The sequence below is a fragment of the Heptranchias perlo genome, chromosome 14, assembly GCF_035084215.1.
Source record: "Heptranchias perlo isolate sHepPer1 chromosome 14, sHepPer1.hap1, whole genome shotgun sequence".
NCBI lineage: Eukaryota > Metazoa > Chordata > Chondrichthyes > Hexanchiformes > Hexanchidae > Heptranchias > Heptranchias perlo.
The window spans coordinates 38,334,795-38,406,883 of NC_090338.1; the positions used below are offsets into that span (position 1 = coordinate 38,334,795).

At 41.9% G+C, this 72,089-nt stretch overlaps 1 protein-coding gene across 1 annotated transcript; it reads left to right on the plus strand.

Moving 5' to 3' along the window:
- The first annotated feature begins 12,674 nt into the window (after positions 1 to 12,674).
- Positions 12,675 to 47,173, plus strand: LOC137332454 (uncharacterized). The gene is made up of 4 exons (XM_067996310.1): positions 12,675 to 13,183; positions 16,938 to 17,627; positions 39,897 to 39,975; positions 41,759 to 47,173. The coding sequence occupies exons 1-4, from the start codon at positions 13,132 to 13,134 to the stop codon at positions 41,841 to 41,843; spliced, it is 906 nt and encodes a 301-aa protein (XP_067852411.1). The 5' UTR covers positions 12,675 to 13,131; the 3' UTR covers positions 41,844 to 47,173.
- The last annotated feature ends 24,916 nt before the right edge of the window (positions 47,174 to 72,089 follow it).

Below are 72,089 nucleotides of genomic sequence, written 5' to 3' on the forward strand. Positions count from 1 at the left end.
AAGGGAGTTCCAGGATTTTGACCCAGCGACAATGAAGGAACGGTGATATATTTCCAAGTCGGGATGGTGTGTGACTTGGAGCGGAACGTGCAGGTGGTGTTGTTCCCATGCGCCTGCTGCTCTTGTCCTTCTAGGTGGTAGAGGTCGCGGGTTTGGGAGGTGCTGTCGAAGAAGCCTTGGCGAGTTGCTGCAGTGCATCCTTGGATGGTGCACACTGCAGCCACAGTGCGCCGGTGGTGAAGGGAGTGAATGTTTAGGGTGGTGGATGGGGTGCCAATCAAGCGGGCTGCTTTATCTTGGATGGTGTCGAGCTTCTTGAGTGTTGTTGGAGCTGCACTCATCCAGGCAAGTGGAGAGTATTCCATCACACTCCTGACTTGTGCCTTGTAGATGGTGGAAAGGCTTTGGGGAGTCAGGAGGTGAGTCACTCGCCGCAGAATACCCAGCCTCTGACCTGCTCTCGTAGCCACAGTATTTATATGGCTGGTCCAGTTAAGTTTCTGGTCAATGGTGACCCCCAGGATGTTGATGGTGGGGGATTCGGCGATGGTAATGCCGTTGAATGTCAAGGGGAGGTGGTTAGACTCTCTCTTGTTGGAGATGGTCATTGCCTGGCACTTATCTGGCGCGAATGTTACTTGCCACTTATGAGCCCAAGCCTGGATGTTGTCCAGGTCTTGCTGCGTGCAGGCTCGGACAGCTTCATTATCTGAGGGGTTGCGAATGGAACTGAACACTGTGCAGTCATCAGCGAACATCCCCATTTCTGACCTTATGATGAAGGGAAGGTCATTGATGAAGCAGCTGAAGATGGTTGGGCCAATTACCGCATCATCAGTCCACTCTCAATCATCAGCATAGTGATGGAACATGAACATGTCATCGACAGTGCTATCAAGTGGCACTTACTCACCAATAACCTGCTCACCAATGCTCAGTTTGGGTTCCGCCAGGACCACTTGGCTCCAGTCCTCATTACAGCCTTCGTCTAAACATGGACAAAAGAGCTGAATTCCAGAGGTGAGGTGAGAGTGACTGCCCTTAACATCAAGGCAGCATTTGACCGAGTGTGGCACCAAGGAGCCCTAGTAAAATTGAAGTCAATGGGAATCGGGGGAAAACTCTCCAGTGGCTGGAGTCATACCTCGCACAAAGGAAGATGGTAGTGGTTGTTGGAGGCCAATCATCTTAGCCCCAGGACAATGCTGCAGGAGTTCCTCAGGGCAGTGCCCTAGGCCCAGCAATCTTCAGTTGCTTCATCAATGACCTTCCTTCCATCATAAGGTCAGAAGTGGGGATGTTCGCTGATGATTGCACAGTGTTCAGTTCCATTTGCAACTCCTCAGATAATGAAGCAGTCCGTGCCCGAATGCAGCAAGACCTGGACAACATCCAGGCTGATAAGTGGCAAGTAACATTCACACCAGACAAGTGCCAGGCAATGACCATCTCCAACAAGAGAGAATCTAACCACCTCCCCTTGACATTCAACGGCATTACCATCGCCGAAACGCCCACCATCAACATCCTGGGGGTCACCATTGACCAGAAACTTAACTGGACCAGCCTTATAAATACTGTGGCTACAAGAGCAGGTCAGAGGCTGGGTATTCTGCAGCGAGTGACCCACCTCCTGACTCCCCAAAGCTTTTCCACATCTACAAGGCACAAGTCAGGAGTGTGATGGAATACTCTCCACTTGTTTGGATAAGTGCAGCTCCAACAACACTCAAGAAGCTCGACACCATCCAGGACAAAGCAGCCTGCTTGACTGGCACCTTATCCACCACCCTAAACATTCACTCCCTTCACCACCGGTGCACTGTGGCTGCAGTGTGTACCCTCCACAGGATGCACTGCAGCAACTCGCCAAGGCTTCTTCGACAGCACCTCCCAAACCCGCGACCTCTACCACCTAGAAAGACAAGGGCAGCAGGCACATGGGAACAACACCACCTGCACGTTCCGCTCCAAGTCACACACCATCCCGACTTGGAAATATATCACCGTTCCTTCATCATCGCTGGGTCAAAATCCTGGAACTCCCTACCTAACAGCACTGTGGGAGAACCTTCACCACACAGACTGCAGCGGTTCAAGAAAGCAGCTCACCACCACCTTCTCAAGGGCAATTAAGAATGGGCAATAAATGCCAGCCTTGCCAGTGACACCCACATCCCATGAATGAATTAAAAAAAAGTTAGCTTAAGCTCAGTGGTAGGAAAGATCTTGGAATCTTTAGTCAAAGATGTAATCAAAAAACATCTAGAAAAAAATTATGCAATAGAGTGGTCAGCACAAATTTCAGAAGGGAAAGTTATGCTTGACCAACCTTATTGAATTCTTTGAAGAAATAACAGAAAGAGTAAACAAGGTCAATGTAGTAGATGTAATATATTTGGATTTTCAAAACGCCTTCGATCATATACCGCGTTGTAGACTCATGACTAAGGTCAGAGCATGTGCAGTCAGGGGACCAGTAGCAGAATGGATAGCAAGTTGGCTACAAAACAGAAAACAGAGAGTAGGGGTTAAGAGTAGCTACTCAGACTGGCAAAAGGTGGGAAGTGGTGTTCCACAAGGATTGGCACTGGGACTACTGTTGTTTACAACTTACATTAACGATTTGGATTCGGGAATCAGAAGCACAATTTCAAAATTTGCGGACGACACCAAATTGGGGGGTGTAGTTAATACAAAGAAAGAATGCATCAAAATGCAAGAGGTCATTAATAAACTTGCAGAATGCGTGTGTAATTGGCAAATGAATTTCAATATAGATAAATGCGAGGTAGTGCATTTTGGTAGGAAGAATAAAGAGGCCATATGCTACTTGGATAATAAAAGTCTAAATGGGATAGAGGAGCAAAGGGATCTAGGGGTACAGATACACAAATCACGAAAAGTAGTGATAAAGGTTATTAAGGCCATAAAAAAGGCAAATCAAGCACTGGGGTTCATTTCTAGAGGGTTTAGAATTGAAAAGCAGAGAAGTTATGTAAAGCTTGTATAGAACTTTGGTTGGACCACACTTGGAGTATTGTGCACAATTCTGGTCTCCATATTATAGAAAGGATATAGAGGCATTGGAGAGGGCGCAAAAAAGATTCACAAGGATGATACCAGAACTGAGAGGATATACTTATCAGTAAAGGTTAAAAAAGCTGGGGGTCTTCTCTCTGGAAAAGAGAAGGCTGAGGGGTGACCTGATTGAGGTCTTTAAGATAATGAAAGGGTTTGGTAGGGTAGACGTAGAGAAAACTAGAGGTCAGATATATAAAATAGTCGCTAATAAATCCAATAGGGAATTCAGGAGAAACTTCTTTACCCAAAGAGTGGTAAGAATGTGGAACGTGCTACCACAAGGAGTAGTTGAGGCAAATAGCATAGATGCATTTAAGGTAAAGCTAGATACGGAAAAAGGAATAGAAGGGTATGCTGATAGAGTTAGATGAAGTAGGGAGCGAGGATGCCTGAATGGAGCATAAATGCTGGCATGGACCAATTGGGCCGAATGGCCTGTTTCTCTGCTGTAGTTTCGACGTAACTTGATGTAACAAGGTAAAAGAGACAAACGGAAATCTTGTTGGAGAAAAGAGCAGAACTCCTTCAAGGTGGGCATTCCTGGAAGAGAAGTGGCCGTGAAGTAAACACTAAATCAAAGCAAAGTACTGCGGATGCTGGAAATCTGAAATAAAAACAGAAAATACTGGAAATACTCAGCAAATGAGGCAGCATCTGTGGAGCAAGAAACGGAGTTAACGTTTCAGGTCGATGACTTTTCATCAGAACTGGAAGAAGTTAGATATTTAACAATTTATAAGAGCCAGGAAAAAAAGGAAGGGGGGTGTGGGGGAAAGAGCAAAAGGGAAGGGCTGTGATAGGGCGGAGGGCAGGAGTGATTAAATGACAAAAGAGATGATGGTGTAAGACAAAAGTAGGGTGGTAATGGGACAAATAAAGAAACAGAGATGGGTCCAGAAGTTGCATCAGTCCAAGTCAATTTCCTAAATTTAGAAGATGTGGGTTATGTACTAAATTGTATAACAGTTTATTTAGAAAAATAATCATATCATGGTACAGCACAGAAGGAGACCATTTGGCCCATCGTACCTGTGCTGGCTCTTTGAAAGAGCTATCCAATTAGTCCCACTCCCCTGCTCTTTCCCCATAGCCATGTAAATTTATTACCTTCAAGTATTTATCCAATTCCCTTTTGAAAGTTATTACAGAATCTGCCTCCACCATCCTTTCAGGCAGTGCATTCCAGATTGTAACAACTCGCTGCATAAAAAATGTTTTCTCATCTTGCCTCTGGTTCTTTTGCCAATCACCTTAATTCTGTGTCTTCTGGTTACTGACCCGTCTGCCACTGGAAACAATTTTTCCTCATTTACTCTATCAAAACCATTCATGATTTTGAGCACCTCTATCAAATCTCTTCTTAACCTTCTCTGCTATAAGGAGAACAATCCCAGCTTCTCCAGTCAAGTCCCTCATCCCTGGTACCATTCTAGTAAATCTCTTCTGCACCCTCTCTAAGGCCTTGACATCTTTCCTAAAGTGTGGTGCCCTGATTTGAACACAATACTCCAGCAGAGGCCATAATTTGTTCAGTTTTATCTCCTATGCACTTTGATTCATTTTTGTACATGATGATGTTTGTAAGGTTATTGAAATACAAAGGTGCCATGTCGACTGAATTTCATTTCAAATGAAACTTGTTGAAGCTAAAGAAATACTTGTGAAGATTCCTAGTTTTATCAAGTGCTTTAAATAGAGAACAAAATAGTGCAGTGCAGTCCAGTGGTTATGCATATGCTTTTGTATTCTATTTGTTCAGCACATCTTTGTTAAAAAATATAGTTTCAAGTTAATTCTGTTCTTAAAATTTGTTTAAACCGGTCCTTTATTTGTGGCTTATATTTTGTGAACTCATATCACCTCTTGTTCGGTTTTGAACTTGATCCAAACTTGGCAACGCTACTCTTGCTGCCCGTGCTGTTTCCCCGGTGCTGACCGCTCCATTTCACTGGTGTTGACCGCTCTATTTCCCTGGTGTTGACCGCTCTATTTCTCTGGTGTTGACCGCTCTATTTCCCTGGTGTTGACCGCTCTATTTCCCTGGTGTTGACCGCTCTATTTCCCTGGTGTTGACCACTCTATTTCCACGGTGCTGACCACTCTATTTCCCTGGTGTTGACCACTCTATTTCCCTGGTGTTGACCGCTATATTTCCCTGGTGTTGACCACTCTATTTCATGGTGTTGACCACTCTATTTCATGGTGTTGACCGCTATATTTCCCCGGTGCTGACCGCTCCATTTCCCCGGTGCTGACCGCTCTATTTCCCTGGTGTTGACCGCTCTATTTCCCTGGTGTTGACCACTCTATTTCCCTGGTGTTGACCACTCTATTTCCCTGGTGTTGACCGCTCTATTTCCCGGTGTTGACCGCTCTATTTCATGGTGTTGACCACTCTATTTCCCTGGTGTTGACCGCTATATTTCCCTGGTGTTGACCGCTCTATTTCCCCAGTGTTGACCGCTCTATTTCCCCAGTGTTGACCGCTCTATTTCCCCGGTGTTGACCGCTCTATTTCCCCGGTGTTGACCGCTCTATTTCCCGGTGTTGACCGCTCTATTTCCCGGTGTTGACCACTCTATTTCATGGTGTTGACCGCTATATTTCCCTGGTGTTGACCACTCTATTTCCCCAGTGTTGACCGCTATATTTCCCTGGTGTTGACCGCTCTATTTCATGGTGTTGACTGCTATATTTCCCCGGTGTTGACCACTCCGCACCACTGACTGCAGACGTTTGTGATTCCGATACAGGCAGCACGAGACATTTGGTCGCTTCCCTCATCGAAGCGCAGCATGGAGGCCTAGCCACGATGTTTGCATCAGGTTCGCACTTCTTACCAGCAAGGGAGGCTCAAATATCACATGATTTGCTCGCACCTCTTAAAGGCAGGCTGCACCTCTTAAAGGCAGCCTGCACCTCTTATTTGCAAAAAAATAAGATACGGGTCTGCACGGAGTCTGAACGGAGGTCAGACATCATGCATGTAAAACACAGATGCAGGTCCCAACCCTATGTTTACAAACTGCTGAGTTATGTTAAAACATTGAATAAAGGTTGTGCACTACTAAATCCCACATCCTCCAATCTGCATGCCAGACCTCACCAATCTGCCGATCTGAGTTCGTACCAGGCCTGCGAGAGTGCGTGCATCAAGGTTCTCTGCTGATGCACTAGAGGCCTTGGTGCAAGAGGTGGACAGAATGAGGGGCATCCTACATCCGCAGTTTGGGGGGGAGGGGGCAAGAGGCCCTCCAGATATATGCTCAAGAGGCAGTAGGGGACACAGTCAATGCCAGGCACATAGCTCCACAAACATGGATGCAGTGCAGGAAGAAGTTCAATGCTTTGACACGAGCGGTCAAGGTGAGTGAGGTCGCTGTCAAGTGGCATCTCTTACCAACTGCACCACTAGCCTCATCCACTGCTCCACACACTACACCCCCCCATCACCCACCTACAAACAAACTCTTTCAATCAGTACTTAACTCTTCCAATCAGATGCTTCCTCTCACCCTCACACATTACCACTGTTGCAAGCCGCACATCCACAACTTACAGGTCACATACACTGGCAGCTATTCAACCATGGCTGCACATCACCCAGACATCCTGCAGGATACTTACTGACACACCTCTTGCTTTCTTGCAGGAGAAGGTGGCGCATAACAGGTGGCAGTGGCGTTTAGCCCCTCGAGCCTGTTCCGCCATTCAATGAGATCATGGTGGACCTATAACCTAACGTCATATACCCGCCTTAGCCCCATATTCCTTAATACCCTTGGTTCTCAGAAATCTATCAATCTCAGATTTAAAATGAACAATTGAGCTAGCATCAACTGCTTTTTGCAGAAACGTGTTCCAAACTTCTACCATTCTTTGCGTGTAGAAGCATTTCCCAACTTCACTCCTGCAAGTCCTGGCTTTAAATGTTAGGCTATGTCCCCTTGTTCTAGTATTCAAGTATAAGAGACCTCCAAAAACATGGTGTTGACCGCTCTATTTCCCCAGTGTTGACCGCTCTATTTCCCCGGTGTTGACCGCTCTATTTCCTGGTGTTGACCACTCTATTTCATGGTGTTGACCACTCTATTTCATGGTGTTGACCGCTATATTTCCCTGGTGTTGACCACTCTATTTCCCCAGTGTTGACCGCTCTATTTCCCCGGTGTTGACCACTCCGCACCACTGACTGCAGACTTTTGTGATTCCGATACAGGCAGCACGAGACATTTGGTCGCTTCCCTCATCGAAGCGCAGCATGGAGGCCTAGCCACGATGTTTGCATCAGGTTCGCACTTCTTACCAGCAAGGGAGGCTCAAATATCACATGATTTGCTCGCACCTCTTAAAGGCAGTGAAGTTGGGAAATGCTTCTACACGCAAAGACCTACAAATGTATCTACAGCCAAAAGCAATGATCCATCAACTAACCTGTAAATCCTGCATGGTCCCTTTAAATAGCGCTGGTGGGGGGGTCTTCCAGGCCTTCTAAGACATGTTCAGGTGTCCGTGGTTCAGACAATGCATTGAGTGGAGCATTAAGTGCCAAAATGGTGTCCATGTCTTTAAATCTGCGTTGCGCACTGATCAAACGCATATTCTCCTTACTTTACATACTGCCGGCGTTCATTATCTGTGCAGGCGTGAAACTCTTTACCAAGCTGGTGTCCGGCGCACATCACGCTAGAAGCGTGTGCACACATTCCGGGTGTCATTTTGGAACTTTGGGAGGCCACATAGCACCGATACAACAGGTGCTACACGGCCGAATTTCTAGCCCGTAGACTTTAGCAACCCAGCATTTAAGAGGATATTGCAGATGCAAAAGCAAATAGTCAGCCTGCTTAGGAGCATCTGCGCCATGTTCATGAGCATGGAGGAGTCTGCCTCCAGCATGTGCAGTGTTTTGCCGCAAGGCATGACTTCTCTGCAGTCTACCATGGAGTGGGTGGTCTCCTCTGTGGAAGCTGCAGTGATGCCTTGGTTTTTCAAACCTGAGCAGACCTGCACTGAATCAAAAACTTCCCATCCTGTACCACCTCACCACTTCTTGCTGCCTCGTTGCCTCCACATGACCCGACCTGACCCCCTTCCTTACTCCCCTCCTCACCCCTTTAACCCCCTGCTCCTCTCCCTCATCCCTCCGTCTGTCTCGTCACTGCTTCCTCCCATTCCCCTCTCTCCCCCTCTTCTTCCTCCCCTCCCTTCCTCTCGCTCTATCTTCCTCCCCAGTTCTAATCCTGCTGTACCAATCAGCTTCCCTCACCACCCTCCACTGTCTTCCCCTTCTGGTCTTCAGTGTCACTTATCTGCCACTCTCTAACCCCACTTCACCTAAAAAGTGCACTTAAAATTCAATCCCTGTGTGCAATGCATTGGAGATCAACTAATATTATCAAAAATCTTTTGCTGTCACTCATTTTACTACATGTGCACTTAACTCCAGGTAGTATGGAAGCTATTATTTACTTGGGCTGTTCTGTTCATTTATGGTGGATTGCTTTACTTGAAGACCACTACATTTTAAGATTGATTTTGAAAACTTTTCTACTTACTAATGGTAAATAATAATAACCGTTCTATCATGCTTTATATTGAATTAGGGACATTTCCTTGTTCTTTGAAGGGGCTACAACTATACAAGTTAAAATGTCTACAGGGTCAAATCAAGGTTATTCAAATGATGGAAGGTTAACACCTATGGAATTGTCACCACCAACAACCACAACAACTTACATTTACGTAGTGCCTTTAAAGAAGTAAAACATCCCAAGTTGCTCCACAAAGGCGTAAAGAATAAAATGGATGTCAAGCCAAAGAAGGAGATATTAGGACGGGTGACCAAAAGTTTGGTCAAATAAGGAGGGTCTTAAAGGAGGAGAGGGAAGTAGACAGGCATAGGGGTTTAGGGAGAGAATTCCAGAGCATTGGGCCGAGAGGCTCAAGACATGACCACTAATGGTGGGGTTTAGGGAGGTGAAATATACAAGAGGCTGGAATCAGAGGTATGAAGATTCTTTTTTGAGGGGTGGGGGAGGGTGCTGTAGGAGTAAAGGAGGTTACAGAGATAGGGAGAGGTGAAGCCATGGATGGATTTAAACACAAGGCACTGGGTGAATGGGTGCCAATGTAGATCAATGAGGACTGGGTACTGGGCAAGTGGGACTTGGTGTAAGATAGGATATGGTCAGTAGAGTTTTAGATAAGCTGAAGTTTGTGAAGGATGGATGAAAGGATAATGGCCAGGAGAGCACTGGAATATTCAAGTCTGAAGGTGGTAAAGGCATTGATGAAGGTTTTCGAAGCAGATGGTCTGAGGCAAAGGCAAAGGTGAGCAATGTTGTGGAAGTGGAAGTAGGTAATCTTTGTGGTGAAGAGGATACGGGGATGGAAACTCACCTCGAGGTTGAATAGGGCGCTAAGGTTGAAAATAGTGTGGTTCAGCATGAGACAAAGAATCACAGAATCATACAATGGTTAAAACACAAGGAGGCCATACGGCCCATCGAGCCCATGCCGGTTCATTGTAAGAGCAATCTAGTTAGTCCCATTCCTCCATTCTTTCTCCGCAGCCCTGCAGATTATTTCCCTTCAAGTATTTATCCAATTCCTTTTTGAAAGCCACGATTGAATCTGCTTCCACTACCCTTTCAGCGCATTCCAGATCATAACTAATTGCTGTGAAAAAAGATTTTCCTCATGTTGCCTTTGATTCTTTTGCCAATCACCATAAATCTGTGTCCTCTGGTTCTCGACCCTTCCACCAATGGGAAAAGTTTCTCTTTATTTACGTTATCTAAACCCTTCATTATTTTGAACATTTCTATCAAATCTCCTTTTGACCTTCTCTGCTCTAAGGAGAACAACCCCTGCTTCTCCAGTCTATCTACGTAGCTGAAGTCCTTCATCCCTGGAACCATTCTAGTAAACCTTTTTTGCACCCTCTCTGAGGCCTTCACATCCTTCCTAAAGTGCAGTGCCGAGAATTGGACACAATACTCCAGTTGTGGCCGAACCAATGTTTTATAAAGTTCAACATAACTTCCTTGCTTTTGTACTCTATGCCTCTATTTATAAAGCCTAGGATCCCGCTTTTTTAAGCGCTTTCTCAACCTGTCCTGCCACCTTCAAAGTTTTGTGCACATATACCCCTAGATCTTTCTGTTCCTGCACCCCCTTTAGAATTGTGCCATTTAGTTTATATTGCCTCTCCTCATTCTTCCTGCCAAAATGTATCACTTCGCACTTCTCTGTGTTAAATTTCATCTGCCACGTGTTCGCCCATTCCACCAGTCTGTCTATGTCCTCTTGAAGTCTATTACTATCCTCCTCATTGTTTACTACACTTCCAAGTTGTGCGTCATCTGCAAATTTTGAAATTGTGCCCTGTACACCCAAGTCCAAGTCATTAATATATCTTAAAAAAAGCAGTGGTCCTAGTACCGACCCCTGGGGAACACCACTGTATACCTTCCTCTAGTCCGAAAAACAACCGTTCACCACTACTCTCTGTTTCCTGTCACTTAGCCAATTTCGTATCCATGCTGCCACTGCCCCTTTTATTCCATGGGCTTCAATTTTTCTAACAAGCCTATTATGTGGCACTTTATCAAACGCCTTTTGAAAGTCGATATACACATCAACCGCATTGCCCTCATCAACCCTCTCTGTTACTTCATTAAAAAACTCAATCAAGTTAGTTAAACATGATTTGCCTTTAACAAATCCATGCTGGCTTTCCTTTATTAATCCACACTTGTCCAAGTGACTATTAATTTTGTCCCAGATTATCGTTTCTAAAAGCTTCCTCATCACTGAGGTTAAACTGACTGGCCTGTAGTTGCTGGGTTTATCCTTACAGCCTTTTTTGAACAAAGGTGTATCATGTGCAATTTTCCAGTCCTCTGGCACCACCCACATATCTAAGGAGGATTGGAAGGTTATGGCCAGCATCTCTGCAATTTCCACTGTTACTTCCCTCAGCAACCTAGGGTGCATTCCATCCGGACAGGGTGACTTATCTACTTCAAGTATAGCCAGCCTTTCTAGTACCTCCTCTTTATCAATTTTGAGCCCATCCAGTATCTCAACTACTTCCTCTTTTACTGTGACTTTGGCAGCATCTTCTTCCTTGGTAAAGGCAGATGCAAAGTATTTATTTAGTACCTCAGCCATGCCCTGTGCCTCCATGCGTAGATCTCCTTTTTGGTCACTAATTGGCCGCAGCCCTCTTCTTACTATTTATATGCCTATAGAAGACTTTTGGATTCCCTTTTATGTTTGCCGCCAGTCTATTCTCATACTCTTTCTTTGCCCCTTTTATTTCCTTTTTCACTTCTCCTCTGTAATTTCTATATTCAGCCTGTTTCTCACTTCTATTATCAACCTGACAACTGTCATACGCCCCCTTTTTTTGCTTCATCTTACTTTCTATCACTTTCGTCATCCAGGGAGCTCTGGTTTTGGTTGCCCTACCTTTCCCCCTCATGGGAATGTACCTAGACTGTACCCAAACCATCTCCTCTTTAAAGGCTGCCCATTGTTTGATTACAGTTTTATCTGCCAATCTTTGATTCCAATTTACCCGGGCCAGTTCCGTTCTCAACCCACTGAAATTGGCCCTCCTCCAACATTTTACTCTAGATTGCTCCTTGTCCTTTTCCGTAACTAATCTAAACCTTATGATACTATGATCACTGTTCCCCAAATGTTCCCCCACTGACACTTGCTCCATTTGACCCACTTCATTCCCCAGAACCAGATCCAGCAATGTCTCCTTCATCGTTGGGCCAGAAACATACTGATCAAGAATGTTCTCCTGAACACACTTCAGAAATTCCTCCCTCTCTTTGTCCTTTACCCTATAACCATCCCAGTCTATATTAGGATAGTTGAAGTCCCCCATTATCACTACTCTATGGCTCTTGCAACTCTCTATAATTTCCCTGCAAATGTGCTCCTCTATATCCTTCCCACTAGTTGGTGGCTTATAGAATACACCCAGTAGTGTAACGACCTATATTGTTTCTTAACTCTAACCAAATAGATTACGTCCTTGACCCTCAAGGACATCCTCTCTCTGCAGCACTGCAATATTTTCCTTAATCAATACTGCCACCCCTGCTCCTTTTTTTCCTACCCATTGGCAGTTGGGTAGAAAGTTTGTGGAAGAGGCTGAATACGAGTCCACTGTTATTTTTGTAATATTTAAAAACAGCTTCAAAGATCTAGGCCATGTCGAGGATACAGTTCAAAAGCATTCTCAAAATTACGGTGGAACTCAATAATCACTATCATAATATAGAGTTAGGAACAACAGAACCATTTAAATCCGCGCTCTGTCCGGGAACCGTCACACTTACTCTTCCCTTTTGAGAGTAAATAGAACCCGTACCCAATTTAGATGCGACTGACTGGTACCCAATTTCCCAAGGTCGGCTAACTCCAGCCGTTGTAAATAGGGAACACATTTGACCTGACTGGTTCGGCTTGTGCTCCGCTGATTGGTGCAGCGCTGTGTTGTGTCGGAAAACGGGCTTCGTGCGGTTGGTTGGGATATCGACAAGAACATGTTGCAGCACTTCCGCAATTAGATTGACACATAGGCTGCAACAGGTTATTGAACGGCTGCCAAAGTTTATAATGCTTTTTTTTTGACAGTCCCCGTTTAACGTTGCACTCGTGCCTAGTAATGATTCCTGGCGTTTGCTCCTTATATTTCTTTCACTTGTAGTGGGCGCGATCTTTGTCCGGCGTTGGAGAATGGGGTGGGTTGTGTCTTTTGTCCATCTGACGCACAGGTCTCGCTTACACCGAGTTTAGGACACAAAGCAGGTTGATCGCTTTCAGTTCCGGCTGCAGGGAGTTGCTGCTTACATGGGTTGCGTTGTTTACCACGTTATTCGTGTAGTTTCTGTTCTGGGAGGTATGGTTGCAGATTTGCACGCTTGCATTTCAGATCTCTCGACCTTGTCTTAAGTTTTTTATTGAACGACTGGATCGATTTTGGGGGAAATCAAAGGGGCCTGAACAATCTCAAAAACAATGTGGGCGAAGTTCGGGCTGATTTTATGCAATCACTTAATTTTTTTCTCAGGTGAGTACAACATAAGTTATTAAATTGTGATTCACTATTACATTTAAGTGAAAGGAAAATTGTCGCAATTTGAATGTGCCAGTATAATATGACCATTTAATTATTTGTGAAATAGCAAAATTACCGTCACATATCCTAATGTCTATATTCTTAATATAAATGTAGTTGATCGGCAGATAATATAAAATTTGCATTGTGCAGAGAAGACTTGCCCTTACTCAATGGATCTTGGTCGCATTTAGTGGAACAAGGGAATAATTATTCACATCAAATATTTTTAATTTCGATGAATCATGATGTAGTCATGTTTGATGCCCGGTGCAGTGTAATAGGATACTTAGGAACTATTGCGCAGCTAAAGTCTTATGTTAACTTTTGCTGAAATATTCGATGAGCAGAACGCCCTTATTGTACGGACGCTTAACAACAAGCAGCAGTCGTATCAATTGAGCGGAGAAAGAGGTTCAGAAAAAAAATTGAACCGGCAGAATGAGGAAGTAGCTGTGGTTCAAACCAAGAATATAGCAAGCACTGCGTTACCCACTGCACCATTGTTGCTGCTTCACTTGCTGAGCGTCTCCAGCATTTTCTGTTTTAATTTCAGATTTCCAGCATCCGCAGTATTTTGCTTTAGATTCAGTGTTTAATTCACGGCCACTTCTCTTCCTGGAATGCCCACCTTGAAGAAGTTCTGCTCTTCTCTCCGACGGGATTTCCGTTTGTCTCTTTTACCTTGTTCACCTTCATTGCTTTCTGTTTCCCTTCTCGTGTCTGATCGGGTTTCTTCTAAAACTCGCTTTCACAGTCACATCTCTTTCCTCAGCAACTGTCTCCAGATCCGACTTATTCCAGGTGGATTCCAACTTAAATTCCACCCTTCATGTTTCGGATCCACCCATGATTACAAATATCTCCATGATATTCAGCGTTCCTCGGACCGCTGCTCTCGCCGCTTCCTGAGATCCACGCTCAAAGCCACGTGACGCCACATGCACGCTCTCGACCTCTCTCTTCAGCAGCACCGACTCACTCTATCTCAGAGTTGTCCCAGTCCGCAGTTCCATTTCATCCTTCACCTCATCCGGTGCTTTAATAAAAAACTTTTTTTCTTCCTTTCAGGTGTCAAGGACCACAAGTTTCAACAACTCTTAGATACCAACACCCCCCCTTGATCCTTCTTCCCCATCACTTTCCTCTGACCCTATCCCTCCTTCCAATCTCACCCTTTGTCGTGTTTTCACTATCCCCTCTGACCTTCCCCTCTCTGACCCTGAACGATCAGTCCACAACAAAGGACTTAGCTTCATCCCCTTATGCCCCCACCTCAATGAATTTCGAACTCAACACGATGCTGAGCTCTTCTTCTGTCGCATTCGCCCCCGTGCCCACTTTTTTGACCAGGAGTCTTCCCCCCCGCCCAGCGGACCCTTTCTCCTGCCTTCAAAATTCTCATTCCACCTGGACCCCTCCCTCCATTCTCTCAGGTCCAACCCTGATATTGTCATTAAACCTGCTGACAAGGGCGGTGCTGTTGTTGTTTGGCGAACAGACCTCTACCTTGCGGAGGTTGAAAGCCAACTCTCCGACACCTCCTCCTACCTCCCCCTGGACCATGACCCCACCGTCGAACATCAAGCCATAACTTCCCAGACCATCACTGACCTCTGGAGATCTTCCCTCCATGGCCTCCAACCTCATAGTCCCCCAACCCCGCACAGCCCCCTTCTACCTCCTTCCCAAGATCCACAAACAGGACTGCCCTGGGAGACCCATCGTTTCAGCCTGTTCTTGCCTTACAGAACTTATTTCCTCCTATCTTGACTCTTTTTTCTCCCCTTGTCCAGTCTCTTCCAGCCTACATCCGCAACTCTTCTGATGCCCTCCGCCACTTTAACAGTTTCCAGTTGCCCGGCCCTAAGGAGAAATTTCTTCACCCAGAGGGTGGTGAACCTGTGGAATTCTCTACCACAGAAGGCTGTGGAGGCCAAGTCACTGAATATATTTAAGAAGGAGTTAAATAGATTTCTAGACACAAAAGGCATCAAGGGGTATGGGGAGACAGCAGGAATATGGTATTGAGACAGAAGATCAGCCATGATCATATTGAATGGCGGAGCAAGCTCGAAGGGTCGAATGGCCTACTCCTGCTCCTATTTTCTATGTTTCTAACTGTCTCCTTTTCACCATGGACGTCCAATCCCTCTACACCTCCACCTCCCACCAGGACGGCCTGCGGGCCCTCCGCTTCTTCCTTGAATGGAGGCCTAACCAGCCCCCATCCACCACTACCCTCCTCCGCCTGGCTGAACTTGTTCTTATGTTGAACAATTTCTCCTTTGACTCCACTCACTTCCTCCAAATAAAAAGTGTTGCTATGGGAACCCGTATGGGTCCCAGCTATGCTTGCCTTTTTGTGGGATACATGGAACACTCCTTGTTCCAGTCCTACTCAGGTCCCCTCCCTCACCTCTTTTCCTGGTACATTGATGGCTATATTAGTGCCGTTTCCTGCTCTCGCCCCGAACTGGAAAATTTCATCAACTTTGTTTCCAATTTCCACCCTTCCCTCGCCTTCACATGGTCCATTTCTGACTCTTCCCTGGCCTTCTTCGACTTCTCTATCTCCATTTTTGGGGTAGGCTGTCAACCTATATCTACTATAAGCCCACCGACTACCACAGTTACCTTGATGACACTTTCTCGCACCCCGCTTCCTGTAAGAACTCCATTCCCTTCTCCCAGTTTCTCCGTCTCCATTGCATCTGTTCTGATGATACCACCTTCCACACCAGTGCTTCCAATATGTCCTCCTTTTTCCTCAACGAGGATTCCCCCCTACTGTAGTTGACAGGGCCCTTGACCGTGTCCGTCCTATTTCCAGCACTTCTGCTCTCACCCTACCCTCCCAGAACCATGATAGGGTCCCCCTTGTCCTTACCTTCCACCCCACCAGCCTCCACATTCAACGTATCATCCTCCGCCATTTCCGCCACCTCCAGTGCAATCCCACCACCAAACACATCTTCCCCTCCCCTCCCCTTTCAGCATTCCGAAGGGACCGCTCCCTCCGCGGTCCACTCTTCCATCACCCCCAACACCCGCTCTCCTCCCCACGACACATTTCCGTGCGGGCGGAGGAGATGCAACACCTGCCCCTTCACCACCTCCCTTCCCACTGTCCAGGGCCCCAAACACTCCTTCCAGGTGAAACAGCGGTTTACTTGTACTTCTTTCACTTTAGTATACTGTATTCACTGCTCACAATGCGGTCTCCTCTACAATGGGGAGGCCAAACGCAGACTGGGTGATCGCTTTGCTGAACACCTCTGCTCAGTCCGCAAGCGTGACCCTGACCTGCCAGTCGCTTGCCATTTCAATTCCCCATCCCACCTTCCTTGCCTTGCACCATCAGCCCTTTTGTCATTTAAACACTCGTGCTCTCTACCCTATCAGAGACCTTCCTTTTCGTTCTTTCCTCTCCTCCCCTCCCTCCCCCACTTTCCCTGGCTCTGTACTTGCTCAAAAACTTTAACTCTTTTAACATCGTCCAGTTTTGAGGAAAGGTCTCCACAGATGCTGCCTGACTTGCTGAGCTTCTCCAGTACTTTCTGTTTTTATTTCAGATTTCCAGTATCCGCAGTATTTTGCTTTTGATGTAACAGATTGGATTCCGCGTCCTGGATTTCAAATGTGAATGTTTTCAAATGCAAGATGAGTGTTAAATCACCAGTAACCGTTTCCTTTCTCTTTTCAGCAACTACTGGTACGGATCCTGACAAGGCTCCTCACAAAACAGCACAAGCAGGTTTTGCAACAAATGTCACTGCATTTCTGCCACAAAATTCATCTATTGCTTTTAGCTCCTCCACGCCTCTCACCACAAACATGCAAAACACAACAGCAGCACACAATGCAAAAGCAGATGCAGAAACAAACTCTTCACTCTCATCCATCAATCAAACTGTATTCACAAGCACAAGTCACCTAACGAGCACTGCGTCACCCACCGCACCATTGAACCCCACTTCTCAACGTAGTACAACTCTTAATGCTACAACCGTGTTGTCCACGTCAGCTCCCAGCATAACTTCTAATAGTACACTCATGGTGACGAGTTACTCACCCAACATGACGAATAGTTCATCTCAGAGTGATAATGCAACTAGTACAACATACAGTTCGCCAACAAGCAGCACGACCCAGATTACTTCACTTCATACTTTTGCCACCAATAGTTCTTTCACAAGCAGGGAGCCAACATCCCTTCCAAATGACACCGGCCACAGAGAGGTCACCACAATAAAAGTCTCTACCGTCAGCTTTACAACACCTGATGCTTCCACCACCGTTTTACCATCTTCGAACCTAGCCTCCTCACCAAGCACCAGTTTCTTAACTAACAGTACGGGAAAAGAAATTAGAATTGCGACTCGAAGCGTTGCAGGTGAGAATTAATGCGACTATTTCAAAGCTGCTTATATTAGAAGGAGTCTCTGTATCAACACTCCCTATAAAAGTAAAATCATTACAAAGGTTTACTGTGACCTTTTTCTGTCTATTTCCATTGGGCTCTGTTTTGTGTATTTTGTTTTTTAAAAAATGAATGATGATAACGTAATCAGCAGAACTGGCAGGGAGAAGGGACAGTGCCAGTGATGTGAGGGAACTGAATTTGTAAGTGCAGTTAAAAGGACAACTCTTGGAAGCAGCTTACTTCAATAATCACAAGGCTGTAAAAATGCTAATGGGATTCTAGGCTTCATCTCAAGAGGTACAAAATATAAAAGCCAAGAGGTAATGATCAGCCTACATAAAACCTTAATAAGACCTCATTTAGAGTACTATGTGTGCAGTATTGGATAACAGGAAGGATATTGAGGTTTAAGAGTGTGTTCAATGCATCTTCACCAGAAAGCTGCCAGGTATGAGGAAATGCAAATATGAGGAAAGACTTGGGTCAGTTTGTTAACTAATTCTGGTTCATTACTCATTACTAAATCTAGTAAGGCCGGTTCACTTGTCGATTTTAAAACATATTATTCCAGAAAACTCTCACAAACACATTCCAGAAATTCATTGCCTTTGCTGCATCTCCCAGTGTATATGAAAATTAAAATCTCCCTTTATAACCACATTGTTTCTGCTACATGCCTCCCTGATCTCTGTATTTATATATCCTCCCACTACATCACTAATGTCAGGAAGTTTGTAGGCAACTCCCACCAGAGTCTTGCATTCTTTACTGTTCCTTAGTTCCACCCTTATTGATGTCCTTTGTGTGATTGCTGTGATTGTGTCATTTATCAATATTGCTATTCCTCCTCCTTTCCCAATTCCCCTGTCTTTTCTGAATACCCTATAGCCTGAAATAATTAGTTCCCAATCATGCCCAGCTTGTCTCCAGGTCTCTGTAATGGCTACTACACCATGGGCTCGAGTTTCCGCTAGTTATAGCAGTGCAATCCAGGCGCAAAAGATCGGGGAATTTTAAACATGAGTTACGCCCAAAACCACTTACGCTTGTGCTTTCCACAATCTTTTAAGCTGGTTCAAGATTTAATTCGCCTGAATCAGGCCTCGCCCACAAAACTGGCCAAACCCCCAGGTTGACATTGCGACATTCCACCGACTGTGCTGGTTCGGGAAGGCTTTTCAAATTGTGTTCATTTTCTTAGGCGCACAGGCACTAGTAGACACATTTTAAAAGTTTTTCACATCAAAAAATATTGAATTTACTAAGAAACTGACTAGTGTACACCAGTGATACTAGTAAATATATACTAGTATACTTTTTTTAAAAGTCATTTTCAGTGATTTTAAATCAGGTTACTCACAGGTGGAGGACTGGACACCCTTATTAAAAATGCTTATTTTTGCTGATAAACACATTTTCAGCTGTATTAATGAAACTGCATCAGGTTACCACTCTTAAATACGTCGAGGGATACTTTTTAATGGAAAAAAAGAAACAATTATGGTCTATTACGCTGCTTGATTGCGCTGGTTCATGGACGATTTTACGTTTGTGATTATGCAAATTAATTTTAGCGGAAACTTGAAGCCTAACCTAATCAGCGCAATTTCATCTGCATTTTGGGCTCAAATTCCCGATTGCGCCCAAAGCAGAAACTCCCACCCCTTTATCCTTTTAGCTGAATTTGTGCTTCTAATTCATTTGTTTAATTTCTTATGCTACATGCCTTCGTGTAGATAACTCTTATTTGGGTAACTGACCCACCCTGCCCAGATGATGCATTTCACACACCTTTTGACTTATCACACTTTGCAGATGGTCCATACTTTGCTATACAGAAAATTTAATATGTTTTGGTTTTTCATCACTTCTGCTTTATTTTTAACAGGTATTTTGTTATTACTTCCTATAACTTTTTCTGTTCTCAGAGTATTTCTGTTATCTTTATCTCCTTTTGTACTCTGACCTTTGCTCTTATCCCCTTTTTTTAATCTTTAGGTTGTTATTTTTTCTACCCAAATCTTCCCCCTCTTTGATTGATTTAAAGTCCTTTCTACAGTCATCTTTATCCTTTCCGCTAGGACCTTGGTCCCAGCCTAGTTCAGGTGCAGCCCTTCCCAGCGGTACAGTTCCCTGCTGTCCCAGCACTGGTGCTTCCCACAGCAGTCTTTCAACCATGTATTTACTTTCCTGATCTGTTTATTGCTATGCCAATTAGCACGTGGCTCAAATAATAATCCGGAGATGACGATCTTGAGGTCCTATTTTTTAATTTAGCTCCTAGCTCCTGATACTCCCTCAGCAGGACCTCCTCCCCATTCTTTTCTATGTTATTGGTTCCAACATGGAACACATCAACTGGATTTTCCCCTTCCCTTTCCAAGTTCCTTTCCCGCCAATTTGAGGTGTCCCTTACCCTTGCACCATGTAGGCAATACACCCTCCTGGACTCTCGATCGTGACTGCAGAGGATACCCTCTATCCCCCTGATTATCGAATCTCCTACACTACAACTTTTCTTTTCTGCTGTTCACCAACCCACCTTCCTCCGGACTGCCTCCTGCTCCACGATGCCTTGGTTAGCATCCTGGCCATCCTCCCCACAGCCTTCTTCCATATCCCCACAGGTAGCAAGTACATACAACGTGTTGGACCGGACCAGTTTCTGTGATTCATGTTGCCCTGCTGACTGTCAGTCACACACTCCTCTTCCTGTACCTCTCTATGTGATGTGACTGTGTTCTGGAGCAAACTATCCAGATATTTCTCCCTCTTCCTTATGTGTTGGAGTGTCTCTAACTCGTGCTCTAGCTCCACAGCTCTGAGCCTGAGTGACTCGAGATAGAAATTTCCCACATATGTGTTCATCAGGGACAGTCTCACTGTCCACAAATTCCCAGACAGATACCGTTGAAATGATTTGGTCTCACAATTAACTAAAATATCCCCTGTGTTTGACGAGTCCCTCTCCAACCTTGATTAGTTGAGCTGCAGATCCATCTTTGAAGATTAACTTATATTATGCACAATCCTGCCAATTAGGCAATGAAGTCCTTTTTAGTGACTGACAGTTGTTGAAAATGCAGCACAGCAGTATTTATAGAACCTCTTGCAAAGATAAAAAGTGATAATGGGAGAAGCAATCATTTATACTTGGCGATGTTCTTCAACTGCGTAATTATGGAGCTCATAACATCACAGCTCCACTTTTCTGAATTATAAAGATATTCACTATTATATGTTTCTAGCTACATTTAGAATTTCTGAAAACTGCAAGTATAAGGTGCTTCTTTTTGAATCATTAGGTGCACTTCAGCCTGGAATCAACCTGTCCTTGTATACCATTGATTTAGTTGCATGTGCATATTAACTAAGGGAGCAGTACTATTGCATTCAGAAATAACACTTTCAAGTCTTCTTCATTATTGAATTCCATTTTCCAAGGAATAATATTTTCCAATTTGGTTGATTATTTTTGATTTCTATAACAAATAATCATCATAACAAAAAAGTTAGGAATTCAAAGGCAAATTATGTTGTTAAGGACATAATTTAATTAGAAAACATAAATAAGATTAAAATAGATATGGCTGCCTGCAGTCTGACTTTTCTGCTAGTTAATGAGTTGGTAATGATAGAATTCAACCACCTTTGAACATGTTTTAGTGAATAATAGTGTAGTTTGTTGCAGCGAAAATATTGTTAACAGGTTTACTAAGATGTCTGTTTGACCATGAAAATAAATATTAATAGCAAGAATTTGTATAAAACATAAATATTGTATTAGGTGAAAGCTTTTACAACAAGAGGTTTTGCTGTGTAGCATACATTCTGAGTTATAATTTCAAAATAAAGATCTACCATGAATATTTAATATCCACAGTAGTACAGTTAAGATATACATAATAATAAAATAATAGATAAAAACCAAACATATCCATGCCACTATGAACAGGTGCTGAATGAAGGTGCTTCCCATAGCAATAGTGAGAGGAAGAAAGAGAAATGAGTCACTTGGGACCATTCTTTCATTAACATTTGAACATTGACTTAAAGCAGCATTGGCAGAGGCTAAGGAGTAAGTTTCAATCCCATATTGTCAGCTGGGAAAGATATGTGCACCCTTTGTAGAGGAGAAATTCAAATAAATTACAAATTATATATTTGGGGAAGGGCTGTCCATTCATAGCCAAAGGTCAGCAAATGCAGCTCAGTTGTATTTAATTGATGATGGTGCTGTGCTGGGAAGCCATCCTGGAAATCGTTTTGTGGTTTTAAGTGCCTTGAGACATTCCTCTACTTTAAAGGTGCTATATAAGTGCAAGTTGTTGTTGTTGTAGAGGATTAGAATTTTTCTTACAAATTGCTTACAATCATTCTGTTCATTGAGGCAGTAAAACTGCTTATTGTAGAAAGTTAGAACATCGTGTCTGTGCCGGCTCTTTGAAAGAGTCATCCAATTCGTCCCACTGCCCTGCTTTTTCCCCATAGACCTGCAATTTTCTCCCTTTCAAGTATTTATCCAGTAAAGTGGTTAGAGTGTGGAACTCGCTACCACAAGGAATAGTTAAGGTGAATAGCGTAGATGCATTTAAGGGGAAGCTAGATAAGCGCATGAGGGGAAAAGGAATAGTATGGTATGCTGATAGGGTCAAATGAAGTACGGAGGGAGGAGGCTCGTGTGGAGCATGAACGCCGGCATGGACCAGTTGGGCTGAATGGTCTGTTTCTGTGCGGTACATTCTATGTTACATAGAATTATATAGATCTATCTACTATAGGTAAATTGGGAAATTAAGTTAAAAGAAATGACAGTAGATAAGCAATGGCAATGGCAAACATTAAAAAAAATAATTCATAATTCCCAATGAATATACATACCCTTGAAGAATAAAAACTCCACAGGAACAATGATCCATCCATGGCTAACTAGAGCAGTTAAGGATAGTATTAGATTAAAAGAAGAGGCTTACAATGTTGCCAAAAAGAGTAGTAAACCTGAGGATTGGGAGGGTTTTAGAAATCAGCAAAGGATAACCAAGAAATTGATAAAGAGGGAGAAAATTGAATATGAGAGTAAACTAGCAAGGAATATAAAAACAGATTGTAAGAGCGTCTACAAGTATGTAAAAAGGAAGAGATTAGCGAAAGTAAATGTGGGTCCCTTAGAGGCAGAGATGGGAGAAATTATAATGGGGATTAAGGAAATGGCAGAGACGTTAAACAATTATTTTATATCTGTCTTCAGAGTAGAAGACACAAAAAACATACTGGAAATAATGGGGAACCAAGAGTCTATTGCGAGGGAGGAACTTAAAGTAATTAAGATTAGTAAAGAAAAAGTTCTAGAAAAATTAATGGGACTAAAAGCTGACAAATCCCCTGGACCAGATGGCCTTGATCCTAGAGTTTTAAAAGAGGAGGCTGCAGAGATAGTGGATGCATTGGTTTTGATCATCCAGAATTCCCTAGATTCTAGAACAGTCCCCGTGGATTGGAAGGTAGCAAATGTAACCCCGCTATTCAAGAAAAGAGGGAGAGAAAAAGCAGGGAACTATAGGACAGTTAGCCTGACATCAGTAGTAGGGCAATTGCTAGAATCTAGTATTATGGACATAGTAACAGGTCAGTTAGAAAATCATAACATGATTAGGCAGAGTCAACACGGTTTTATAAAAGGGAAATCGTATTTGACAAATCTATTAGAATTTTTTTGAGGGTGTAACTAGCAGGGTAGATAAGGGGGAACCACTGGATGTTGTATATTTGGATTTTCGAAAGGCATTCAATAAGGTGCCACATAAGAGTTGTTACACAAGGTTGGGACTCATGGGATTGGGGGTAATATATTAGCTTGGATTGAGGATTGGCTAACGGACAGAAAACAGAGAGTAGGAAAAAACGGGTCATTTTCGGATTGGCAGGTTGCTAATCCAAGTTTGCTAATTATACAAAGCTAGGTGGGAAAGTAAGCTGTGAGGAGGACGCAAAGAGTCTGCAAAGGGATATCGACAGGTTAAATGAGTGGGCAAGAAAGGGGCAGATGGAGTATAATGTGGGGAAATGTGAGGTTATTCACTTTGGTAGGAAAAATAAAAAACAGAATATTTTTTAAATGGTGAGAAACTATTAAATGTTGGTGTACAGAGGGTGTCCTTGTACACGAAACACAAAAGTTAACATGCAGGTACAGCAAGCAATTAGGAAGACAAATGATATTTTGGCCTTTATTGCAAGGGAGTTGGAGTATAAGAGTAAGGAAGTCTTGCTGCAACTGTACAGGGCTTTGGTGAGACCACACGTGGATTACTGTGTGCAGTTTCGGTTTCCTTAGCTAAGGAAGGATATACTTGCCTTAGAGGTGGTGCAACGAAGTTTCACTAGATTGATTCCTGGGATGTGAGGGTTGTCCTATGAGGAAAGATTGAGTAGAATGGGCCTATACTCTCTGCAGTTTAGAAGAATGAATGCTGATCTAATTGAAACGTATAAGATTCTGAGAGGGCTTGACAGGGTAGACGCTGAGAGGATGTTCCCCCTCACTGGAGAGTCTAGAACTAGGGGACATAGTCTCAGGATAAGGGGTCGGACATTTAGGACTGCGACGAAGAGGAATTTCTTCACTCAGAGGGTCGTGAATATTTGGAATTCTCTACCCCAGAGGGCTGTGGATGCTCAGTCGTTGAATATATTCAAGACTGAGATCGATAGATTTTTGGACTCTAAGGGAATCAAGGGATATGGGGAAAGTGGAGTTGCGTCTGAAGATCAGCCATCATCTTATTGAATGCCGGAGCAGACTCGTGGGACTGTATGGCCTACTCCTGCTCCTATTTCTTATGTTTCTTATGTTACCAGCATGTTCAGTCTTTCCTGATAGTTATAACCTCTCTGTTATCTGTAGGTAAATGAAATCTGCATAAAGATTTCTGTTCCTAGATGTGAAAATAATTATTTTGTTGGGGAATCAGGCTAGACTGATAAGTGACATGTTGCTTTTAAAAGGGAATAACCATCAGATCTATATACAGATCACATAAGAGAGTTTCATCTTTATTAATGCAGTCAAAAAACGATGAGACTGGAGCCATACAGTAAATATTCATAGGAATAGAAAAAAATTATATTGCTGGAAATCTAAAACAAAAACAGAAAATGTTGGGAATGAACAGATTTGGGTAGGACCCTTCACTGGATCCAGGCTGATGTGAGGGTGGTGCTTCATCAGAAATTAATCAGTAAATATTAATCATTTATTATATCCTTTGGAGCAACTGTTCTTTATATTTGGGGAAAATTTCATTCACACCCAAAAAAGTAGCCCAGAGGCAGCTTGCTGGAGAAGAGGCCTTGAAGATCGGGCCACTGCATTACTGGCCGCAGCCCTCAGATAAGCTCTTAAAGGGGACTGAGAGGGGGGGGTGACCGAGAAAGAGGACAATTGGGAGAGGGGAACGAGTGGGATGGAGGCGATCAGGAGGGAGGGTAGCAATAGCCGGGATCGGGAGGGAGGATAGCAGTCCCCGGGATCGGGGAGGGTAGCGGCCGGGATTGAGATGGGGCGTAGTGGTAGTCGGGATCGGGAGGGAGGATAGCAATGTCCAGGATTGGGGAGGGTAGGGGCCAGGATCGAGATGTGGGTAGTAGTGGCCGGGATCAGGGACGAGAGTAGCAGTGGCCAGGAATGAGGGGCGGGGGTTAGTGGTGTTCAGGTTCAGGGAGGGTAGCGGTTGCTGGGATCGGGGAGGGTGACAGCGGTGATCGGGAGTGGGGGGGTGTTGCTGGCGAGTGGTGACCAGCAGAAGCCCATGGTTTTAATGTGTGACTGAGAGGAGCAGTCTGCATCCCCAGGCTCCACATTCAGATAAGCATTTTTAACAAATTTACCTTTTTGGTGGCGGCCTGCAGCGATTGCTTTAAAAAACCACTTGCTGGGCCGCATATAGGCCTGGTTTTCCTGAATGCAGTCGACCATAATATCCGCACATGTTGATGAATTCTGTGCTTAAAATATTCTAAGGTCATTCAGAGAATTAATAATTATCCAAATTTATCTCACAAAAAGAGATTGTCTCATCCACACAACAAAGGACAACAGGGATAATTTTGACTTTGTGCGACAGTATAAAACAGGTGATAGCGAATTGGCAGCCCGTTTTACATCTCTCCTGATTTTTATTTCCATTGACTTCAGTAGATCCAAGAAAATCATTTAGAAAGCTGACATTTAAAAAAAAAATTAAATTAAATTGAGGGCAAATCTCTTCTGACTTCGGTTGGAATCTTTTGAAGAATCTTTTGGCTTTGATTAGACAGAATTGTGGATGGTCAGACAGCAAAACCATTCTGATTTTAAAGTTATATTAAAATAAGGAAATAATATCAAAGGATTGCATTTGACAAGAATGCCAAAAATTGTCTTTTTGCAACATTAGAGGCAATTAAAATTGTTCAGGAGCAACCTTGTAATGCATAAATTGATTAATATATCATTAGAAATCATAATTTTTTTTAAAGGTTCTAGATTCCATATCATAGTATCATAGTAACCTTTTAAAAGGTTCTAGATTCCATATAACAGGCCAAATAGAGACTATAAATCATTAATTCTCAGTGAGTGACAAGAAAGTGTTTGGAAATTGCTTATTTGGTATAGGGTCTTAATGCTATATTTGAACTGGTGCTCCCAACAAGGGAGATGTATTCTGTGTATGAATTTATTAAGAGGATCTATAACATAGTAAGGGTTTTGGTGTGGTCATTATATTCATTCAAGTATAAGGAGGGACAGTTCTAGTACTTGTTTGAAAAGACATGAAAAATCCTAGTCATAGTCTCAGCAAACCCTCAGGAAAAAAAGTATTAGTTGTTTACTAACAGAATTAACTTAGGAGCAGGGAAAAAAAATTATAGTTTTGGAGCGAGAACCTGCAAGTCTGCAGTAGTTTTGTGCCGTGACCTACAAGGCTACGGACCAAGTGCTGGAAAGTGGGATTAGGCTGGGTGGCTCATTTTCAGCCGGCGCAGACACAGTGTCATAAATTTTCTATGATTCTATGAATAGCACATTTTTTAAATGTTTGAAGAAACAGTTGCATTGCTGACCCATATTTACCTTATACTTTTGTTCATTTTACTAACAACAGCTTGCTAAGAGTCCTGCTACACGGCCATGTCTGTAATATGTTTTACTGATTGAAAAAATTCTAAGAGAGCTAGTCACGTTTTGAAGGATACATAGAAGGAATTATATGAATGTTCTGGGGCGCAGATCTAGGCAGAAAATGTGTTTTATTAATGCAAGATGAAACTTGGATGTTACATTTATATATTCTAAATGTGGGAACAAGTGAATCCAGAGAAACAGGCAAACTTCAAATTTTATTTTGCTTCTTTGCTCATGATCTTTTCCCTCATGTTGGGAGATGGGCACAAGGAAATTTTATATTCCATGTTGCATGCTATTTTAATCAACATGAGATTGAAGATGATCCAATTTAATTTGTTTATGGTGATTCCTTCTCTTCCTTTTTTTAACCGTGCTATACATCATCAGTGGTAAAGAGGGCGAGTGGGGAAATGTGTTCCCAGGCCTCTGGCATTCCATCTCTGAAGGAGACCACTACAAGGTGCATGACAGTAGCCTGGGCTGAGTCTCCCTCCAATTTCCTTCCCAGGGTTGAAGTGCTTAACCGTCCATTTCAGAACATAAGAACATAAAAAATAGGAGCAGGAGTAGGCCAAATGGCCCCTCGAGCCTGCTCTGCCATTCGTTAAGTTCATGGCTGATCTTCGACCTCAACTCCATTTTACAACCCGATCCCCATATCCCTTGATTCCCTTAGAGTTCAAAAATCTATCTATCTCAGCCTTGAATATACTCAACGACTGAGCATCCACAGCCCTCTGGGATAGAGAATTCCAAAGATTCACAACCCTCTGAGTGAAGAAATTCCTCCTTATCTCTATCCTAAATGTCCGACCCCTTATTCTGAGACTATGTCCCCTAGTTCTAGACTCCCAGCCAGGGGAAACAGCCTCTCAGTATCTACTCTGTCAAGCTCTCTAAGAATTTTATACGTTTCAATGAGAACACCACTAATTTTTCTTAACTCCAGAGAATATAGGCCCATTTTACTCAATTTCTCCTCATAGGAAAACCCTCCCATCCCAGGAATCAATCTAGTGAACCTTCGTTGCACCGCCTCTAAGGCAAATACATCCTTCCTTAGGTAAGGGGACCAAAATTGTCCACAGTACTCCAGGTGTGGTCTCACCAAAGCCCTGTACAATTGTAGCACATCTCCCTTACTCCAACCCATAAATTTGATGATTGATCACAGCAACATGACTGAGATTGGGAACCAGGTGTGCAGAACATCATGTGTATGGACCATTCAGTGGGTCTTCAATGTGTTGTGGCACCATGTTTCTATCTCGTAAACGTTTAACATGTATTCATTTAAAAAAAGTGTTTTCAGGATGTGGGTGACACTGCCAAGGCTGCATTCACTTCCCATCGTAGTTGCCCTCTGAGAAGGTAGTGTTGTGCCTTCAGTATGCGCCACTGAAGTCCTTGTGGCAATGGTGCTACCATGATAGTGTTCATTTAAAAATAATTGCCATTTTTAATTATCTTAGAATTGTGTCTTCAATACAAGTAGGCAAAGAATGCTTTTTGATTCAGTAAACAGTTGCAGTTAGGTAGATTGTATTCCGTACTGTGTTAAGAATCTAGCCTTAACAGGTGACAACACATTGGCCTGGATTTTAACTGCTAGCGAATTTCCAGCAAGAAACCCGCTGGCAAGTTAAATTCCTGCCCGTCTGTGGCAGAATTAAATCCTGCTGGCCGATTTGGGTGGGAAGTCGGTGGGAAGCGGTGGAAAATTGCACGGCTCGGAGGTTACCCAGCAACAGCAGATAAATGGCAGATCAGGTGTGGGGGTGAGATCGCGGCAGGGAGGCCTAAGCTTTCCTTGTGGGACCCAGAGGCACACTCTTGCTCCTCCTGGCCCCACAAAGAATGTAAAACATTTTTAAAAAACTTACCTTTTTTGGGTCTCTCCTGACCTCGATCCTCTTCACCGTTGGATTGTCTTGGCAGGAAACTCACTGCTGATTTCCGCACAGGTCACCTAGTAAAAACTGCAGCTGGATCCTAATGATGTCATCAGGATCCAACATGCATATGTTAAAAAGGATCCTTCCAGTTTTGGGTGGGTGTCCTTCCCGCCTGCTCAGGCAAGCAGTTGAAAATCAGAACCTTCCAGATCTGAGCAGCTTCAGGGTGAGTAAGTAATTTGGACGATTTTAACTGTCCACCCGCCCGGGTAGGGTTAAGATCGCCCCCATTGTTTGCATTCTCTTCAGGCTGCTGCTGCTCCTCTTGCTGATCCTCTTTCTGCCTTTGGAGGTCTTTCTCCTCTGTGTACTCTATGATTAAGTCTCTTTGAAAGGCAAAGTTGTTGCAGGATACAGTACACAACCACGATCCTTGAGATCTTAGCTGGACTATATTGCTGGACATCCCCGATTGATCCAGACACCTGAAGCTTGCCTTCACCATGCCAGTAGTGTTTTCAGTTATTACTCTGATACAGGAATGGGCTTCATTGTACTGGTACCTAATTTGTATCTTGGGAAAATGCAAAGGAATCATGAATCATGTCTGCAGAGAAATACTTGATCTGCCAGAAGCCATCCCAAGACTTATCTTTCTGGATCAAAGAGTGCTGACACAGTGGGCTGCCTCAAAATGAAGGCATCATGGCAGCTCCTAGTGAACTGCAGTACTGCAGTTTGCAAATTGTGAAGATAGAATCCTTTCCTATTGATGAAGATAGTGAGCGAGGGAGAATGTAGGAGCACATGAAAAAACACACTAAAAATCCCTCGCCAAATAGGTTTTAAGCATATGCCATCAATATTGATATTGGGCTCTTTAAATGCTCTTCAGCCTTCTGTAATAATTTCCGGAGCGGGGATGTTTGTCTCTCCCACTATTCAATGATTTGACTTGACACCATATTGGTTATAGAGATTGTTCAGACTTTATTGTATAAGGTAATTCAGACTATATTATATTACAATCTGTCAGCAGTAACTAACAATCGCCTGAACAGTGCAATAATATTCATATTACCTGCCTCTCATGATTGGACAATCGGCACACCTGGCGTATTGATGGTGATCTTCCTGATAGTTACATAGTATTAGGCCAAAGGCCAGCATCGATCCGCTGGATGTATCTAACTATCTGTTCCTCTTCTGACTGTAAGCCAGTTTCTTATACTTTTATTTCTACCTGAAAGATGTGCTGCTCTGAACGTGCTGTTTAACAGATGTCTCCCCAAATGGTGAGTTAATGATGTGTCAGTTCCCCTATCCTGTGGAGATACCCCAATATTCACAGAAGCAGAAGCTGATGACCCCCTCCCAAGGTTTACAGCTTTCCTGTTTATTCAGCTACATGATTTAGTTAGAAGAGTCCTAAAAGTCAGAAGGGTTAGAAAGAGTTAGAAAGGTTAGTATTTTTCCATTTCACTAGACTTTTAACCCCTTACTACCAAAATTCATCTCTTCCTGGATTAGTCTATTCTAAATTTATCATATTTGATGAATTCTCAAGCTCATTATATTCTTACACTTCTCCTTAGCGTCAAGCAACCCTGCATGTTTGTTTTATATGAGTGAGAAAAGGAAAATTATGTAATTTCCACCTAATTGGCATGGATTGCCTAAAAATAGACAGGTATTTCCTGTGGCTGCTGGAAATGGCAATCGAAAATAGGATGGGCTAGAAAGTGGGCAATGATATGTATCAGGACTCTGACCAATTTTCCAATTGGGTCTCCTTAAAGTGGATCAACCCAGTTGTAAAATCTAGGCTATCAAGTCTTAATAATATGACACAGTGGATATTTTTTGCTTGGGATTGTCCAATTTAAAAGCGTTTTTCTTCACTTTTTTTTTTCTGATTGCACTCAAAAACCTATATATGCCAATTGTTCATTATTTTTGCCCCAATACTATGACTGGCACCATTACTGGGTTTCCCAATGGGAATCTTCAATCCACTGTGTTTGGAAGGCAACTCACACTACATGAGAAGTGTACTGTGCCCATCCACACATCCACATCTGCAGTCAAAGGTAAGCACTTTAGCAGACAATTAGTGTATTATCAAAGGAAGCTCGGACAGCAGATCAGATGGCACCAGTAATGCATAATTAAACATATTGCTGGATGCTTCCTGAGAAGCATTCCAATCACAATGTGTTCAGTGGTACCATGTAAAAGAAGGCATGGTAGGAGCGTCAACTACCAGCGCACCCTGATTGGCTGCACCGACCAAAATGCCACCCGTAGGCCCTGGCACGCCTACCTGACAGTGACCATGGGGAACTCTTCACAAGGACCGGGTTGTCAGTTATTACAAGGATTTTTGCAGCTACCATGCAGCCATAGGGTGGGCATGTCCATGGACAGTAATAGTCAGCTGTGACCTGAAAGATGTCTCTACTTTCTTTTAGGATGCTGCAATACTTATTTTTGGGGAATGGTGTCTTGGAGTGGCACAGAGGATACGCCTCCTTGCAACTACCTCATACAGGACCACCTCCACTTCAACAACCATCAAACAGGGTGCTGGGCTGTTTCAACATCTGCCTGCAAACTTATGTCTGCACCTTGGGTTTTCTTTCCCTTCATTTTTTATGTCAGTTCTTAGACCCCTCCTTGTTCAGCCTTGACCAAGGCTGCTAATGAGTTCAGATGCCTTTTGAACCTTTCCAGAGGCTTTCAGAACTTTTGTCACCCCATTGTCTCCTTTTCAATTGTCCCCATACCTTTCTGTTTCTCTTACATATAACTTTCCACTCCAACCTTGAGTGTGCTCCCTGCACATGTCCGTATCTGATCTTGGAGCCATGCATAATTGTGATAATGAATTGGCTTTGGACAATTGGGTGCAAATGGCGCACTTCCATTTATCTCGTGCAAAATATAGGGGGTGAATTTCCAGAGGGGGTTCTCCCGCATGTCCGCCGTAACTTTGGTGGAAGAGCTGCAAAAACCCTAGAAAAATGGTGTAAATGCTGTTTTTTCAGGGTTACTGTGGCTCTTCTGTCGAAGAATTGGCAGAACTCCTGCAGAAATTGAGCCTCTTGGTTTCTCACCATTTGGGCGTAAACTGCAGCTATATTGGATTATCTAGGCTCACAAGTCTTATTAAAATAGTTTCAAAACATTGCAAGGAGAATATATGATTATTGGCAGTTTACCATACTTTTGAATTGTATTATTTTCTTATTTCAGCATTGTGGGCATTGCAGCATTCGCTTTAATCAAAAGATAACTTCAGTTCAAGGCAGCATATTTTACCCAGAGTCCTCTGGCAAGTAGAGGGTACAATGAAATGAAAGATCTAGTGCAATGCTTGTTGAAACTATTGTGCTTTGTTTTTGATGGTGCTAATCGTTGAGACACGGGTAAATTGGTTTAACTGGTAAATACATTTAGAAATATTAATTTATTGGCTAGGCAGTTTTATTCTTTAAGGAGGCACTGTCTTTCTGAAAATAAGTTTGCTCAACCTTTTACCTCAACAGTTGACATAAATGATATCAAAATAAATCATCACATCACTTATGAATGGCATCAACATGACAAAGTGATTTATGGCTTTTCTGCCTCTTTTATGTGGAAACAATGTCCCGTTAAAGATTATTTTGAATCAACTAAATGAAAACTTGCTTTTGTTGGGCAACATATTACTATATCATTTAAAATTGTATGTAGAAAGCATCACTCCCTAGTATATATGAATATATACATGCATCTGGTTGACAAACTTATTAAACTATCCTGCTCCTTTAAACAGAGGCCTAGGCTTTCTGCCTCTCCCTGTTGATCTCTGAAGGGGCAGGACATCTGGCTGTGGGGCCTTAGCATTCTGGAGTGAGGCTCCCCAGCCTCTACTTGGGAGCCCCACCAAAAAGAGGGCAGAGTTCCGAGCAGCAGGCCTTAGGCAGCTGCTGTAATATGGGATACTAGAAGCCTTTGCAGAACCAGAAAAACTGGATTATGTCACAAAATGTTGCCTCCCTATCTTCAGCCTATGCACACGCTCTGCGAGTACTTGCGCAGGCCCAGGCTGCCAGAAAATTTTTCCTCTCCCTCCAGTCAACCATTGAACACTAGATGCTTGGGCAAATCACATTTTGTATCCAGCATTCAAACAGTGCAGAAAACATGGTGATGGTCATATTTCCCTCATTTGCATAATATTTACATATGCCTGCCCTAATATCCTGGGATTGACCCATGGAAAAAGGGGGGGGGGGGAGGAGGTGGAGGAGGAGGGTGGGGGATGACACACATAGAGGCAGGTATACAGTGGAGAGTCTCCCTGTTCAAACTGGTGAAATAGCATGAAACGTGCTCAAGGCTGTATTTCCCATCTTCTAATTTAATTTGCATGTGCCCACCATATATGGCATTTTATGTTGCCAGACATACCCTCCTGAAAAGTGGGGGGAGGCAGGGACATCTGGAACATGTCCCCAAGCATATGTCTGGCTCCATCTGCTCTATATCCACCATAAAACCAGCAGGACGTGGCCAGAAAGTGTAGGTCCTAGCCACTAATTACTCAGTTTCGGAATATTATGCATGTAATAGAATCTATATGTATGAATAGGGTTGGGAGGGGTTGAATTCCCCCTGAGGATTGCGTGTGTACATGTGGGTGTGTCAAGTGTAATGGTTTTGCATGTGCCTGATGTAGGTATAAGCTCTGATGCTTCGGTCAGTTTGTCATCTTTCCTGGTAGAATGACTGAACTTGTGTGAAGGTGGAGAAAGAGAGATTTGTGTGGGAAATGGAATAGGTTTTGGGAGGAAGCATTTGTGTTGTGTTGAGAACTTCATTGAATTTCTATAATGCTGAACTTGGTGTTGGGAGTGAGAGGATGAGACATAGTTGTTGGATAAATAACCTGTAAGTAGTTGTGAGCTCCCAAGTAAAGGGAGGAAAAGATTGGATTCAATTTCTATATCAGCATAAGCATCATGTTAAGTGATTGTACCCAACTTGTGCTCCACAGAAAAACTGTAAATTAATGTATTTCTGTTGTGTGCAAAAAACTCAAAAGTGCAGTTTACATTTTGTACAGTGTGGCCAAATTTTGCTTGGGATGGTGGTTACCACCAGCGCCGACCCCGCCAAAGTTTTTGGCCGTGTTCCCTGTGATCTTGAAAAATTAAAAAATACTCCTGTTTCTGTGGTGGTTCAAGCAACTTCCTTGACTTGGTCCTCAGCTGATGGGCCCACATCCACCCAAATGGAGGCCAGTACGCATCACCTCATTGGCCATTTCTGCATCCGCACATATGGCATGTCCTGACTGAGGCACTGGAGCAGGAACTCCCAGTGGTTCCACCCTCTTGGCAACATTTGCCCTGTAAAGGGCGGGTCTCGTCAATTCTCATTTTCTGGAGGATCCTGCTGGTCTCCCTCCAGAATTATGTCAGAAGATTGGTGGAACCCCTGAATAAATTCAGCCGCAGTGTCTTTTCCATCATCATTTAGGGAAAAACCTTATTTTAGGTTATGGGGCCACTCCCCAAATTAAATTATTTCAAAAGCTGCTGTAGGACTTATATGTCCAGTCCTATTGTGTCCCAATGGAAGAATTGCTGTAGAAAAGGAGGAGACAGATCAGATGAAGACTGGAAAAGGCCAATGAGGAAATCTGGTTTTGTTTTGCCAAAAGTAATACTAAGGGAGAGAGAGAAATATGGAGAAGGGTTATTGCAGGCAGAGTGATTAAGAGGACCGCGTGTGTATGTTTATTCCTAATATAGTATCTTAGTTGGCTTTGTAAGTATAGTGTTAAAAATGTTTGCTCAGTCAGCATTTTCAGCATGTTTTCTTGGAGCTGTATAATGGTGCTTTAACAGAGTTGTCACTTTCGCAAGGACGGACGTTGGAAACTAATACAGAGGTGACAAGTCATAATAGTTTTTCAGTGTTTACACTGGAGAAATAAAATGCAATTAATGGCACTTAGTTCTTATCTGTATTAAAGTATCTAAATTGTCCCTGTAGTTAGAGGTAGCTTTGCCTCCATGGATTTGAGGTGACTGAGGGAAATTTGTGATCCCACCATCAGTTTTGCACTAATAAGTAAGCAGTGTTTTGTAAACCAGGAGAAAATCTAAGAGAATAAAAGGAGATAATGGAGAGTCTCCTGATGAGAGTTTTCTGGTGTTGGTAGATGAACAGGTGAGGACCTAAGAAGGTTAGATAAAGCGTGGTACCTAAAGGCATAGAATACAAAAGCAAGGAGGTTATGCTGAATTTGTACAAGACCTTAAGTAGTCTGCAGATTTTGGTACCCCCATATAGGAAGGATATAAAAGCAATGGAAAAGGTGCATTGTAGATTCACCAGAATGTTATCAGGGATAAGGGGTAACAGTTTTAAAGAGAAACTTGAGGAGTTGGGGCTTTTTTCACTGGAGCTGAGAAAGTTGATCAGTGACCTGACACAGGTCTTCACGATTATGAAGGGTTCTGGTAAATAGTCAAAGATTGTTTCCATTGGTCGGCAAGATAGCAACAGCAAGGAATATATTTAAAACAATAATCAGGGTACGGTAGCGTAGTGGTTATGTTACTGGACTAGTAATCCAGAAGGCTGGACTAATAATCCAGAGACTGTGAATTCAAATCCCACCATGGCAATTTGAGAATTTGACTTCAGTTTAAAAAATCTGGAAATAAAAAGCTGGTATCAGTAAAAGTGACCATGCATTTGTTGGATTGTCATAAAAACCCAACTGGTTCATTAATGTCCTTACCCATTTTGCCTATATTTGACTCTTAGCTTCCCTTTGAAGTGCTACTCATTTGTATTCAAACCGCAACAAATACTGAAGTGGATCAGGAAGAAGGCCCACCACCACCTTCTCAGAGCAATTCGAGAAAGGCAATAAATACCGGCCTTGCCAGTGATGCTCACATCCCGAGAAATGAATAATAAATAAAAGAAAGAGGATAGAAAAGATTTCTTTACACAGAGGGCAGTTAGAATATGAAATTCTCTTCCACAAACTGTTGTTGAAGCAGAGTCCATGATAACTCTTACAAGGGAATTAGATAGTTCTTTCTGTGGTAAAACCTTGGCCTACTGTCCTCATTTCCCCCCATCACATTAGCAAGGGAATTTATGTGTCTCATGGAGTATTTGTTAATTTAGTACTGACCTATCTATAACCTCTAATCCCATTCTCAACCAGATATTTATGTAGCTCCTTTCTGAAGGAGTTAATTAACAAAACGTGAACTGCTTTCACTGGGAGTCTGGAAGACCTGGGCCAGGAATTTCCTTAGAGCTGCTCCTGCTCCGCTGCCGTAACTTCATGGGAAGTGCAGCGGAAACCCTGTTTACCTGCGTGAATGGGATTTCCACCGCACTGCTAGCGATGTTACGCCAGCCGAGTCAGAGCAGCTGTAAGGAAATTCCCACTAGAAATTTCCGCTATAGAAGTGGAGTGGTTGCAATTAAGTCACAAAAAAGATGTAGTAAAGGAACAGAGCCAGAATACTAGGGAAGGCCAGTAGCTGGTCTAAAAAAAACTACAGGAGGAACATCATTGAATTAAAGTAATAGTAGGGTGTGTTTGAAAGCGAAGTCTGACTTGTTGATGTTCATAGTAGTATCATAGTAGGTACAGCACAGGAGGAGGCCATTCGGCCTATCGTGCCTGTGCTGGCTCTTTGAAAGGGTTATCCAATTAGTCCCATTCCCCTGCTCTTTACCCATAGCCCTGTAAATTTTTTCCCTTCAAGTATTTATCTAATTCTCTTTTCAAAATTACTATTGAATCTGCTTCCACTACTCTTTCAGGCAGTGCATTCCTGATCACAATTTGCTGTGTAAAAAAATGTTTCCTCATGTCGCCTCTGGCTCTTTTGCCGATCACCTTAAATCTGTGTCCTCCGGTTACCGACCCTTCTGCCACTGGAAACAGTTTCTCCTTATTTGCTCTTATCAAAGCCGTTCATGATCTTGAACACCTCTATCAAATCTCCCCTTAACCTTCTCTGTTCTAAGGAGAACAAACACCAGCTTCTCCAGTCTCTCCACATAACCGAAGTCTCTCAACCTTTGTTCCAATCTAGTAAATCTCTTCTGCACTCTCTCTAAGGCCTTGACATCCTTCCTAAAGTGTGGTGCCCAGAATTGAACACAATACTCCAGCTGAGGCCTAACCAGTGTTTTATAAAGGTTTAGCATAGTTTCCTTGCCTCTAAGCCTCTATTAATGAAGCCCAGTATCCCATATGCTTTTTAAACAGCCGTCTCAACTTGTCCAGCCACCTTCAAAGATTTGTGTATGTGCACCCCCAGGTCTCCCTGTTCCTGCATCCCCTTTAAAATTGTACCATTTAGTTTATATTGTCTCTCCTCATTCTTCCTACCAAAATGCATCACTTCATACTTCTCTGCATTAAATTTAATCTGCCATGTGTCTGCCTATTTCACCAGTCTGTCTATGTCCTCCTGAAGTCTGTTACTATGCTCCACATTGTTTACTACATTTCCAAGTTTTGTGTCATCTGCAAACTTTGAAATTAGACCCTCTATGCCCAAGTCCAGGTCATTAATATATATCAAAAAGAGCAGTGGTCCTAATACTGACCCCTGGGGAACACCACTGTATACTTCCCTCCAGTCTGAAAAACAACTGTTCACCACCACTCTCTGCTTTCTGTCCCGTAGCCAATTTTGGATCCGCACTGCCAATGTCCCTTTAGTCCCATGGGCTTTAATTTTGCTAACATGATTCCAATGTGGTACTTTATCAAATGCCTTTTGACAGTCCATATATATACCATCAACTGCACTACCCTCATCAACCCTCTCCATTACTTCATCAAAGACAGATGATAATTATATATATAAAAAGCCAAATAGAGTAAGAGCTAGAACTGAGACCACTGTCACATATTTAGATGCAATTGTATAATATTTAATGGTTTATTTTTATATTGTAAGATTGATCTATTTTATGTAATCCAAACATAGCTGATATCGGTATTATCAATAAAGTTGCACCACACTCATGGACCAAAGCCTATATGTTTTATGTTTCAAAACAGATTGTCAAAGAGCACTTGGTTTAGTCTGCCCTGAAACATCTTGAATTGATTTAACTTTCTCAAACTCTACTTGGTCTTGGATGTCTCCTGGTAGACTTTGTCTTGATTGCCCCGTTACCATGTTATTAAAGATGTGGTAACGGGGCACTCAGAAAATCATAATATGATTAGGTAGAGTCAACATGGTTTTATGAAAGGGAAATCGTGTTTGACAAATCTGCTGGAGTTTTTTGAGGATGTAACTAGCAGGTAGATAAAAGGGAACCAACGGGTGTAATATATTTGGATTTTCAAAAGTCATTCAATAAGGTGCCACACAAAAGGTTGTTACACAAGATAAGGGCTCATGGGGTTGGGGGTACTGTATCAGCATGGATTGAGGATTAGTTAACGGACAGAAAACAGAGAGTAGGGATAAACGGGTCATTTTCAGGCTGGCAGGCTGTAACTAGTGGGGTGCCGCAAGGATCGGTGCTTGGGCCTCAGCTATTTACAATCTATATTAATGACTTAGATTAAGGGACTGAGTGTAATGTATCCAAGTTTGCTAATTATACAAAGCTAGGTGGGAAAGTAAGCTGTGAGGAGGACGCAAAGAGTCTGCAAAGGGATATCGACAGGTTAATTGAGTGGGCAAGAAAGGGGCAGATGGAGTATAATATTGGGAAATGTGAGGTTATTCACTTTGGTAGGAAGAATAGAAAAACAGAATATTTTTTAAATGGTGAGAAACTATTAAATGTTGGTGTTCAGAGGGATTTGGGTGTCCTTGTACACAAAGCACAGGAAGTTTACATGCAGGTACAGCAAGCAATTAGGAAGGCAAATGATATGTTGGCCTTTATTGCAAGGAGGTTGGAGTCCAAGAGTAAGGAAGTCTTGCTGCAATTGTACAGGGCTTTGTGAGACCACACCTGGAATACTGTACAGTTTTGGCCTCCTTGCCTAAGGAAAGACATACTTGCCTTAGAGGCAGTGCAACAAAGGTTCATTAGATTGATTCCTGGGATGAGAGGGTTGTCCTATTGAGTAGAATGAGCCTATATTCTCTGAAGTTTGGAAGAATGAGAGGTGATCACATTAAAACATATGACATTCTGAGAGTTTTTGACAGGGTAGATGCTGAGAGGCTGTTTCCCCTGGCTGGAGAATCTAGAACTAGGGGACATAGTTTCATAAGGGGTCGGCTATTTAGGACTGAGATGAGGAGAAATTTCTTCACTCAGAGGGTTGTGAATCTTTGGAATTCTCTACCCCAGAGGGCTGTAGATGCTAAGTCATTGAGTGTATTCAAAATCGAGATCGATAGAGCTTCAGATTCCAAGGGAATCAAGGGATATGGGGATCGGGCAGGAAAGTGGAGTTGAGGTCGAATATCAGCCATGATCTTATTGAATGGTGGAGCAGGCTCGAGGGGCTGTATGGCCTACTCCTGCTCCTATTTCTTATGTTCTTGTGTTCATATGAGCCACTAGCAGTCATATTGGAATTTCTTCTACACACGTGTATCTCTAACTTAATTTTGCTGTTATGTTCCCTCTTTTCTGTGGTACAGCAGTTTAACGGTCTTAGTGGTGGCATTGTATGGAAAATATAGTCAATATTGGGGCTGGTTCAGGCCCCTATTTTGTGTCAGGGTAGCTGTAAGAACATTTGGTGCAGATAGCCAAAGTTTTCAGAATTGGGCCGTCTGTCTCCCCAAGTTTTTCTGATTTTCATTATGGTACAATTTGCAATTATTTTAAAAAGTATTTTAAGTTAACCTTAAATAAAGTATTCTCTAATTATGAATTAATCTAACTATGTTTCCTACTCTCATAATTGCAAAACTTAATACATGCAAAAGTCTTCATTTATATACAAAATAGTATTGAACAACTGAAGCTGAAACAGAAAAACATTCCGATAAGCCATATAAACTACTAAACAAATACACAAGTCAAAGGACTAATAGAGGTTTAGTACATTTTAGGTAAATAGTGATAATATTTTAGATCATTTTTGTGAGGTAGTCATTCATTTTAAGTGACATATTTAAAGTGTTAATAATTTTGTATTTTTATTGACAGGAACAGCTATAATTGTTATAGTGTCTTTGATTCTCGTTGCTGTAGCATTGCTGGGATTGGTGATATATTTGAAGAAAAGGTAGGTTCATGCACTTTAATGAGGGCAGCGGAATAACCAGAATCCATAAGAGAATGCCAATATATCTATTTACTTATTTTTCTGGAGAGCTTTTGTGCTTATTGAAGTGGGGAATATCAATGTTGGAACACCTTTGGCATCCAGGATCTGCATCAAGCACTGAATTATAGTGTGGGCCATACTCTCCCTACACTGTTCCATGAAGCAACCCCCAAGGCACGTTGATATTAGACAATTGAGATGGAGAGTAAAAGTCTTTCCACTCTGCCTCAACATCCCAGCCTCAAAAGAGCATCTCACTATACTACTAAGCATTTTCATATTTCCCACACCAGCCACCCTTATGCCTTGCCTGAGTAAAACTGCCTGTAATAAATTCTGGGCAGTTCTGTACTGTGAACTTGTTACCACGAGGAACTGGGTTGAGCTGTCTGAATTCATTTAATGTAGAACTATTGCAGCCACCAATGAGAGGAGACTTTCATGCCATTAGGCTTGGTGTAATCCAAACCCAGTTCCCAAAAAATGAAAGGATTGTGTTCATGGCTTTTCCCACTGTAGCCATATTGAATGATATTCAGCAGTTGATTACCAGAAAGTAACACAGTCAGTATCATCTATGAGATGTGCATTGTCAGTATATATCATATACTGACAATGCACATCTCAGAGATGATTCCCATAAATTGATTGTGTTAATGCTGCACATTTATTTATCAATATTCCATTTTGTTTTGGTATCAGAACTGCTGTTTCTCCTTATTAATAGCCTCTCCAATATGTTTAAGCACTTTTATGTCTGGGCCAGGGGATTTTTGAGCTGTGTGCCTTAGTGGACTACATAACTTCTTGGGGGCTACAAATAAAATTTAAATCTATGTTGCTATTAATTTATAAACATATATCTCAAGTTGCTAATACTAACAAATCTTGGTGTTCTGATTTAAGATCTTTTCACCAATAAGGCAACAGAACTAAAAACAGTCCTTTCTAAATCTCCAGGCCCATAAAATTCAAACAACAAACCAACAAATAAGAAATATAAGCCTAACTGAGGGCTATGTTTCTTGATTTTCAAGGACTATATTACCATGGCTTTAGGGCCGCATATGGGGCTCACAGGCCACAGTTTGGACATCCCTCCTCTGGGCCATCCTAGGTAAAAATACTAAGTCTGGGTAGTCCTGTAGAACAAAAAGTAAAGCTCCTAACTCCTAATCAAATGACAGCAGTGGCTAGGCTTTGATCTGCCTGTCATTGGAACTTCCCAAAACTGCGTGCAAGCGAGTTTTACTGGTTCTTACCTGGGCCATCAGATAGAGCCCTTTGTTGTGGCAGAACAATGCATCCTGTTTAGTGAGATTTAACCTAGATTTTGTTCGTTTGAAAGTCCAGACGATAAAACATTAGCACTTTCTTCCTGCACCCATCAATTCTAGTTGAAACAACATTAAACAACAACTGTGACCCAATTAAACATTATTTTATTCTCTTTCTGCTTATTTTAGATTTTTGGAAAATCCAAAGATTATAGTTCCAGTTTCCAAAACAATTGAAACCTAGAGCTATGACAGGCTAAATACATTAGAAAACTGGGTTGAATCTGTTTTCGAGATCGTGTTCAGTGCTGGATGGCCAATTTACTTTCACTGATTTACACTGGTTCAATTTGAGCATTCTGAACCAAAGGTGATTTATTGCTGCTAGTGAAATAAGTAAACATGGACTCATATTCTCTTGGCCAGGAGCAGAAAATTAAAAGTCCTTTTTGTCTTATTTGCAGGAGAGTGTTCTATAGCCGCTTACAGGAAGACAATCCAGCTGGATCTTGGAGCAATTATAATAACCCCGTGTTTGAAGATTCATGACAATAATTAATTTTTTTAAATTGTTAACTTTATTTACGATAGCCATTAAGCCACAAATGTATATAGCAAGATATTTTCTTGAAAACTGCATTAAGCTCTGAATGCATTTTCTTTTGTTTGAGGGTGAAAAACAAAAAGGGGGTAAAATTGGTCTTGGGGCTAGTGAAAACGGGCAATAGCGAATCAGCAGCCTGATTAACACCCCGCCCGATTTCCTTTTCCATTGACTTCAATCACCCGTTTTGCATCACTGCCCAAGACCAATTTTACCCCCAAATATGTCATACCTGTAATTCTTTTGTAATTCTCTGAATCATCTTGAACATTCTTCACAATGTTTAAGTTAGCAGCATCAAGTGTAATTGACCAAGCTATCAAATTACAGTGGCAAATCCTGTTGTATAGCAACTGCAACCTGAGCTGATGTTTTATATATGTGAATCCTGCAGGCTTGTTTTTGCAAATGTTGGCTACATTCTCTCCAAATATGCTTAAGGAGGATATTGTCTGTGCATAGTTGAAATGCACTTTATTTTCTGATGATCTCGATAAATTTAAAGTGTCAGGCTTCGCTTTTTTAACTAGTCAATGGGTTATTGTTATGCACACACAGCAAATTTGACTGAATGCAAACCAGCGAGTAGAGAAACACTTACTGTTCCCAAGAGGAATATGAAGCTTCAGTGTTTTAGTGGTCTACTAATGTTATATAAGAAACATCAACTTAGTGTGCTCAAAAGATAAACGCTTTGTGGCCCACATAGGGCAGGTCAACCTTGGATGCACAGTATTTATCCTAAAGTTTCTTCAACCAAAGAGACTTTGATTTCAGGCAAACTTGACTTATTACTGATGCATGATTATAACATCAATCAAGTTACCATGGGTGTAAAGTCTGTAGAGTAGACCTAGATTGGTTAAAGTACTGCCAAACTACTGCAAAAGGCTTTTATTAAGGACTTTAGTTTTATTCTATGAAAATACCTCAACCGAAAAGGATTATTAAGTTATAAAGACTGTCAGGAATCAAGATGTATACATTTTAATTACAGATTTATACCTGAAAGACATGCAAGACAATCATGACCTACCCTACTTTCTTTAGATTTCTTCTCTAATATACAGCAGGAATTGATGAGGTGTTTGTAGTGTGCAGAATTACAAATATCACATTACATTTATGATGTGACTGGATTCAGTACTAGGCTTGGAATTTTTAAGGAAAGTCTATACCAGATATATGTTTATGCTCGGTAAGTGATGTTTTTTCGAGGCTTTTGTCCAATGAGCATTTAAATGTAATCATATTTATATGTTATCAGTAATTTAGATGTGATCGTGTCATTACCAATTACCCTGAGTATTATTGCAAGTATCATGGGTACAGTGAGGAATATTGGGCTCCATTTGCTTTAGCAAAATAGCGCAAATACATTTTGAATGTTTGTGCTGTAACAGAATCTTAGCAACAACCGCAGGTTCCAAAATTTTCTTTCCTATGCTTGCCAGCAAAGAGGGGAAGAAGAGCTGTCCTCTCTTCTGTGCTTGGGTGTCCAAAAATTCTCAGCTGAGTCTTGGTGTGCTTAACATCAGCTGGCAAGACAAGTGTTCAGCAGAAAAATCTACTTTTCCTTCTATATTTTATGAAAAGATAGGAACAGAATAGATTTTGCTCCCCAGTGTAAACACAGTTTGCCCATCCTTCGTACATTAACGTTTATGTACTGACTTTTTCTGGCATTTTACAGAAGATCAACTTACATCATTTTCCAACAAGAATATAGTTATAGTTTTAAATAATGAATTATATCATGTCTGTTTGCCAATAAAATTATGAATCCTAAAATTATAAAGGGAATGACAATAAAGAATACTGCTCATATTATTCAACATGAAAATATGAACCCTATTTATTAAAAATACTGTTGTATTTAAAAGTATTTAATGTACTTTTTCAATAAGAAATCAAAAAATTCCAATTTTTCCTCCTTTTTGGCCCCAAAATTGGCACTGTGCAACTGGAGTGATGCTCAGGCACTCTAATTTTTTGGGGGGGCCTTAGTGAGCCTTCTGTACAGTTTGTATCGCAGGCTTCCAATGTCGTTCATGCTGGTTGGGCACATTGAGGCGCACTAGGTGCCATGGACTATTTCAGGCCTCAGGCCTCTTGAGTAAAAGAGTTTTTACAGACTGGTACACACCAAATATTTTAGAGGGACATTATCTTCAAGAAATTATTTTTTGTAAACCTTTTTTGTTTGAGGATGGAGGAGAACCAGACCAACACAGATGACATCATGCACAATGGCGAACATTTAAATAAATAATTCATAATTCTCAACAAATATACATTCCCTTGAGGAATAAAAACTCCATGGGTAAAATGATCTGACAGTGGCTAACTAGAGAAATTAAGGATAGTATTAGATTAAAAGAAGAGGCTTGTAATGTTGCCAAAAAGAGTAGTAAGCCTGAGGATTGGAAGGGTTTTAGAAATCAGCAAAGGATGACCAAGAAATTGATTTAAGAGGCAGAAAATTCAATATGAGAGTAAACTAGCAAGAAATATAAAAATAGATTGTAAGAGCTTCTACAAGTATGTAAAAAGGAGATTAATGAAAGTAAACGTGGGTTCCGTAGAGGCAGAGACAGGAGAAATTATAATGGGGAATAAGGAAATGGCAGAGACGTTAAATAACTATTTTGTTTCTGTCTTCACAGTAGAAGACACAAAAAACATGCTGGAAATAGTGGGGAACCAAGGATCTAATGAGAGTGAGGAACCTAAAGTAATTAAGATTAGTAAAGAAAAAGTCCTGGAGAAATTAATGCGACTAAAAGCCGACAAATTCCCTGGACCTGATGGCCTACCTCCTAGTTTTAAAAGAGGTGGCTGCAGAGATAGTGGATGCATTGGTTTTGATCTTCCAGAATTCCCTAGATTCCAGAATGATCCCCGTGGATTGGAAAGTAACAAATGTAACCCTGCTATTCAAGAAAGGAGAGCGAGAGAAAACAGGGAACTATAGGCCAATTAACCTGACATCAATAGTAGGGAAAATGCTAGAATCTATTATTAAGAATGTAGTAACAAGGCACTTAGAAAATCATAATATGATTAGGCAGAGTCAACACGGTTTATGACAGGGAAATCGTATTTGACAAATCTAGCAGAGTTTTTTGAGGGCATAACTAGCAGGATAGATAAGGGGGAACCAGTGGATATAGTGTATTTGAATTTTCAAAAGGCATTAAATAAAGTGCCACACAAGAGGTTGTTACACAAGATTAGGGTTCATGGGATTGGGGGTAATATATTAGCATGGATTGAGGATTGGCTAACGGACAGGGTGGCAGGTTGTAACTAGTGGGGTGCTGCAAGGATCAGTACTTGGGCCTCAGTTGTTTACAATATATGCCAAATACTTAGATGAGGGGACCAAATGTAATGGATCCAAGTTTGCTGAAGGTACAAAGCTAGTTGGGAAAGTAAGCTCTGAGGAGGATGCAAAGAGGCTGCAAAGGGACATAGACAGGTTACGTGAGTAGGCGAGAAGGTGTCAGATGGAGTATAATGTGGGGAAATGTGAAATTATCCACTTTGGTAGGAAGAATGGAAAAGCAGAATATTTTTTAAAAGGTGAGAAACTAAGAAATGTTGGTAGTCAGGGATTTGGGTGTCCTTGTGCACGAATCACAGAAAGTTAACATGCAGGTACAGCAAGCAATTAGGAAGGCAAATGGTATGTTAGCCTTTATTGCAAGGGGTTTGGAGTAAAAGAGTAAGGAGGTCTTGCTGCAATTATATAGGGCTCTGGTGAGACCATACCTGGACTACTGTGTACAGTTTTGGTCTCCTTACCTAAGGAAGGATATACTTGCCTTAGAGGGGGTGCAACAAAGATTCACTAGATTGATTCCTGGGATGAGAGGGTTGTCCTATGAGGAAAGATTGAGTAGAATGGGCCTATATTCTCTGGAGTTTAGAAGAATGAGAAGCGATTTCAGTGAAACATATAAAATTCTTAGAGGGCTTTACAGGGTAGGTGCTGAGAGGCTGTTTCCCTGGCTGGAGAGTCTCGAACTAGGGGTCATAGTCTCAAGATAAGGGGTCGGCCATTTTGGACTGAGATGAGGGAAAATTCCTTCACTCAGAGGGTTATGTGTCTTTGGATTTCACTACCTCAGAGGGCTGTGGATGCTCAGTCGTTGAGATAATTCAAGACTGAGATCAATAGATCATTGGACACTAAGGGAATCAAGTGATATGGGGATAGGGCAGTAAAGTGGAGCTGAGGTAGAAGGTCAGCCAGGATCTTACTGAATGGCAAAGCAGGCCCGAGGAGCCGTATCACCTACTCCTGTTCCTATTTCTTAGGTTCTTGTGTTCTTACAAGATGCCACAATTAATTTTAACATAATTTACATCATCATATTAAGTATTTTTGAATGAAAGCAAAATTTTTTCGCAAACACTTTTTCATGAAGTGGATGTTCTTTAAGAATCATTATGAATATACAAATGAAAAATTGACAAGTAACATACTAGCTTTCTTCTACTTCTGGAACATTGCTTATGCAAGTACCTTACTCATTCTGCTGCTGAAACACACATTCACACCGTCATCACCATGAGGGTTGATCTCCCCTTACCAGCCACCCTGCTTCTACTCTTCATAAACCAATTGCTTATTATGTACAATTAATGGAGAAGTAACATCAACACTGCTAATAAATACTGCTAGAGGCAAGCTTGGAGCTGTTGTCTCTGTGCCAGGAATGAGATTCCAGTCGCAGAGTCTATCGCTAATAGAATTATTAGAGGAAATGATACAGACAACACACATGATGCAAAGGCTAATATTACAGGGTGATTAGCAATTGGGTCTTTCTAACTTCACGTTATAATGGTCTCGCTTTTATCCTTCATCTGATAAGCCATTGCATCATGTAATGCATTCTGTGAACTTTACCCTTGCTTTACAGTACCATTAGCTCATCATTCCGCAGATTTGGTATCAATGGGTGAAAGTTCCATATCGTGTCTCCGGACATAACAAAGCTGTCTTGACTCCTTACATGTACAGAAAAGGTCATCGAACTACGCAAATAACAAAACAACGATCTTTATGACAACAATGGCACCAACCTGACAAGGGGCGTTGGAGATCTGAGCTGATTTTTGGACATTTTCAGAATGTTGTTGCCCGTAGATTCTGAAAAAGTTGTCTGTTTGTTACAAAATGGAAACTTTAACATAAAATGGATTCTTTATTACAATCCTTCCTGCTGGAGATCCAAACAAACAACATAGCTCATTAGCATCTTAACTACCTATTGTCCTAGCCCTTTTTTTTAAACTTGTCTGAATATACTACAGGTAGTTTTTAACTTGGGTCACTAGGCATAAACAGGGCAGTGGCGGCTGAAAAATGGATTACTGTCTTGTTTACGCTGGTGTTCCGGCCGCTGCCATCCTCATAGCGGCCTTTTGCTGGGTGAGGGGGTCGGTGTGCCCTATTTCAGGTGGTAGGCCCTTTTAATATCTGAATTGGTGTCCTATCGTGTACAGAGGACCCCGATTGCAATTTTGATGGAAACCTGGGTGGAACGTGAGCTGTGCACACTCTGTCCAGTTTTACCAGGTGATGCAGCAGAACAGGCACCAAAAAGATAAGTGAAAAATTACTTTTGTTGAACCAGGAGGAACATGAGTTCTGCTTTCTCACCAGAAGAATAATGTGTGCTGCCGCTGGCTTTGCCTCCCACCCCCTGCAATCGGCTTCTCTCCCAACCTATCTACCTGCCGACAGGGTTGACCTCTCGGCTGCCTGATATTGCGCCGGCCCAGAGCTGGCAGGCTGCAGCGGTCACCCATTTGGCGCCCACAGTCGCTGGCAGCATGGTAATGAGTCCCGGCCCTCAAAATGGATCAAACCTACCAGTGGCAGGGTCAGGGAGCCAGCTGACTCGTTCTGTCAGCCTTGAGGCTTAAAAAAGCAAATGGGGAAATAAGTCTGCATTTTTCGTTAATGTTATTGCGTTTTGCTCTGTGGCTCTTGTTCTCCAAGTGCTATCCACCAAGTTTTCCCAATTGGAATTCTCAGCTCCATTATCTATAGAGTATTTATCCCTGCCATTCATGTCATATGACAAGATGACGAGAATAGCAGGGATAAATACTGTTCCCAGGGGTCGGTACCACGGCCACTTCTTCTTTTGATATATATTAATGACTTGGACTTAGGTGTACAGGGACAATTTCAAAATTTGCAGATGACACAAAACTTGCAAGTGTAGTAACAGTGAGAAGAATAGTATTAGACTTCAAGAGGACACAGACAGGCTGGTGATATGGGCGGACACATGGCAGAAGAAATTTAACGTAGAGAAGTGTGAAGAGATATATTTTTGTAGGGACAATGAGGAGAGGCAATATAAACTAAATGGTACAATTCTAAAGGGGGTGCAGGAACAGAGAGAACTCTGGGTATACGTGCACAAATCTTTGAAGGTGGCAGGACAGGTTGAGAAAGTGGTTAAAAAAGCATATGGGGACCTGGGCTTTATAAATAGAGGCATAGTCTGGTTCACCAGACTGATTCCTGGGATGGCAGGACTGTCGTATGAGGAGAGATTGGGTCGACTAGGCCTGTATTCACTCGAGTTTAGAAGAATGAGAGGGGATCTCATTGAAACATCTAAAATTCTGACAGGGCTAGACAGACTGGATGCAGGGAGGATGTTTCCTCTGGCTGGGGGGTCCAGAATGAGGGGTCACAGTCTCAGGATATGGGGTAGGACATTTAGGACTGAGATGAGGAGAAATTTCTTCACTCAGAGGATGGTGAACCTGTGGAATTCTCTTCCACAGAAGGCTGTGGAGGCCAAGTCATTGAATATATTTAAAAAGGAGCTAGATAGATTTCTAGACACAAAAGGCATCAAGGGGTATGGGGAGAGAACGGGAATATAGTATTGAGATAAAGGATCAGCCATGATCATATTGAATGGCGGAGCAGGCTTGAAGGGCCGAACCTACTCCTGCTCCTATTTTCTATGTTTCTATAGAATACAAAAGCATTGAACCTTTATAAAATACTGATTCGGCCACAACTAGAGTATTGTGTTCAATTCTGGGCACCGCACTTTAGGAAGGATGTGAAGGCCTTGGAGAGCTAAAAAGATTTACTAGAATGGTTCCAGGGATGAGGGACTTCAGTTATGTGGATAGACTGGAGAAGCTGGGGTTGTTTTCTTTAGAGCAGAGAAAGTTGAGAAGAGATTTGATAGAAGTATTCAAAATCATGAAGGGTTTCGACAAAGTAAATAAAGAGAAACTGTTCCCATCGGTGGAAGGGTCGAGAACCAGAGGACACAGATTTAAGGTGATTGGCAAAAGAACCAAAGGCGACATGAGGAAAAACTTTTTTATGCAGCAAGTAGTTATGATCTGAAATGTGCTGCTTGAAAGGGTGGTGGAAGCAGATTCAATTGTGGCTTTCAAAAAGGAGTTGGATAAATACTTGAAAGGAAAAAATTTGCAGGGCTATGGGGAAAGAGTGGGGGAATGGAACTAACTGGATTGCTCTTACAAAGAGCCAGCCCGGGCTCAATGGGCTGAATCGCCTCCTTCTGCGCTGTAACCGTTCTATGATTCTATGATTCTATTCTATGGGAACCTGATGGCATTTTAACCTGCTCCTGAGCAGGGTATGGCTGCCTCACCAGGGAAAGCTGTCGGGAAGCCACCAAGGTAAGGTAAGTGAAACAAACTTTTACTTAGTGGGGCCCGGAGGAACAGGACTTCTCCTCCAAGCCCCAAAAGGAAAGTCCAGGCTTTTGCTACCCCGGGATCCCTCCCACCAGCTGTGGGACCCTGGCACCACCCCAATCCCGGACATACCTTCATGCCGGCAGCCTTCTTGGTGCCAGCAGGTATCCTCTGGGCTGCCCGATCTTCATTCTCTCTTCCACCAGCCAGCTGCCGCTTTCCGTATGAAACAGATAGCATTCGCATGAGGCCCGGCTGTTAAAATCTGCTGGGCATACTCCTGCACGGAATTGCTGCCCTCTCCCACCAGGAGTTAAAACCGGCCCTTGTGTGTTTACCATGCATAGGTATATTTATGCACCCTTATATGTTTTTATTATTTTTAACTTCCTTAGAATGTGATAACAAACTGCAATGAAAGCAAAAGTTATATTTAGACAAACTATAAGAAGAAAAGAGGGTATGTTGCATGGGAAAGGCAGTGGTATTCTTTTGGCAATTGAAAAATCTTGCACTAAAACTCATGATTTTAAAATTAAAATTATCATCCAAGGATTTTGACACACTGGAGTTTGGCAGTACTGTAAATGAGATATTCCCTCATGGACTTTGTGTTAATGAAGTTCTTTTATTGTAGCATGTGTGACTTAGGGGGTCTTTGACAATAATAAAACAACTCATTATATGGCCAGAATATGTAATGAGAGCTACTGAAGTATGATGATCTGTGAATTTTATTCACATGCCTGTAGTTTGTACAGCATTGCCTTATTAGGTAATGTACATTATATTTATTCCTCAGAACTGGAAATACATCTGTGGCTTCATCGAGGCCCTCTTAGTATTTTTTTGATGAAAATATCTGACTTGTTGGCCGACCCTCATATTTTTTTACACTGTGGAAATCCAAATTACACTAAATACTGAACTCCAGAGAAGGATGAGATAATCTGTACAAGGCCAGGCTGTGGGAAGCCACATCCTTCCCACGATTTTCCCATAACTGTTATTGTTACACATTATCTGGATAGAGTAAGAAGTCGTGGTAACTATCTGGCATCCATTATTTGTCACCCGTGGGGCCAGACAAAATGTGCAGCTCTCTAAATTCTTCATTTTACAAGTGCTGTAGATAATTGGACAGTAGAATAGCACACAAAACCAACTTCAATTGCATCCCATTGATTTGACTGAACTGATGCCAGGCTGAACATCATGCTCAAATTCTCAAACAAAAAAATCTTAATCATACAACCATAAAACCTAAATTGTACTGTATATTAAGTAACTTACTACCATTAAGAGCAATATATCAGAGCTGGATATGAGTAAAACTATATTTATATGTTTATGCATTATCTCTTTATTTATTCTATATTTATCTAACATAAGCAGATTTCCTGTGGCATTGCTCAAGGTGTATTGGAGGATATATGATTGTGTAATGTAAGTAGTATTATGCCATGTGGTGCATAATATCTAATTATCAGGACCACTGATTAAAGGTGACTGAATGGTTGGGATTTTCTGGGTCGCTCTTGACTGGGACGCTTCTCAGGTCAGATAGGAATCCTGCATACCACAGAGATGAGCACTTGACCCCGGCCAAATTTCCAACCTCAGATTTATTTATATACTGGAGGCAGGCTTCCTGGCCTCTGCCAAGAAGTCCCCCTGAAATTGGGCTGGAAAATTGTAGCAGTTAGCTTTGGAGGCCTGCTGCAGTATGGGAATGCTGGTAGCCTCTGAGCTGCTGGTAAAAATATTCTAAACAAATTTGAACTTTTTTCCTGTGGCCTGTGCAAGGCAGTGTTCATGAGTGTCTGAAAAGGCCTTGGCTGTCATGTCCTTTTTAGGCTCCCCCTGGAGACCTCTAAACACTAAATGATTAGGCCTAACAGATGTCCTTGCATCCAGCATTCTAATGATGCAAATGCCAGGAAATATGGGAAATGGCCCCTCAGAAATGGAGGGGGTGAGGCTGGTGCACAGAGGAAGGGACACATCCTCAACCTGAGGAATATTTCCTGCCCTAACCTCAGCTCCAGGAGTGCCTTCATTCCTATCTTTGGCTCCAGGAATGTCTTTTGTTTCTGCTTTCATCCCCAGGAGCAACTCTGCACCTGACTGTAGACCCAGAAATGCCTCTGCACTAAGACCCAGCAAGATCTCTGCCTCTGGCTTCATCCTTGGCAACAATATCTGTTTGCCTCATGCCACAGTTTTTGCTACTCCCAGTTGTCAGATAACAAGAAGCTAGCCCCATTCCATCCTTCATCAACTTGGGCCCCGTGTTTGCTTCATCTTCTCTCCAATTCCTACTTCACTCAACTGCCTTGCTCCCTGGCCCATTGTTGCATTCCCCACTTGACTACTCTACTCCCATCCCAGGCTCCATTCTCTACCCAATTGACATACCTCCCACCCTATATCATAAATCACCCATTGGCAATGCCATGAGAGATTTACTAATATTGATGAATTGATTAAAACTCTGCACCCCGGCTGAATTAGAAGTGGACAATGAGGTGTAATGATTATAAATTTGCAATTAAAGTGATTTCAACAACTGTTTACTATGGATTAAACAATAACACAATAGATATTGATTTTGGGTTTCAGGAATTGTCCAATATATGCGAATGACCTTTATAAGCACAGCCATTGTAAATGGATCCAACTGTGTATACAGAAAAGAAGTAAATTAGAAATGAGACCAGAGGGAATAGATTAGTTTCATGTTGCAGGAGAAACTGACATATCCTCACCTCGTGGTACTATTCACTAGCTCTACTGTAAGAGCATTAGCTGGTAAAGATTAATGGAGACAGATTGTGTGGAAGGGATAAGAAGGCAGATCAGACAGGAATCAGACATCTCTTGCAATTGCATGATAAATTAAACTTAGACAAATTGTAGTTCTGGGCCCATGAGCACCAAATATATTGAAAAGAAACATAAGAAACATAAGAAATAGGAGCAGGAGTAGGTCATACGGCCCCTCGAAGATCAGCCATTCAATAAGATCATGGCTGATCTTCGACCACAACTCCACTTTCCCGCCCAATCCCCATATCTCTTGATTCCCCTGGAATCCAAAAATCTATCTATCTCAGCCTTGAATATACTCAACGACTCAGCATCCACAGTCCTCTGGAATAGAGAATTCCAAAGATTCACAGCCCTCTGAGTGAAGAAACATTTCAATGAGATCACCTCATTCGTCTAAACTCCAGAAAGTATAGGCCCATTCTACTCAGTCTCTCCCCATAGAACCACCCTCTCATCCCAGGAATCAATCTAGTCAGGTCAAATGAAAGGTCAAATACTGAGCCACAATATTTAGGAAAGGTTTATGCCAAAATCCCAATGTGTAACACTTCTTAGTTTCATATGAGCTTCCCCTCCTTTTAAACTAATATGTTGGAAAATGGATTGGGACTTGGGTTTGTATTTAGGGTTACTGCTTAATGCTTAAATTGGTTCACTTCAACCATCCTACAATTACCTGGTTCAATTAACATTAATTATGTCAATGTTCTGCCAACAGTGTGAGTAAAGTGCAACACTGGATGGAAAATCTTTAGTTTACTAGATGTCAAGAATTGAAGAGGACATAAAGATATATTATTTCACTACTTCTGTACATGCAAGAACAATATGGTTGTCAAAGTAATCATGATAGTTACAATGACATGGTTTCAGAATGACAACAGCAGTGTTCATTATCTGTGCTCAGCTTGCCATAAATCTCTCAATTCAGAATGTGTCTCAATCTTTGGTAATGTCATCACTTCATAGTTTAGTTTAGAATTATTGTATCATGTTATATATGTTGTGATACATTAATTGTAGTTCAGGAACAGAGGAACAAAGGAACAGGAATAGGCCATTGAGCCTTATCCGCTATTCAATGAGGTCATGGCTGATCTGTATCCGAACTCCATCCACCCGCCTTGGCTCCATATCCCTTTATATCCTTGGTTAGCGAAAATTTATTGATTACAGATTTAAATTTATTAATTGAGCTAGCATCTACTGCTTTTTGAGAGAGAGTTCCACTCTTCTACCACCCTTTGCATGAAGAAGTGTTTCCCAACTTCTCTCTTGAATGGCCTGGCTCTGAGTTATGTCCCCTTGTCCTAGACTCCCCCACCAGCAGAAAAAGTTTCTCTCTATCTTGTCAATTCCTTTCAAGATTCTAAAAACCTCATTCAAATCACCCCCTGACCTTCTATATTCCAGGGAATACAAGCCTAGTTTATGTATGATACGTTAATTATAGTTCAGATATTAGTCTAATAGGTATTGATCACCCACTTGCTCTTTTAATAAGATTTTAGATGAGATTATACAACCTTTTTGTTTAGATGCCAGCTTAAACTATTCGATGTTTCTCTCTGCATTGGTTCCACCTTTAACTGAAATGCAATGAGCTGGCTCTGGCATCTATCTAGATTATGCCTTCAACAAGTTGTCAGCATATTCTTCTGATTCATTTGATGTCTATTCCATTTCTTCTGGCTAACATCTGCACATATTTATTAATGTTAATGTTACTGTTACACTAAGTTCTTTATACTTTGGAATTAACTGTTGCAACACTGTTTTACTCCTCTCTTTACTGAACTGAAATCTATTGATTTCTTTCTAAAGCCTCCTTACATTTGCACTCTTTGTTGTGAAAATAACCTCTTATTTCTTATTTCATTGCTGAATTTTTTCTTTATGGATTCATTGTTCTTGTTGCAGCAATGTTGTCCAGGTCAACAAATCAAACCCCCTATAAAAGAAACTCAAACCCCCTATAAATTTTGACCATTCTGAAACACTGCAAAAACCTACAGTAGTTTAAATAACTGGATTGAAATCTTTACTTCAAACAGCATTGATCAATTAATCAGCTTTTGTTCCAAATTAAAATTTGTTAAAACATCCCACTGTCTGGTACATGCTCTTATTTGTTGCTTCAGCACAGAAATGAGAGTGTTTCAAGTTGTTTTAATCAACATATGTCCTACGTCAATGTCATTCTAAGATGAAGTTAGCTGCACCTTATCGAAATGAACAGGGTCCATGTTATCTTTAAACTGTTGCAAATTCCAATGTTGCTGTCTTATGATAGGAAGACCCCTCTCTATACAGTGTGTTCAAACAGTTCCAAGAATCAGACAGCACATTTTTAACCCTGTATGATCAAATGCACCATAATGTATCTTACTTAACTAATGGGCATGACAATATAGTGATTTCAGTCAGTGGCTGATTATCACAACCATTGCAGTAGAGTTGCTAGTTCCGAATTCTGCTGCTTACATACAGAAGTCAAATACAGAGTGAACTAGGACTTGTGGAAGCATGAATATTAGACCATGTATTAGGCTAAGGAAGCCTCGTTTGCCTGTTAGGATTCCAGTACAAATCCTCCGGAAGCTGAAAATCAGTGGGCTACGATCCTGTCCATTACTTTGGGATTATGCCAGTTGGTGCCTGCTGGCACTGACCCAGAGTATAGAGGGGTCAGTGGGAGGGCACTGATGTGAAATTGAATTCAATAAGTCTGGTAACTTGTGGGCTGGCACCAGAAAATGGCTATGAAATCTGCTGGATTGTTAGTTAATACCCAACTGGTTCATTAATATCCTTCAGGGAAGGAAACCTGCCACCTCTACTTGGTCTGGCCTACATGTGAATCCAGTCCCACGCTATATGGTTGACTCTAAATACCCTCAGGGCAACTAGGGATGGCCATAACCCAAGAATAACTTTAAAAAAACTCAATCCCATAACCCTTTTAGGGCAACTCTTGTGATACTTTCCCTCAGGTTTCACCAAGGAGAAGCACTATAAGAGCAGAAAGAAATACATGTTTAGCTACCCAGGGGAAACATAAGGTCAGAAAAGAGTAGGTTGGCTTGTGTTCACTTTGGAGTTTGTTGTTTTAAAATAGAATGTGCACTTATGTTGTACTCTATTATTCATGGAAGTTAGAGACATACAGGAAAGGATATATTTAAATCATGCTGACTTATTCAAACAGATTATTATTGGCTTTGTCATTTAGGGGCAAAGGGGTTGATGTATTGTCATGTTCTCAGATGGGAACTGGATTGAGGATGTGGTCCTTATTTGAAGGTGAAGGAGGAAGAATTTAGATAACAACAACCACAACTTGCATTTATAGAGTGCCTTTAACATGGTAAAACATCCCAACGTGCTTCACAGGAGCGTTATCAGACAAAATTTGACACTGAGCCAACATAACAAGATATTAGGACAGGTGACGAAAAGCTTGGTTAAAGAGGTAGGTTTTAAGGAGCGTCTTAAAGGAGAGAGACGTGGAGAGGTGGAGAGGTTTAGGGAGGGAATTCCAGAGTTTACGGCCTAGGCAACTGAAGACACGGTCGCTAATGGTGGAGCGATTTAAAATCAGGGATGTGCAAGAGGCCAGAATTGGAGGAGCGCAGAGATCTCAGAGGGTTGTAGGGCTGGAGGAGGTTACAGAGATAAGGCGGGGCGAGGCCGTGGAGGGATTTAAAAACAAGAAAGAGAATTTTAAAATCGAGGCGTTGCCAAACCGGGAGCCAATGTAGGTCAGCGAGCACAGGGTGATGGGAGGACGGGACTTGGTGTGAGTTAGGATAAGGGCAGCAGAGTTTTGGATGAGTTCAAGTTTATGGAGGGTGGAAGACGGGAGGCTGGCCAGGAGAGCATTGAAATAGACAAGTGTAGAGGTAACAAAGGCATGGATGAGGGTTTCAGCTGCAGATCAGCTGAGGGAAGGGCAGAGATGGATGATGTTACAGAAGTGGAAGTAGGCGGTATTGGTGATGGAGCCGATATGTGGTCCAAAACTCATCTCAGGGTCAAATAGGACGCCATGGTCACAAACGGTCTGTTTCAGCCTCAGACAATGGCCAGGGAGAGGGATGGAACAGAGTTTGTGGTGGGGACCGAACACAGTGGCTTCGGTCTTCCCAATATTTAGTTGGAAGAAATTTCTGCGCATACAGTCAGACAAGCAGTGTGACAAATCAGAGACAGTGGAGGGGTCGAGAGAGTTGGTGCTGAGGTAGAGCTGGATATCGTCAGGTACAATGTGGAACCTGACGTTGTGTTTTCAGATGATATCGCTGAGGGGCAGCATGACTAAGATAAACTGTGTTAAAGCAACGAGGTACTTCAGTAATCAATTGTGCTTTGAGGTACTTTGCAGCAGTCACTGAGGAGTCCTTTGATTGACGGTCATCCTGATGTTCTCCTCCATGTACTTCTGCCTCCAAAGCTGCTAGGGTCTCCTCCCCAGGATGTCCAAGTTAAGGCATTTTTGTATGGCAAAATTGTGCAAGGCAATGAGCCATTATGTGCTGCCTGCATTGATTTGAAAAAAGCTTTTGACTTACGAAACAGAGAAAGCCTATGGCTCCCGTTACAATCTCTACTTATCCCTATCAAAATTATACAACTAATCAGTGAGCTGTATGCCCACATAAATAGCCGAGTCTGTACTGATAGAAAGCTTTCTGAGTCTTTTGAGTTTGATACTGGAGTATTTCAGGGCTGTGTTCTCGCTCCAACCTTATTCTTGACGACATCATGAAGTCAACAACAAAAAAAAGTGGATGTGGGACCAGCCTAGGCAATGACCATATGTGGACAGATCTGGACTTTGCCAATGACAACGTGGCCTTGGCTGAAACTGTGGACACCTTGACCAAGAGGCATCTAGCATCTTCAGGTCAGCTGGATCAAGACGAAAGTGCAATTGCTAGGATGCGATATAATTCCAGCTACCTTCATAATAGATGACGATCCTTCCAAGGCAGTGGTATCAATAACATAATTCACTTACTTGGGTAGCATCATTTCCTTCAATGTGGATTGTTTTCCTGACTTCCATAGGCACATTGCACTTGAAAGCTCTGCAGAGAACTCTCTATCCCATATATGGAGATCGAACATAAACAGCAATCTCACAGTACAGCTCTACAACGCATTAATAATATCAATATTTAAATATGGCTCAGAAATGTGTGTATGCATCAAGGTAATGAGTAGGGAAATTTATGGATTTGATTCTAGATCGCTTCGCACACTACTAAAGGTTAAGTCTCAGGACAAAATCTTAACCGAGACTGTACACAACCTGACTAATCAACCACCATTGTCTGGGTTGGTTGTTCGTCACCAACTTCTCTGGTACGGACACCTCATGCGCCAACCCATGTCTGACCCTGCCAGAGCATTCACCACCAAACCACATGGAAGAGGCCATGAGGCAGACCCATGAGGATGACAACGTAAAAGTGCTCCTTAACAGCATGGACCTTACTGCCGATGATGCACATGTGAGAGCCCTGAACTGTAACAGTTAGAAGAAGCTGGTAGCAGCAACAGCTTTTTATGCATAAACCTCTAGGTGACGATAGCAGCTTACGGCTATGTAGGACACATGAGACACAGCATTCTGTAGAGCTCCTCCTGACCAGTTAAAAGAAGTGAAAGTGTCCTTTTAAGATCCCGATGGTCTTCAATAACCACTCTGGTAGAGGCAATGTGCTTCGTTGTAGCGCTCCGCTGCTGCTTTTCGGAAAATTCTTAGTGGGGGTCATTATTCATGGGACCAGGGAGCATGCCTTGTCACCTACAAGTCATCCATTGATTTACTTCCTTGAAAAGATCACGGAGGGCCATATTTTGTAGGATATATGCACCTATTTTGCACCTCCTTTCTATCTGCTTTTATCCCATCCAATATCTCTACTCCCTCCTCCTTTACTGCGACATTAACTTCATCCTCATCTTTTGTGAAGGCAGATGCACAGTATTCATTCAGTACCTTAGTCATTCCCTCGGCCTCCATAAGAAGATTTCCTTTTTTGTCCCTAATCAGCCCTACTGATCCTTTAACTATCCTTTTACTTTTCATATGTTTATGAGATTTTTGGGATCCCTTTTATGTTACCTGCTAATCTTTTCTCATACTCTATCTTTGCCCTTCTTATATCCTTTTTCAATTCCCCCCTGCACTCTCTGTATTCTGCCTGGTTTTCTATTGTATTCTGTACCAGACTTCTTGCAAATTTCACGTTGACATACAAGACCTTTTGCATGTTGTCATATTTATGCCAAACATCTTGCAAGCAGCCTTTAGCCTTGGTTGCAGCCCAGCTAGCAGAAGGTACCCCAAAGATAAAAACCCGTGAGGAAGGCAATGGCAAACCACCTCAGCTACTCTTCCCCTAGTAAGTGGCTTATGAATCTCATGTGTGTGAGACTTGAGTTAGGACCTGCCCTAGGGCAGAACACAATGGACAGAGGGACTACAGCTTCTCCAATATCCTCACAGCATGTGAGTCATAACTAACTGCTAGCAAAGCAATTCAACCAATTTGTGTACATCTCTGAAAGATAACACACATTGAGTGTTTACTAATGACCCCCAAATAGTGAGAAGGAGGTAGAGGAGCAAATCTTTAGGAAAATTTCAGAGAAATGTAAACATATTACAGCAGTAATAGTAAAAGCATTCAATTACCCTAATATAGACAAGGAAAAAAATTATAAAGGGCAAGGAGGGTGAAGAGTTCCTAAAATGTGTACAGGAGAACTTTCTTAATCAATATGTTTCTAGCCCAACAAGGAAGGAAGCAGTGCTGGATCTAGTTCTGGGGAATGAAATAGGGCAAGTGGAGTGTGTTTCAGTGGGAGAACATCTGGGTAATAGTGATCATAATATAACTAGGTTTAAAATAGAAAGGGACAAAGAAAAATCAAAGGTGAAAATACCCAACTGGAAGAGAGCAAATGTCAGTGATTTGAGAAGGGATCCAGCACAGGTGGACTGGAAACAAAGACTGGCCAGGAAAACAGTAAATGAGCAATGGTGGTGATAGTTCGGGTGCAAACCAATCACATTCCCATAAGGAGGAAATAATGGGCATCCAAAGCTAGAGCTCCCTGGATGGCAAAGGAAGTAGAGGTTAGAATAAAACAGAAAAAGGAGGTTTATGACAAAAGTCTGGTACAGAATACAATAGAAAACCAGGCAGAATACAGAGAGTGCAGGGGGAAATTGAAAAAGGATATAAGAAGGGCAAAGATAGAGTATGAGAAAAGATTAGCAGGTAACATAAAAGGGATCCCAAAAATCTCATAAACATATAAAAAGTGAAAGGATAGTTAAAGGATCAGTAGGGCTGATTAGGGACAAAAAAGGAAATCTTCTTATGGAGGCAGAGGGAATGACTAAGGTACTGAATGAATACTGTGCATCTGCCTTCACAAAAGATGAGGATGAAGTTAATGTCGCAGTAGAGGAGGAGGGAGTAGAGATATTGGATGGGATAAAAGCAGATAGAAAGGAGGTGCAAAATAGGTTGGCATTACTCAAAGGTAACAAGTTCCCCAGTCCATAGGAACATAGGAACAGGAGTAGGCCATTCAGCACCTCGTGCCTGCTCCGCCATTTGATAAGATCATGGCTGATCTGTGATCTAACTCCATATACCTGCCTTTGGCCCATATCCCTTAATACCTTTGGTTGCCAAAAAGCTATCTATCTCAGATTTAAATTTAGCAATTGAGCTAGTATCAATTGCCATTTGCGGAAGAGAGTTCCAAACTTCTACTACCCTTTGTGTGTAAAAATGTTTTCGAATCTCGCTCTTGAAAGGTCTGGCTCTAATTTTTAGACTGTGCCCCCTACTCCTAGAATCCCCAACCAGCGGAAATAGTTTCTCTCTATCCACCCTATCTGTTCCCCTTAATATCTTATAAACTTCGATCAGATCACCCCTTAACCTTCGAAACTCCAGAGAATACAACCCCAATTTGTGTAATCTCTCCTCGTAACTTAACCCTTGAAGTCCGGGTATCATTCTAGTAAACCTACGCTGCACTCCCTCCAAGGCCAATATGTCCTTCCGAAGGTGCGGTGCCCAGAACAGCTTACAGTACTCCAGGTGTGGTCTGACCAGGGTTTTGTACAGCTGCAGCATAACTTCTGCCCCCTTGTACTCTAGTCCTCTAGATATAAAGGCCAGCATTCCATTAGCCTTATTGATTATTTTCTGCACCTGTTCATGACACTTCAATGATCTATGTACCTGAACCCCTAAGTCCCTTTGGACATCCACTGTTTTTAACTTTTTACTATTTAGAAAGTACCCTGTTCTATCCTTTTTTGATCCAAAGTGGTTGACCTCACGTTTGTCTACATTGAATTCCATTTGCCACAGTTTTGCCCATTCAGCTAATCTATCAATATCGCTTTGTAATTTTATGTTTTCATCTACACTGCTGACAGTGCCACCAATCATTGTGTCATCGGCAAACTTAGATATGAGACTTTCTATGCCTTCATCTAAGTCGTTAATAAATATTGTGAATAATTGAGGCCCCAAGACAGATCCCTGCGGGACTCCACTAGTCATATCCTGCCAATGTGAGTACCTACCCATTATCCCTACTCTCTGTCGCCTTTCGCTCAGCCAACTTCCTAACCAAGTCTGTACTTTTCCCTCGATTCCACGGGCTTCTATCTTAGCTAACAGTCTCTTATGTGGGACCTTATAAAATGCCTTCTGGAAGTCCATATAAATAACATCCATTGACATTCCCCTGACCACTACTTTAGTCACCTCATCAAAAAATTCAATCAGGTTTGTCAGGCACGACCTACCTTTCACAAATCCCATCCAGATGGGACAGTGGTAACTTGGGTATGTAATTGGCTAAGGGGTAGGAGGCAGAGAGAGTTGTAGTGGACTGATGTTTTTCTGACTGAACAGAAGTATGCAGTGGGGTCCCCCAGGTATTAGGACCATTGCTTTTCTTATATATAAACAACTTGGACTTAGGTTTAAGGAGTACAATTTTGAAATTTGCGGATGATACAAAACTTGGCAACGTAGTAAATAGTGAGCAGGATAGTAGCAGACTTCAGGAGGACATAGACAGACTGGTGAAATGGGCAGACACATGGCAGATGCAATTTAATGCGGATAAGTGTGAAGTGATGCACTTTGGGTGCACTTTGGGAGGAATAACGTGGAGAGGCAGTATAATCTAAATGGTGCTATTTTGAGGGGAGTGCAAGAGCAGAGGGATCTGGGGGTGCATATTCACAAATCTTTGAAGGTGGCAAGGCAAGTTGATAAGGCCGTTCAGAAAGCGTATGGGATACTTGGCTTTGTAAATAGGGGCATTGAATACAAAAACAAGGAAGTTATGCTAAACCTTTACAAATCACTGGTTAGGTCTCAGCTGAAGTGTTGTGTATAATTCTGGGCACCACACTTTAGGAAGGATGTCAAGGCCCTGGAGAGGGTACAGAGGAGGTTTACCAGGATGATACCAGGGATGAGGGACTTCTGTTATGTGGAGAGATTGGAGAAGCTGGTGTTGTTCTCCTTAGAGCAGAGAAGGTTAAGGGGAGACCTAACAGAGGTATTCAAAATTATGAGGGGTTTTGATAGAGCGTGTAGGGAGAAACTGTTTCCTTTAGCAAGTGGATCGGTAACCAGAGGTCACAGATTTAAAATAATTGACACAAGAACTAGAGGGGAAATGAGAAGAATTTTTTTTTACACAGAGGGTTGTTAAGATCTGGAACGCTCTACCTGAAAGGGTGGTGGAAACAGATTCTTTCAAAAGGCAATTGGGCATGTACTTGAAGAGTACTAATTTGCAGGGTCATGGGGAAAAAGCTGGGCTGTGGACAGCTCTTTCAAAGAGCCAGCACAGGCACGATGGGCTGAATGGTCTCCTTCTGTGCTGTAAGATTCTATGATTCTATGTTTGAGAACTATTTGCATATAATCACCACAGCCAAAGCTACCTGAGGAGCTCATCAGTACATTGTCAAAACAGACTGCCTGTACCTGAAACTATGTGAGCTGACTGCCTGTATTTGTTACCATCCTGATGCAAAGATCTTAACTGCCACATTATACTCAGTATGGGAAAAATGGACTTGAAACCTGCTGCTTTTTGTTATGTATCATACATCTTTAAACACAAACAGTTATCATAAAGGTTAAAGACGTCAGCCATGATTGACATACAGAGTAGCCATGATTACATCAGAGCTAGCTTGTGAAACAAATGCAAAACAAATGAGTTTCTATGTACGCCTGATACTGGAGAACAATGCTGCATTGATATTATAACACATTTTATGGATTCACAAAGGCAGGTGGCCTCTCAGGGAAGAAAGGACAATGACATTATTAACCAAAATTGGTATCAACAAAATTCTGCCCATAATCCTGAAACTGAGTCTGCAGTTTATGGATCCAAAACATCTCCTACCTGTTTCATTCAGCTGCCTAATCACTTTGACATCCATTTTTTCCATTACCTTTCTTTTTAATGAAGATCCTAGTTGAAGCATCAAGGCCAAAACAAAACCAAATGTTTCCTCTTTTTTCCCATTTTGGGTGGGCAGCTGGTCGGCTTAGGGCAGGTCAAAATTGTGGGCCCCAGAGGTTGCCCGCCGGCACCAAGTTAAGTTGATCGGGGCCATTTCACGGGTGGGAAAGGGGGGAGGGGGGGACTTGGGGCAGCAGAGGCCCAGACTTTCCTTGTGGGGCCAGGAGGTGCACTCTACGTCCTCCTGACCCCACTAAGGAAAGTTTTTGATACTGAAACCACGGAAGGCACCCACAATTTGTAGGCCGTTAAAATGCCATTGGAATCCTATGGATGTTATAGAACCAGGATTAGCATATATTAATGAGGCACCTGTCTCAGTCAGTCGAGCACTTCTGCCGCTTAATAAAAGGGCCCAATTAAGATGGTAGTGGGCGGGAATTGAGCAGGAACAGGATGTTAAGTCTTTGCACAGCTATTTTAATTGCACATCTGCCCCATTCCCAGGGTAGGTTAAAATTCGCACCATAATGTTTGTTTTGTGTATCCACATGTGAAACGGATGGCAATAAAATCCAATGGCTGCCATTAAAAATAGAATGCATTACAGGCTACCTATGGGATATTCATTATTCCATTTGGGAAGTTAGCCTGATGTTACAGAGGGATTAAGTCAGGTTAGTAATAGCATAAATCCCACATCCCAGGGATAAAGCTTTTATGTCTCCATTTGCAAATGCTTAAAACCTTCAGATGTGAGTTTGAAGTGCGCTACTGCACAAAGTGTACTCAGGGCTAACCCACTGGGAGCTGAATTGAAATTGGAAAACATCAATTTTTGTGACGTACGATTTATTGACATTGGGAAAGGATTTTATCTCAAAGGGTTTTTATGGTGCCGTGGCTAGAGCTAAAGCAGGAAAGACTGAGCAGCACTGAATGGAAACTTTCCTGCAGGATAACTTTTTGTCACAGTTATTTATCACAAAGTAAATAAAAAGGAAGACCTTTAAGCCAGTGTTAGCTGTATTGCAAAACTCAACAACAACTTGCACTTGTACAGTGGGTTTAAAATTAAAAACATTCTTCCCTGAGCAAGAAAGAAATGGATACTGCAACTTAAGACAGCTTATTGCAGAGGTGGGATTAAGTAGTCTATTAAAGATGAAGAGAGTAGTAGATCAAGGAGGGAATTCCAGACTACGGTCAAGACAGGGGCGAGGGGGGTTGGGGGGGGGGGGAGATGAACTGAAAGTCAAAATCAGAGGACCAGGAGGCACGAGAGGAGTGCAAAACTGGAGGAGATTGCAAAAGTAAGGTGGGATAAAGCTATGGAGTGATTTATAGATGAAGATAGGGGTTTTAAATTTAATGCATGTGGGAACAGGGAGAAACACAGGAAAGTGAAGATGGGGTAATGGGCTAGCAGGACTAATACAGGTTAGGATGCAGACAGGAAAGTTCTGGAGAAGATGAGATTTATGGATGGTTGAGGTCAGCATGCTGGCAAGGTGAGTGTTGGGGAATTTGTGTAGAGGTGACAAAAGCATGGATAAGGGCTTTAGTGGTGTTGGGAGTGAGTTGGGGCAGAAATAGGCAATGTTGCAAAGGTAGAAAAAATTGTTCTTGGTGATGGATAGGATATAGGGTTTGAACTTCAGCTGTGGGTCAAACAGGATGCTGAGATTGTGCAGATTCTAGTTCAGCCTGAGCAAGCAGCCAGGGAAGGGAATGCCATCCATAGCAAGAGAGTGGAGATTTTTTGTGGAGGCTGAAAGCTATAGCCCTGATTTTAACTCAGGGTGGCAGGGAGGGTGGGGTGAGCAGCAAGCTCGCATGACATCACCATGGTGCCAAAAAGTCAGCTGGACCACACTGCCCTGGAAGCAGCTGAGGTGCAGCAATCTGCAGCCAGGCCTTCACAGGCTCGAGGACTCAGAAGTCACTGGCCCTGAGCAGCTCAAGGGTCCCCACATGAGCAACAGCAGTCTTCCACCAGCCATGATGAGGCCACTAGGGGAGCACCTCATTAGAGTAGTAGACCTAGGAAACCAGCTGATAAGAAGGGCATCATGGGTTGACACTAAGTGAGAAATGAATTGAAGGCAATTAATAATTTGGGAATTGAATTAATCGCCTTTATCACATTTGGCACTTTGGTCTGCAGTGTAGCTTTATAACTGTTTCTGGATCTGCATTGTCAGTATGTAGTTGATATAGAAGTTAGCTGAATGGTTTCAATGTTCTTTAATGCAGGGTTAAGGGAATGGTGAAGGATGTAACGAGAGGGATGAAATTGGTCTGTGGCGGCAGCAACAAATGGGCAATAACAAACCAGCGGCCTGTTTTATACCCTGTCTGATTTTCTTTTCCATTGGCAAAAATTTCACCCACTGATCCCTGAGCTCCTCAGTGGCTCTGCTTGTATGGACTGCACCCAACTTGGTGCTCCAACTGTGAAGTCACAGTAAATCAGCTCAATCTAACACCTGGTGACAAAACAATGCCACATGATTCAATGTACATCATCTATGATGTGATTTCAAGTTGCCATTTGTACCTATGTACCAGCATGAATCCAACACCTTAGGTTGGTAAATGATGCACTAAGCAGGTAGGTCTGGCATGCTAGATAGGCCAGATTTTACTGGTTGTTCCAGTTTCCTTTGAAATGCAGAGCACCACTGAGCATGTGCAAGTAAGTATGCAGGAATGAGCAGCAGATACATATGTGTGTGTTTTTTAAAATTATTCATTCATGCGATGTGGGCGTCGCTGGCAAGGCCAGCATTTATTACCCATCCCTAATTGCCCTTGAGAAGGTGGTGGTGAGCCGCCGCCTTGAACTGCTGCAGTCCGTGTGGTGACAGTTCTTCCACAGTGCTGTTGGGTAGGGAGTTCTGGGATTTTGACCCAGCGACGATAAAGGAACGGCGATATATTTCCAAGTCAGGATGGTGTGTGTCTTGGAGGGGAATGTGCTGGTGGTGGTGTTCCCATGTGCCTGCTGCCCTTGTCCTTCTAGGTAGTAGAGGTCGTGCGTTTGGGAGGTGCTGTCGAAGAAGCCTTGGCGAGTTGCTGCAGTGCATCCTAAAGATGGTACACACTGCAGCCACGGTGTGTCGGTGGTGGAGGGAGTGAATGTTTAAGGTGGTGGATGCGGTGCCAATGAAGTAGGTTGCTTTGTCTTGGATGGTGTCGAACTTCTTGAGTGTTGTTGGAGCCACACTCATCCAGGCCTGTGGAGAGTATTCCATCACTATGGTGAATACACACTAGTGCTTCATTTGTGTACAGCTTGTACAATTTGGCTATTGTGACTGTGGTGACTATCAGATGGCGTCTGTTAGATATACTGACCTGTTGTGCATTTTTAGCAGTTTCAGTTTTGATTACTCAATGGATAGAATCATACAGCACAGGAGGCCAATCGGCCCATCGTACCTGTGCCGGCTCTTTGAAAGAGCCATCCAATTAAATGTGTATAACAAAAGCATTAAACATTTCTTTAAATCATTTTTGAATGTCATAATGTGCTACTGTTGATATTTCCACAAATGAGTAATTGCTCCCATGTGTGACTTATCTACTCCCTGAACAATAGAATTATTTATTATATCTGCAGAATTGGTGCCAGTTCCCTGTGATTTACATTATTACCATGTAATCCTCACAGCAGTAACCTATCACATTTATAGTTGCAAACTGAGATCAGATTGGAGCTGAAGTTGGCCAAATTCCAACCTCCATTTGTTGCTGTAAAATGCCTGAATTATGGATTTTTTCATTTGGTGCTATTGTAAGTCAGAAATACCTCATGTGTCTCACAGCAGTGTAAATTTGGAGGCATAAAGATCCATGATCAACTCGCAACTCACAATATTACTGAGTATCAACCATACTAGCTGTCCCATATCACTCACTCTCCTCATTGCCATCTTACCTTAGATTTAAAATAGTTTGTTCATGCTGCATATGCATGTAAGATCTAATAAATGCGCTTTATGCTAGTACAACAGCTGTATACAATTTTCTTAGCCGTATCTGATTATTGAGCTTGGATTATGGCACCAGGTCCTATCATTTCTGGAAAACATGGATGTGTCTAACTAATCGACTAGAATGTTTTGAGGAAGTTACAAGGTTAGTGGACAAGGACATCCCCAGTAGACATTGTTTACTTGAATTTCTAAAAAGCCTTTGATAAGGTACGCAACAATAAGTTACTCTACAAGTCAGAATCTTGTGGTACCGGTGGGGAGCTGTTGCAATGGATTAGGAATTGGCTACATTCCTGCAGGCAGAAAACTGTGGATCAGCTTGGAGGCTGGTTACTAGTGGTGTCCCACAGGGATCAGACTTGGGGACGTTGCTTTTTAATATTTTCATAAATTACCTAGATGTAGGTGTTGGGGGAAGGATACGCAAGTTCTCAGATGACCCTAAAATATCTACGAGTGTCAGGACTGCACAGGAGAAAAAATTTCTGCAAGCGGATCTAAATGTGCTGGGGCAATGGGCCAAATTCTGGCAAATGGCCTTTAATTTAGATAAGTGCAGAGTAATGCACTTGGGCAGAATCAATAAAAAGTGTACATACACACTACATGGTACCGAATTAAAACCAGTTGAGAAAGGGATCTTGGCATTATTGTTCAGAACTCTCTAAGGTTCATGACCAATGCTGAGAAGTCATAGCCAAAGCAAACAGGATATTAGGTTGCACTAATAGAACTATTCAATAGAAACCAAAGTGCACCATCCTGTTCTTGTATGAGACCCTGGTTAGACTGCATTTGGAATATTGCATCCAGTTTTAGTCCCCTCACATGGTGGACGATATAGAAGCTTTGGAAAAATGTCCAAAGGAGGGCCATAATGATTATCCCCAGCTTAAAAGACCGTATTTATTCAGAAAGGCTTAAAAGGCTAGGTCTATTTCCTTAAGAACTGCGTAGACTTGGGGTGACTTGATATTCAAAATTGTTAAAGGGCTTGATTATATTCCTCTTGAGAGGCTATTTCAACCAGATAGGTTGGGGAAGACGATAGGTCAATTGTACAACCTAAACCTCTCCTCCTTTAAGACACTCCTTAAAACCTACCTCTTTGACCAAGCTTTTCGTTACCTGTCCTACTATCTCCTTATGTGGTTCAGTGTCAAATTTTGCTTGATAACGGTCTTGTGAAGCACCTTGGGACGTTTTACTATATTAAAGGCATTATATAAATGCAAGTTGTTGTTGTAAGAGTAGGGTTAGTTTGGGTGTTAAACGGTTCTTCTTTTCCCAGAGGATGATAGACCAATGGAACAAGTTACAGCTCACGTGGTGAGTGTCATCTCTCTGCATGCCTTCAAGAGAGCGCTGGACCAGTTCCTCATTGGGAAGAAGATCATGTCTTATAAAAGGTAGGTAAAATAGCAGGTGGTATATGCATGATCCACATGGTCTTCTGGACTAGTTTCAATTCCCTAGGGGGGGGGGGGGGAGGGGGAGGAGAGGAATTTCCCAGATTTCTTTTTTCTGTCTCTCCCAGGAGGTTACATGACCAATGGTGGGCAGGTGGGTATGTGGGCTGGTGGGTATGGGTACCTAATCGTGATGTTCCAGATGCCATGGCTGTGTGGGGCAGGCTTGATGGATCAGTTGGTCTTTTCCTGCCCGTCAATTTCATACATTCATATTATAAACCAGGCTTTGAAATTACTGTTGATATGATCACTCAACCAATGATAGTGAGTTTGAGAGAAGTGCTGATCTTCCATCAACAAGCTTATATTTAACTGCAAGAGGTTCCGCTCCTACTTTTGATAAATTGTAGTCTGGACGGTTATCACAGCTGAACATGGAAAAAAACCTGAAGGAAACTGGAAGTGCACACTCTTACATAAGAATAAATTTCACTGGATTTATAGCCATGTTCATGCAGTTCAGAAAAAAAATCATCAAAGGATTTTACTCCCAGTCACTATGTGGCAATCCTTGGAAATGTGCCTGTGCAGGCACTAGGTGATGATAAGACCAAGCTCGGCTATGATGAGCCCACAGTTAAAAAGCCCACTGACACTTACTGTTCAGGCTCACAATGAATAGATGTTTGGGCAGCAGAGCTACCACCGCGGCTCAAACTGTATCCCAGCATAAATTGGGAAAATCAATGGTTACATACTTGGAATGTTTCAATGGGCTATAACAATATTCTAATAGTGCTAATAATAAAAGGAGCATGATAGTATCTAATGATTGGAAAATATGTGAAGCCAGAATATTCATTCACCAAAGAGGAGAATCCTAGTTATTAAATATTTTATGTGTCAATGTGTCATTGATGAAATGGAACCTTTCTGATGAAAGGTCTTCGACCTGAAATGTTAACTCTGTTTCTTTCTCCACAGATGCTGCCTGACTTGCTGAGCTTCTCCAACATTTTGTGTTTTTATTTCAGATTTCCAGCATCCGCAGTATTTTGCTTTTGATAGATGAAATGGATCCTGCAGCAGCGATCTGTTACATACAGAATCCAATACATAAGCAAGGGCATTGAAGAATTCAGGTGGTAGAGACATCAGGAAGAGATTAGAAGATTTTACTATATTAGATTTATTGCAGCCTTGATATTAGTAATTAATAATTCCTTCATTATGTGAAATGGTTTCATCTTTGTGCAGCAGATTTTACCCATTGTCTGACAAATTTCATTAGCGGCGATTAAAGACAGGAGTGATGGACAGTTACACCTCAATTTCTTCCTAACATGCCAATTTTAAGACATATATGTACTCACAATCTCAATGAGGCATGGATATAAAAAATAGACTAACACCATGACAAATGATTTTTAAAAATTCACATCTCCTGTGTCAGTTCTGGGTAGTGTGCGGAATTTAATAAAATTTTAATAGTATTAAGAGCACATTGGATAGAAAGAATCATGTCAAGGACCAATAATTCACAGAAAATAAGTTACCAAATCGTGCTTGCTGTATGGCACTCATGAGTTATGTTGGTGTTGGTACAAATCATTTATATTTTTTATTTATACATGTTCCATTTATGCAATAGATATAAACAATAAAAGACAATGTTTTACAGGGCTAATTTTATCTAAGTAAGCTACCATTTCCTGGCACATGTATCTTTTAAAAAAGTGATACATATGGTTAAGTGATGTTCTGCATCACCATATTCATGATGTAATTATTGTGAGTGTTCCTATAACTTTAATTATATAATTATAAAATATGCTGAGTCCAATGCAATGATTGGGCTTTCCACAAATGAGCGCCAGAATGTTCTTTAATATATTAGCGTTAAAGAACATTCTGATGCTCATTTGTGGAAAGCCCAATCAATAATTGCATTGGACTCACCATCAATTATATAAATTAAGTTTATTCCATGGCCAGTATCCCCATGAGTAACATAAATTATTATATTTAGAGGTCTTGTATATTAATGTAGGATTGTCCAGTGTATAGTAGCGTTTGATTGCTATTAGTTCTCAGTAGCCAATTGATCTTGTGGGATTTTGCTATGTACAAAATAACTGCCATGTTTACCTACATAATAACACTGACTGCACGTCAAAAAAGTAATGAATTGAATCTGGAGAGCTTTGAGATATCCTGAGAAACATGATAAATACTATATAAATGGAACTTCTTTCTTTAGCCAATAATGTTTTGGGTTGTAACATTTTGAAATGTTTTTACTAATTTGGCTTGTAAACAATTTGGGTTTAATTTATATTATGATGTTATTATGAAGTTAGATTAATTTCACAAAGGGTTAACTCCAAAAGACATACATGCTTTTTGGGATGTTGATTAGGACCATTAGTTGAAATACCAGACAATGCAGTTTTCAACAATTTTGTATTCTCAGATATCATATCAGTTGAGACAATGGGGATTCATTCAACACATTCCAGAGCTGTTCGCATCTTTTAATGCCAGAATAGTCTTATTCAAGATGCCAACAGGGGCCTTAGCTAAACAGACAATGCAGCAGACATAGCTCCCACACCAAGGGGAAGGTTTCTCATTCAAGGTCGTAGCTTTGATCTGCAGCTCAGTAAGCCAATTCCCAATAAAGACAGTTGAAGCATTATCACTGAGAAACTTAATCAGAGAAAAAAAATCAGTAATTAATGGGTGGGTGGACTGAAACAATTTTGTACCCAAAATTCCATTATTATAGTGGGTGCAATGAGTGCATTGTAGTAGAATTAAATTGAACAATCACACAAAGCATTTTCATCCAATTGTAGTAGAGTTGAATTGCACATGCACACATAGCATTCCTCAATCACTTTTCGTGGTTGCAATGTCGATTGTTGGTGGAAACTGTGTTTTGGCAACAGATGCCTCACAACAGTAAGCAGACTACGAAAGAAAAAGGAGAATGCGGACATTGAGGCCTCATCTAGTCTAAAAATATATTGGCAAAGGATAATCATCATAAATGCAACGTTGAAATGCAACATGCAAATGAACGTTCAGTAGACAGGTTCTGATGAAGCCATGTTAACAGCTGTAGACTGATTTAGAATGAACTCCTGTAAGTGTATCTGCCTTACTGGTAGTTGCGAAGGTCACTGTAACCAAAATATCCACACAACTGGTTCCTTCATGTGAATAACTTTACTGTACTTATAAGATTTATTATAACTTTTAATGAGGCTATAAGGTGAGATTTTTTTTAATAAGGAAGCTTGTTGGATAAAAAATATTTAACACTTTAGTTCCAATTTGAATCCTATGAATAGGTTGATAAATGACAAATAACTAGAAATATAAATCCTGAAATTTAAAAAAAGACTTTTTCAATTTACATATTTTGCTGATATTTCTGTGGTTATCAAGGTAAGGAGTGTCAATACTGGGGAACACAACCATTCTGTACTTTAGGCAATCAGTGTTGGCATCAAACACTCCCAGATCAAGCGTACAGGAGGCCAGATGCTGAATAAAGCTCCATTTTCTCAGGTTCATCATCATAACTGAACTATAACCTTAAAGAATGCCTCTCATTGCACTGGAGTGCTCCTTCAGGCTCCACAACACTAATGTGGGATACTGCTGGCCCACGCTCACC

Coding starts and splice junctions, on each gene's coding strand:
- LOC137332454 (XM_067996310.1), top strand. CDS start 13,132: ATGTGGGCGAAGTTCGGGCTGATTTTATGCAATCACTTAATTTTTTTC. Junction 13,184..16,937: donor TCACTTAATTTTTTTCTCAG/GTGAGTACAACA, acceptor TTCTCTTTTCAG/CAACTACTGGTACGGATCCT. Junction 17,628..39,896: donor TGCGACTCGAAGCGTTGCAG/GTGAGAATTAAT, acceptor TTTTATTGACAG/GAACAGCTATAATTGTTATA.